Consider the following 72,089-nt stretch of genomic DNA (forward strand, 5'->3'; position numbering starts at 1 on the left):
GAAAAGTGATCCTAAGGTGCCCTAGGTGGTGCTGTGAATAGAGCATTGGGCTTGGAATCAAGAAGACTTATCTTTATGAGTTTAAATCCAGCCTCAGACACTTAGTATCTGTGTGACTCTGTCAAGTTATATAATCCTGTTTGCCTCAGATCCTCATCTGTAAAATGAGCTGGAGAAGGAAATGGAAAACCACTCTACTATCTTTATGAAGGAAACCCTAAAATGGGTCACCAAGAATCTGAAACACCTGAATAAAAACCAAAAATAAAAAAAAAAAACAATAGATCTAAGGGGATAAACAAGCAGCTTTTAAAAATAAATTATAAGCTACGTGGTCCATTGGATAAAAACCATGCCTTAGAGTCAGGAAGACCTGATTTCAAATCCAGACTTAGACACTCACTAGCTTTGTGGCTCAAGGCAAGTCACTTAACCTCTGTTTGCCTCAGTTTCTTCATCTGGAAAATGAAGATAATAATAGCACTTAGTTCTCAGGGTTGTTAGGACAAAAAGAGATAATAATTATAAAGATGAAACCAACAAGACTAGGTAACTGATCAAATACGAGAACTGAGGCAGATTGAAGAGAATATCTGTAAGCTTGATAGTCTGGGAAGCTGAAAGATTCATAGTATCTTTGACAAAAGTTGGGGAAAGTGGATTCATTATATAGTCAAGAGCACTGAGAATTAAAAGTGTCAAATGAATCACCCAAGTTCATAAAATTATTAAATAGCAGAGCCTGGATTCAAGTCTATATTCTCAGACTCTAGATTCAGCACAATTCCCACTGCTCCATTTTGCCCTGTTGTGGCAGAGAGCAAAACCAGAAGCCGAAATAATTATAAAGAAGTCTGTTAAGCTGTCTGGCAGAGGGAAAAGTCAAAATTGGGATGGCCTGTTCTTCATCACTTCCCTGAAAGGTTCTGGGAGTCAATATTTCCTAGACCTCCTGAGTTAAGCATCACATAAATCTGTTCTCTAGGCAACTGTTCTGTTTTCCCAGCCACACAAGGCTGAATTCAAATAGCCCAATAAAATTTTCCCATACTTTCCCCACTTTAGGAGTTAAAAAACCAACATTCCTATAATACTAAGAGCATAATTACAGAAACAGAAATCTAGTTTAAGGTTTAAAATAACCAGAGTCAGTGGAGGTACCTCCTTCATTGTCACATTGTCTTCTCATCAAAAGCTTGATAGAATTTCATTAAGGAGGGATCTTTTCCCACTGTGTCATGGTCAGGGGGATCAAAATGGGTAAGCATCAGGGGCTGTAAATCAAGGGACTTAGACTTGCAGCAGGAAACAAGTATACTACCCAATACAAGGAGATTTCTCAGTGACAGAAAGAATGTATGGCTACAAGTATCACAAAAGGTTTAAAAAATAAGACATTCACAATGCTTCTTTCAATGTCATAAAGGTCAAACAAACTTAGTTAAGCAGAATCATTTCATCACACATCCCCTAAGGCAAAAATAAAATCTTTAAATTTAACTGGGATCTGTTGATGCTAAGTTGATTTAAAGATGTAATTTCAATACATACCAGTTGAAGTGTACTTCAAGATTTTCATAAGCAGTGGACAAAAAAACTATTAGATAAAAATCACTCTTTATAAAATATACTTGTGAGCACCTTTACTTCAGTTGTGGGAGGTCCTTGTTTTTCATTCAACAACTTCATTAATTTAGAACTTCACAATATTCTTTAAGCAACTTCTCTCACAGAATTAATAAGATTTTATTATTTATTAGATATTTAAATGATAATAATAAATAAGATATTTATTATTTCACTAAGCCTGAAGATCCAGGGAACTGATCATCTGGCAAATACCCAAAGAACTTCACAGATATTTACAAAGCCTGTGGTACTGGCCCAAATAGTACACAATTATTATTATTCATTTTAAAGTAAGAGATACCCAATTAAATATTCGATGTTTTTAACCAGAATGACAAAAGTTGTTATCAAAAGGGGAGTTAATTTTCCAATGATACAATATCACTCTCTGGGTATCGTTTTTCGAATTAGCATAATTTCTTATTCAATGATTTCCCAAAAACAACAATAAAAGAAAAAATAGAATCCTGCCACCAATATAAAACAATATTATAGGTTTTTAAATGTGAAACATTTCCAGTCAAGTAACACCAATTTGGTTGAATGCATTTCCAAATCATTTTACACAAAAAATCATTTCATCTACCTATCATTTGGGATTTATACTAATTGCATTTAAAATCAGTAGAGAGTAATTGCTCTTTTAATTCTTATTCATGCACTTTCTAAGTATGTTGTCTTACTCCTGAATATCAAGTTTATCTTGTATAAAGGTCTTATCTACCTATAAAGGGTCAAACATAACAATTATAGAAGAGCACATATTACTTTGAAGGAAACCACATTATTATTTAGTTTTAGGACATACTCAATAAAACCTGGATTTATAATCACAAATGGTCTCATTCAATATCACAATTTTCCCAACAGATATTGAGCTGCCAGCACCTCAAATTATAAAGCTACATTCTCATCCAGCATTTACAAAAATTTTCAAAACATAATTTAGAAATTTGCAGCAGACAAACTACATTTCAGTTAAAAATTTAGTACTGTAATTACAATGCAGATTAGGAAAAAGATTTCCTGGAAAGAAGAGAAATCTTTGTCTGACTTGTCTTTATAACACGAACCTAGCCAGGGGTGAAATAACAGAGAGACTGTATCTTGCAATTTTATTTTTTTTCCTTTCTTTCCTACTTAAAACTTATCTCCCACTGAAAGTCTGAAATAGAAGTAAGTCCCTGCTCATTGGAAAAGAGAGTTTAGCCTCATATTACAGAAAGATGAGAGAACTGCTTCAAGTTTGAAACATCATTGGTCTTCCTCACCATTCTAAACTCTCTGGATGTAGCATTTTTTGTTTTGTTTCATTCTTAATAGTAGTCTTTTTGGCTGCCTGCATTTTCCCCTTAGAAATCTTCTAAGTTAGCAGAGTGTACAACTAACACTAGATACCACACAAGACAAACGTTTTCCTGAGAAGCTTATAGAAAGGGTAGAGGTGAAAAACAGGGGTTTTGTACTACTGGGGTACGAGTGTTCAGTCTATGAATGTTCAACCCTGGATAATTATTTGATTAATACACTTTCTAGTTTCCCTCCTCAACCTGAGGTTGTCCTAAGTTAATGGATACAGGACTGATGTTAGGTGACCAGTTAGTCAGGGTCACTCAACTAAATGGTATCAGGAGAAAATAACCCACAATGCAAATCTCTGGAAAAAGGATTTCTTTCTGGCAGGTCACATGTTTCAGCTCTTCAATTTGAGTATTGGATTACAGAACCATACTCACCAGGATGTCAGTGTGCCTGCTACCAGTATAGAGTAACAGACCACAGGTATATGGTTTATTTCTAATGATGACAAGAGGTTGGAGAGACTACAGGGTGTGTGTGTGTGTGTGTGTGTGTGTGTGTGTGTGTGAGAGAGAGAGAGAGAGAGAGAGAGAGAGAGAGAGAGAGAGAGACAGAGAGAGTGAGAGATAGCGAGAGAGAGAGGGAGGGAGAGAGAGAAAGAGAGAGAGAGAGACAGAGAGAGAGAGAGAGAGAATATAAAGAGGGAGAGGGAAAGTGAGAGAAGTGCTTGGAGGACTAAAGGCCAGAATTTAATAGCAATGCTGTCTTGAAGAACTTTTGAGTGATCAATCTCAAAAGGACTACTAATTTGCCAATCAGGGTGGCTAAGCTCCTTCTAACCCTACCTTAAGTAATTTCCTGGGTCAAGGTGTCACATAGCCACCGTGAGGAGTTCAAGCAAAGGAGCAAAGACAGTGTTTCATTCAAACTCTAAAGTTACTCACCTCACATAAAATGATACCATCTAGGTCCATCCTGGTGCCTGGGTTGACCAACAGAGACTCCACTTTTAACATAGAAACCATTGTGGCACAGAATAAAACTTGGAACTGAAAAGATTTAGAAATACATTTATTAAGTTGTCTGGGAGATGGATGACCTACAGAGCCACAAAAGGGGTGACCTACTCTTCCAAGTTATTTTTAACTTATACGTTATATAGGGTTCAAATAAAAGAACAAGGAAACAACAGCCGATTGACAAGCAGAAAAGGAATTTCCAGATAAAGCATGTGGGTTGCTTGAGATGTATGGGAGGAAGAAACTCCTCATATCCCTTGTATCATTCTTCATGTCTCTGCAAGACTTTGAGGATCAATATAACCTGGATCTTCTGAGTAAAGCAGTAAGCATATCTAGTCTCTAAACAACAGGTCTGGTTTCTCTGCCACACGTGGCTGGGTTCAAACAATGCAACAAAGTTTTCAAATAGACCTTTGTGTTTTAAAGGCATGTGCAATAAAACCAGGGGGCTTATGATTGATTGGACCAATTGTTTAGGAATAAAAGGAATCATTCAGCAAACTCAGTAGCTGCAAAATATCAGCAGAAAGGTAGGGAGTAAACACAGCCAAAGAAAAATATAAAGGTAAATGCAAAAATGTTTAAGAAGGAAATGGCAAATTATAGAAACAAAATACATATTAAAGCATTTTTGCAGCCTTTTTGTGTCTTTCATTCCTTGTAGGAGTGAGTGAGTGTGAGATGGGATTGTGGCTCTGTGCAGAATCTCCATGGCATACTTTAACGCCAGTATTGCCCTATCTACCACCTTCTATCTCACTGGGATTCCTGGCTATGAAGCAGTACACCACTGGATCTCCATCCCTTTCTGCATCCTCTATCTGATTGGAATAGTGGGAAACTGTACCATTCTTCATATAGTCCGGACTGACCCAAGTCTCCATGAACCCATGTACTATTTCTTGGCCATGTTGTCTCTCACGGATATGGGCATGTCCCTTCCCACTCTTGTGTCACTCTTCCGAGTGCTGTGGTCCATTTCCAGGGAGATTGAATTCAACACTTGTGTGATACAGATGTTCTTCATCCATACTTTCTCCTTCACAGAATCAGCAGTGCTCCTAGCAATGGCCTTTGACCGCTATGTGGCCATCTGTAACCCCCTGAGGTACTCCACCATCCTCACCCCACAGCGCATTGCCAAGATTGGGGTAGCAGCTGTTCTCAGGAGCTCCCTCTCCATTACTCCATTAATGATTCGCCTTGCATACTTACCCTTCTGTCACTCCCATGTCCTCTCTCATTCCTATTGCCTGCATCAGGACATGATTCGCTTGGCTTGTGCTGATATTAAGTTTAATGTCATCTATGGATTGGTTTTGATCACTATTCTATGGGGATTTGACTCCCTGGGTATTCTGGTTTCTTATATCTTCATTCTCCGTTCTGTGCTAAGCATTGCATCCCAGAAGGAAAGGCTCAAGGCTCTCAATACATGTGCCTCTCACATCTGTGCTGTTCTCATCCTTTATGTGCCCATGATTGGTCTGTCTCTTGTCCACCGTTTTGCAAAGCATGCCTCTCCCCTCGTCCATATCTTCATGGCTCACATCTACTTGCTAGTGCCTCCTGTGCTCAACCCCATAATCTACAGTGTGAAGACTAGGCAGATTCGCATGAGGATCATCCGACTATTAGTCCCTAAGAAAATTCACTCCACCTGGGGGTAGGTCATGCCAAGAAATTATTTCTACCACATATGACAATTGTCATGAGCAGAAATCAGGGCCTAAATTATATGGTAACAAACAGACTTCCAGACTTCCATGAAGAAGACCAAGGGATAAAGGAGATACAGAATTACTGCTTTGGGCTCTGGTCTGACAAGTTTCAGCAATACAGCTTCAGGCCTGACAATATTCCCAATTGATTGACACAAATATCCTTGATCCCAGTGACTTGCCCTGTGTTCCTTATAGCACTTCCCTCTGCCTTCCCTTCTCCTCCTCCAACTCTACTGAGCTTCTTGCCATCTTTCTTTCTCCAGTTTCCCATGTCTTTAATGATGACATTGAGTTCTTTAAATCTGCCTGTCTCCTTCCTGGACTCACTTGTAGTGGAGTAGTATGACTCAGTTATAACCAATCTCAACTAGGGGCACACTTTGCTCTTTCAGAAAGGAGACCCTTTCCCTAGGATTTACAGAAGCCTCCCCAATTCTGCTCCCTTGGGGCCGCCAGTGGAAGCCTATCATATCCCTGTAAGAAGGTTGGAGAGTAAGGATACTCCAGTAAGTTACATTCCTTTCTTCCTGGTAAAATGCTGGGTAGCCTGGATGAGAGATCTCACCCTAATTTATGATAGCTATCTAGAATAAAAATCTTCATATCTTGGGTCATAACAGGCAGAAACTATTTGTTCAGTAATCACCAAACAGCTTTGGGGTCCAAAGTTCTTCAGCTGTTCTATTTGCTTGCTTGTGTTTCATTTCTAAATCTATCTTGTGGGTTCATAAAAGGATGACTATAAAACTGGTATAGAAGTTATTCGTGGTCTGGGGCAAGTCAATCCATCAAAAAGCATTTAGTAAATCTACATTATATGCCAGGAATTATGTCCATTGTCTCAAATACTTTCCAATCCTCTTAGTGTGACTATGAGCTACTTTTAAAGGATAAACAAATCTATGTAAATCCTCTACTAGGTACTAGGCATCTAGATGCCATGGTGGATAGAGCTCTAGGCTAGAGGTCAGCAAGACCTGAATTCAAATCCCCCTTCAATCATTTACTAGCTGTGTGGCCTTGAGCAAGTCACTTCACTCTGTTTTCCCAAGTGTAAAATGGATGCAATGATAGCACCTAACTCCCAGAGTTGTTGTGAGGATCAAATGAGATATTTGTAAAAGCACTAATCACAGTAAGATACTATTTATCTTAGCAAATGAGGTAATATTGTAAAAAGTTCTTCCTTCACACATTGTAGGCAAGATAAAGGCATATTTTCTTCCTTTCCCCAATGTGGATAAAAATTGAAAGATAATTTTTTGAAAGATGCAAATGCATTTTGAATAGGAGAATTGGGGAAAGGTGGGCAGACTGAGGCTTGTGTAAATGCAAGATGATTCTGGCATGTTAAGTTCAGGAACTAGTAAGAGTCCATTAAGACTAGAAAATTGCCTGGATATTCTGATCCCCTGATCACTCACCTAAACATGTTTGGTTACTTTCAACTGTTCCATATGACATGGACTCAAGACCACTTACTACCCTAGCTGCTCTCCTCCGTATGCCCTTCAGCTTATCAAACTTCTTCCTAAAATGAGGTCCCACAATCAATTTTGGTGCTCCTGATGTGGTCTGATCAAGAGAGAGAATAAAGGTGCACCGTGACCTCCTCATTCCTAGGAACTATGACTGTTCTGATGAAGTCCATGATCAAATTGCCTTTTGTGATTCCCTTATCATGGCAGTAACAAAAACACATTAAAAAGGCTATAGATATTTTTCATTCAAAATTATTATTTTAAACCATCCCTTCCCCCATTTTATACTTGAGGGGCAAAATTTTAGAGCCTCAATGTAACGTTTTATTTGTATTGATATTAAGTTAGATTATTAGATGCAGCATAATGTTCCAACTAGTCTGAAGGATCTTTCTGGATCCCATTTCTGGCATCTATTATGTTAGATGCATCTCCTATCTTCTAGTCATTTATAAAATCTACACTTTTGTTCAAATCGTTTATAAATCTGTTAAGCAACATCTGATAGATTCCTGTGACACTCCACAGGAGTCTTCTGGTCAAGTTGATATCAAATCATGTCACTACAAAAAGTCATGTCATGAAAGAGAAAAGAAAAGAAAGCATAGATCAATAAATAAACATTCATTAAGAACCTTCTAAGTGCCAGGTACTGTATGAAAGGCTGGAGCTGTCCATAAGGAGACGGTCATCAACAGTGTGAAAAGCTACTGAAAGTTCAAGGAATAAGATGACCGGGAAAAGAGCACTGGGTTTTATACAATCATAGCACTGTGGTTAGGTGGTGCAGTGGATGGTGGGGAGGGTACGTAGTGCTTAAACCTTACTTTCAGAGGTAATGAGTTGAAGAGGGAACAACATGTGTGTGTGTGTGTGTGTGTGTGTGTGTGTGTGTGTATATATATACATACATATATATATACACATACATACATACATATATGTATATGTATATGTATGTGTGTAAGCATATAAAATTCTTCTAAATTCAGAAAGAAATAAAAGGGCAAGGGAATGGGAAGAGGATGAGGGAGGGATACTTAGGGAGATTGGTAGATTAAAGAATAAGAGGGCAAGGTAGCAAGTAGAAGTAAAGTAGAGGAATGAGGAGGGATAGGGTAAATAGGGTGAGAAGGATGGTGAGGAAGCATAGGGAGGAGGAAAATAGCTTAAATATGAATGAGATGAATTTGCCCATAAAATGGGTATGAATGGAAAATGGAAATGAATCCAACAAGATGATGCTTTCAGGAAACACAATAAAAATGAGATACACAAAAAGATAAAATGTAGGGCAGCAGTAGAATTTACTAAGTAAAAGGAAAAAGCAAGGGTAGAAGTCATGATTTTAGACAAAGTTAAGTCTAAAAACAGATTTAACTAGACGGCATAAAATGCCTGAAAGTATACTGCCAAAACAGGCATGGGAACTACATGAACATAAAACACTTTTACACAAATAAAGTCAGATCTAAATAATTGAAGTAATATTTATTGTTCATTGGTAGGTAAAGCCATTTTTATTAATAATAAATAACAACAAATGAAATTATAAACACTATTTTGCCTAATGAATATATTAATTTAATGCCATACCAATTAAATTACTTAAAAAAATCTTACTGAGTTAGAAAAAAAATAATAAAAAAGTTAATTTGGAAGATCAAAAGGTCAAGAACTTCAAAGACACTTGGGAAAAAAAAGATGTAAAGAAAGCATATTCAGTAGTATCAGACCTTAAACTACATTATAAGATGAGAACACTATTTAAGTGTAAAATGGATAATTGTGATAACTTTAAATTAAATTTTTCTTGTATACATGCAGCCAAATATAGAAAGAATGAAGGAAATTGGGGGAAAACATTTCAAAGACAATCTCCCAGATAGAATGTGATTGGGTTGGAATACTGCTGTGGTGTGGGAAATGATGAGCCAGTTGATTTAGAAAAACATGGAAAGACTTGGACTTATGAAGGAAAATACCATCCATCCTCAGAGAAACAGATGATAGGAGGAAATAAGCTTAGTATGGTGTTACATAAATGTGTACGAGTGTAGATGTGTATATATGTGTATGTTTATAGGTATCTATGTATATGTGTATATATGTTTGTGTACACACACACACACACACACACATATCCATGCATAATTGTAGCCTTCTTTAACGTGGAGCTGGGGAAGAGAGGGGGAAAATTAAAAAGGCACCCCAGAGAACAAAACAAAACCTACAAGGAAGCAAAGAAAAGCTGGGCAGCTTTGAAAATAATATATAGTATTTATTATAGAGTCTTTCTTGAAATTAAAATTTATTGTTTTATATTGAATCCTCTCATATTCTGCTGTGTACATCACAGTGTTTTTTTTTCCTTTTTCTCATTTTATATTTAAGTTTAAAGTAAATAACTAAAATTACCCCCCCAAAAGAAATAATGTCATTTTTACACTGCCTTATTAAATCTAATATACAGACACAGAAGATGATGTGTCAGCTTTATGACCCAGACTTCTCTGGCATAGTCTCAGTAAATAAGTAGCTCATAGGCATCCTGGAAGGATTGGAAAGTACCTGACAAAATGAATATAAACTCTGGCATATAATTTAGGCTTCTTAAATCCTTTTGGACTGAAAGATTTTTCCCAGAGTCAGAATAACTTCTATACCAGTTCTATACACATCATTTGCATGAACCCATGATTAAAAAAAAAAACTTAGATTTAAAAAAAAAACTTAGATATTAAAAAACAAACAACTGAGTTCATATCCAGCTGTATGACCCTAGTCAAGTCACTTACCCTCTGACCATTTCAGTTCTCTCAAATCCATCCATATTTTTCAGTTTTTTTCTGAGTTATCTTCCCCCATTAGATTGTAAGCTCACTGAAAGCAGGCTTTGTATTTTTATTCCTAATGCTTAGCCTAGTGCCTAGCAAATAGTAGGTCCTTAACAAATGTTTATTGGCTGCTTTGACTGTCTGACAAATGTAAAATGCAGATAATAATACCACCCATCTCCCAGGATTGTTATGAGGATAAGATGAGATGAAATCTATAAAGTGTTTTGATGGCGATAATGATCCCTGGAGCAAGAAAGTATTTGACTGGACCATAAACTGAGTGAAGGAGAATAATGTATAAGTCTGGAAAAAATAGGTTGGATTTAGATTGTGAAGGAGTTTGTATTTGAGTCTAAAAGTTATAGGAGGTCATTGGGTATTACTGAGTAGGAGAAAGACATGATCAGAACTGCGATAAAGGAATGCCCACTTGACTGTCTATGTGGAGGATGTGCTAGAGGATGGCAATTAAATCATCACCATCACCATTGAATCAGAGAATCTCAGAATCTCTCGCAGAGAGATCTTTAAGAGATTAGATCTCTAAATGAGAGAAGTGCAATCCATATTTAAACTGGGGACCCCTCTATAACATTCTTTAAAAAATCCAACTTCCACATAAAGACTTTCAGTATTGCATAATTAACAGCCATATGGATAGCAATGTCTCCACCTCTTTTACTTCCTCCTCATAATTCTTCAAATCCTTATATCATAGTTGTCATCATATATCAATATATATCTGAAATCAATAAGGTATCTGAAAGGAACCCTACAAATCCTAATCTCTTCCCACCACCAGTATCAACAATTTTATTTTGTTCCTTTGTACAAATGGAACCCTGAACCAAGCTTCATGTTTCAATGTTGAGAGAACTCAAAAAGAATGGAAATTCAAAGTACAAAATTGTGAGAGATTGATAAAAATTAAGTTTCCACAGAATAATTAATGAAGTGTCAGCTTGAACAAAGAAAGGAATAAAAATTAACTAAGGCAGTTGGACCCAGCCAATTAGAGAACAGCTGGTGTTTTTGTGGAAACTGCAAACTCAGGATATTGAGAAAGCTGGCTTAAACCAGCCAGATAATAGTCAGGGTTGAAGGGAGAACTGGGTCAAATTGCTATTATGCATGCTTAATTGGTTAATTGAATATTACATTACACACCGACAGGGAGGAGTTTTCCACCATTTTTGAACATGGGACATATGTTGGGGGGGTGACATACCAAGGAGCAGCATGTAAGGGGAGTTAAGGAAGATTGTAACCTCGGAAGGGAATGGATCAATCCATTCTCTGGAGGGAGGTACAGTGCTGATGCTGTGTCAAATAAACACTATAAAACTGATCTCGTTTTTGTAAGCAGTATGCCTTCTTCCTAAAGAAGAGCGGAGTCTGCTCTTGGTCAGGAACATTTTCTAATTCCTTTGGATTCCTCAATAATAAATTGTCCTTGATACCTAAATCTCAAAGCCAAGTGTATTTCTAACAAAAATTTATAGCTATACCACAAGACTACTTACATTACATATAAAAAATTTGTTCACATACTTTATATTCTTCAGAAAGTGGATTCCATCAGGACAAGTAGTGAGCTCTTAGTTGGGAAAAATTTCCATGATGGGATAGAAGATAAGAAGCTATTAGGATAATAAGAGAGAGGCGACTTGGAGGTCTGGGATGAAAGGAGGTTGGAAGGATACAATGCAGTTCGGGAGAAGTCTTAGAATGATACAAATTTATAAGGAACTTGGGCTTCTACAGGACTACTGTCACTGCACAGAGCTGTCCACGTCTAAAACATATTTATTCCTAGACTCTGGAGAGTAGTTAAGTTTTACCCCATTCCATATCCCATTTCCCTTAAGATTTACTGGTTAGCCCTACACTCTTATATGTCCTCCTCCTCTGCCACCATTTCCAGATGTCCTTAATCTATTGTTTATCCCTCTTCTTTTGTCCTTTCACAACTGAAACTAGGTGTTTTTCTTATAGGTAGTTGTCATTTTTAAACCTAGGGAGAATTTAATCTATGAATGATATAAGACACAAGGAAACATTATTCAAAATACCAGTTGTATTTAGAGGTACATCTAACTATTCAGAAGCAGTATAGAAGTGTGTTGCAGTGATTTGAAGACTTCAAGAGGGTTTCATAAGAGGAATACACTGTCAGTAAATTTTCAAAACAATAGGTTGTTAGTATGGTACAAATGAGAAAAGATTTAAGGCTTAAAGACATAGCCCTGGTTAGGACAGGAACAACATGGGAAGGATAAACTCAAGCAGAAATTGACACCTCCACACAAAAACCAAGGAAAACACATAGCTGGGGAGCTCAATGGCATAAGAAAGGGTTGTGTTTTTTTTAATTGGAAAAGGGTCAGGTACTTAGGCTAGTTGAACTGATTTTTCATCCTTGATGCCACAAGAAAAAGGAAGCCAAGTGTCAGCCAACAGATGTATAATTGGTCAAGTGTGGGGTTTGGAAGTTTCTAGAAGAAACAAATATCTAAAATATAGATATCCAGCTACATGGGAAAAAAACTGTCCCAAAATATCCCCAAACAAAACAAAATGAACACAATATTGTGTAGATAGGTAGTACAAGTAACATCAGCATTTTACAGATGAGCAAATGGAGGTTCAGAGAGGATTTCCCAAGTTCACATAAGCTGATGATTTTGAGAGTTATAACTCTGTCAGACCTTCTAAGTCCAAGACAGGGTCCTGGACACTACAGTACATAATGAGGGCTGAAACATACTGCACACATAGTAACTTAAAGCTATACAGCTTCTAAACAGGCACATGTGTTTGATTAGAGTCCCGGACTCTCATAACTTCCAACATCCTCTTTAATGATGATTAGGTCTGTATTTCGAATTATAAGCATTTTCCTTCTGATATTCCTCCCCAGAAATGATGATTCTTTCCAGAATTTTCTGCACAAGATCAGTTACATTCAGCTGCTGAATGTAGGACTTAAGTCAATTGGTTAATTGAAAAATTCAGCTCATACTCTCAGTAAATAACAAATAGCCATCATCTCCTGCGTAGCCATTGATCTTACCCAAACATTGCCATCTGATCAATCAGTCAGTCAATAAGCATTTATTATGCACCTACAATATCCCAGACACTATTCTTAGCTCTGAGGATATAAAGACAAAAGACTGTCCCTGCTCGCAGGGCCTCTTACTGTAAAGTGGGAAACAACATGTAAACAATTACATGCAAGTAAGCAATACCCAGGATAAATTGGAGATATAAAGGGAAGACATCGGAATTATGGGGGATCAGTGATTCCCTCTTCCTTTACATGACCCTTCTTTATTCAGTGAGACACCATCCATACATATCAGATTAACTACATCCAACTTATTACCACAAATTTCACCCCTCACAAGTTGCAAAGATAGATTCTTCCTTTACAGATTGAAGAAGTAAATGCAAATTTTGACTCAGAAGAACAAATGTTATATGTCCAAAGTTGTTCTAAGATACTATTTTCCAATGAGGAAAGTGAGTCTGAAAAGTGAAGTGCCTATTCTCCATAGACCACACAGCTAACAAGTGAAAGAACTAAATCTAAGACCTAAGTCTTCTCACACTATAACCTGTGCTGTTTGCACAAACTGGAAGAGGTGTCTCTAGAGCATGTGTTCAACAAAATTTCGTTCTCTTTTTCTGGAGCTAGGGCCTCTTGAAACAGGGTGGCTTAACGTCTTGAGGATGAGCCCACAAAATAGATTTGAGTAAGAAGTCCCATGCAAAAAAATCTACACTGGGTTCCCTGAGTTGTCATACATGTCTTTTAAGAAGACTTCAACTGGTGAAAAAGTCCTAGTACACGCACTCGTATCTCTGTGGTCTTCACCCCATAGACAATGGGGTTCATCGTAGGGGGCACCAGCAGATAAAGGTTGGCAAGGAGGATATGGGCATGGTGGGGAACACGGGGACCAAAGCGGTGGGTGAAGAAAGAAAAGAAGGCCAATGTGTAGAAAACTAGGATGACACAAATATGTATCCCGCATGTCCCAAATGCTTTTGCTCGGGCTTCACGTGAGGACAGTCCCAGCACTGCTCGGAGGATTAGCCCATAGGAGACAGCAATGAGGATGAAGTCTAGCCCTGTGGTGAGGAAGGCTGCTGTAAGTCCATAGATACTATTGAGTGTGATACTGGCACAGGCCAGCTTGGCTATGCCCATGTTCTCACAGTAAGTGTGAGGGATGACATTGGTGCGGCAAAAGGGCAGACGGAGGATGAGGAGGACACCAGGAATGACCACAATCACACTCCGGGCGACCAGGGCCAGCCCTAGCTTCCCAATGATAGATGTAGTCAGTAGAGAAGTATAGTGGAGCGGTGTACAGATGGCAACATAGCGGTCATAGGCCATGGCAAGGAGCACAGCTGATTCTGAGAGGAACAAAGCATGAACAAAGAACATCTGAGTGAGGCAAGCTGCAAAAGTGGAGAGAGATGGGCCCCTCCAGAAGATAACAAGCATTTTAGGCACAGTGACTGTACAGAGGATGATATCATTGAGAGCCAGCATGGCTAAGAAGACATACATGGGTTCGTGGAGGTTCCGGTCCCCGGCTACCACCACCATCACCAGGGCATTGCCCACCACAGCCAGAAGGTACGTAAAGCCAAAGGGGATGGAAATCCATACATGTGCTGCCTCTAGCCCTGGGATTCCAGTCAGCAGGAAGGTCATAGGATGATTAGAGGTATGGTTAGGTGCTATAAGAGCAAAAGAACCAAATTCTGTGATATGGAATACAGAAAACACAGAAGAGGTGAGTGAGGAGAGGAATAACAATCAGTACCTCAGAGCAGAAAAGGAACACATAGGTCATGTAGAGATTCTAACAAGAGTTGGAATTCCCTTGACAGCATCCTAAGAAGTTGGTGCTTAAACCTCCACTTACTTGAAAGCATCCTGGGATCACACTATCCCCCCAGAAAGCCAATTCTAACTTTAAGAAGCAATTAGTGGGACAGATAGGTGGCACAGTGGGTAGAACACCAGCCCTGGAGGCAAGAGGACCTGAGTTCAAATCCGGCCTCAGATACCTGACACACTTACTAGCTGTTTGACCTTGGTCAAGTCACTTAAGCCCAATTTCCCTGGCTTCCCCCCTCAAAAAAAAAGAAGCAATTAGTTTTAGTATTTTTCCCCTCTTGCATTGAGCCTAAGTCTGCCTCTCTCAAACTTCCACCCATGGTTCTTAGATATGCCCTCTGGGGCCAAACAGAAAAATGTTTAGTCACTTCCATATATCAATACTTCTAATTCTTGAATACTATGTGCCCCAAATAAGTTAGAAAATAATAATATGCTGAAGATAATTAAGAAAGTTGTAAGATAACCTAGCTACACTCCTAACTGACATAATTGTCATCATGAAATTATAGAATGAACACTAACTTTGGAGCCAGAGGATTTGGATTCAAATTCCATGTTTTAAACTTAAATCCTGTATGAAGTAAGCAAGTGACTGAACTTGCCTGGAGCTGAGTTTTGTTATCTGTAAAATACCAGGAGGCTGGCAGGGAGGTGTAAGTAGATTAAATCAGATGCAGATGTTCTTAAGTATTTTTGTCTCATGTACCCCTTTTGAGTTATGGTGAAAACTATTGACTTTTTAGAATATCTTTTAAAATACATAACATAAAATGTGTAAGATTACAAAGGAAAGGCATTATGTTAAAATGGGTATCAAAATAGAGGGAGAAATGTGGCAATCACCAAATTAAGTACCCTTAATCTAGATGACCTCTTAAATTCCTTCTACCTCTAGATCTATGATTGTAAAACATTAAGAAAGATAAATTACTGTGTTAGTAAGCAAAATGGGCTCCTTAGTACTTAGTTCAACCAAGTGCCCTTGAAGAATTTGGCTTTTGTTCCCTTTGAGTAATTCAGTGTATTTCATTGAGCCTTACTAGGTGCTAAGTCCCAGGCCCAAACCCCTATTAGGTGTAAAACCTTAGTGGGTGTGGATTGGCAGCTAAGGGGGTGGCCCAAGGTGGGGCTAACTCCAGGGAAGGCCTAATTTACACTTCTGGGACAGCAGAGGCTTTAGACCACATGCATTCAAGTCGCCTCTTTGGGACAATTGTAGGTCATGTGGGTAAGTCGCATGTGTGACTCACCCCTGACCCTGAAAAAGTTATAAAACCAGGGGTTGGCTTTCTCTTCTTCGGAGCTCTGTCCCACAGCAGTGGTGGTGTGAGTGACTCTGGGCCAGCCCATGTTATGAGCTCCCGGGCTGAACCTAGATATTGATAACTATGAATTGTGTTGGGTCTGTCTGTTTGTAATTTGTTTAAGGGCTCTCACTCGAGATGGCATTGATGCAGAGACTCTGGGCAGCTGTAGCTAAGGAGCCCTCCAGCTTGTAACCTGGATGCTGAGACTTTGTTAAACTCTGGTAACATTGTATTGGGATTTGAATCAGACAAGGTCTGTCTGTTGACATTTGTAATTTGTTTGTATTTGTTCTGAAGTTCAGGGTGCTGGCTTTTTCCCCTGAACTAAGTGAATGATATTTGTATGCTGAATTAAAGTAAGCTTTTCAAACCCCTTAACATAGCTTTTCTTAGTTAAGCAGATCAAAAGAACCTGTGCTTTTGCAACATGCTGGTAGCATTCTTGTTGTTGGGCTTTCACCCCCACAACAGCTGCTAGGTGGATTGTTGAAACAATTACCTGACATATATTGAAAGAACTTCCACATGAAATTGCTAAATGATGGAACACTATGACCAGCTAAGATGTATACTAGGAATGCAAGACTGGTTTAATATTATGAAAACTATCAGCATAATTGACTCCATCAATAACAAAACTAACAGATATCTTAGGATCATCTTAACAGATACATAAGAAACTTTTTGACAAAATACAGAACTTATTCTTATTAAAAACACTAGAAAGCACAGGAATAAATGGAGCTTTCCTTAAAATGATAAGTATTGTCTATCCCAAACCACCAGCGAGCATTATCTGTAATGGGGATAAGGTAGAAGCATTCCCAATAAGATCAAGGGTGAAGCGAAGAAGCTCATTATTACCACTATTATTCAATATTGTACTAGAAATTTTAGCTGTAGCAATGAGAAGAAAAAGAAATTGAAGGTATTATAATAGGCAGCAAGGAAACAAAAATTTCACCTTTTGCAGATGATATGGAGAATCCTAGAAAATCTACTAAACAAAAACCTAGTTGAAATAATTAACAGCTTTAGCAAAGTTGCAGGATATAAAATAATCCCACATAAATCATAACTATTTCTGTGTGTTACTAACAAAGTCCAGCAGCAAGAGATAGAAAGAAAAATTCCATTTAAAATTACTGTAGACAATATACAATATTTGGGAGTCCACCTGCCAAGGCAAACCCAGGAGCTATACAAATAAAATTACAAAACACTGTTCATGCTAATAAATTCAGTTTTGCATAATTTTAAAAATATTAATTACTCATGGATAGGCTAAGCCAATACAATAACATTGACAATTCTACCTAAATAATTTATTTATTCAGCACCATACTAATCAAACTACAAAAAAGTTATTTTATAGAGCTAGAAAAAAAATTATAGCAAGGTTCATCTGGAAGAACAAAAGGTCAAAAATATCAAGAGAATAAAAAAAGTAAAGAAAGGTATTGTAGGCATATCACATCAAACTGTATTATAAATCATTAATCATAAAAGCAATGTGGTTCTGGCTAAAAGATAAAGTGATGGATCAGTGGAATAAATTGGGTTTACAGTACAGTAGGTAATGATCATAGTAATCTAGTGTTTGATAAAACCCCTTTCCCCCGCTTTTAGAAAAGAACTCACTATTTGACAAAAACTGTTGGGAAAACTAGAAAGCAGTCTGGCAGAAACTAAGTATAGTCCAATATTTTGCACCATATACTAAGATAAGGTCAAAATGTCCATATGATTTAGACATAAAGGATAATATCATAAGCAAATCAGGGGAGTATGGAATAGTTTATCTCTCAGATCTGCGGAGAATGGAAGAATTTATGATGAAACAAGAGATAGTATTACTAGACGTAGAATAGTTAATTTGGATTACATTAAATTAATATTTTTGGCACAAAAAAGCCCAATGCACCTAAGATAAGAAGGAAAGCAGAGAACTAGGGAAAAATTACGTCAGGTTTCTGTGAGAAAGGCCTAAGTTTTCAAATATATAAAGCACTGAGTCAATTTATAAGAATATGAGTCATTCCTCAATTGATTAATTGTCAAAGAATATGAACAGGCAGTTTTCAGACAAAGAAATCAAAGCTATCTATAGTCTTAAGAAAATAATGTTCTAAATCACTATTGAGTAGAGAAATTGAAATTAAAACAACTGTAAGGTACTACCTTACACCTATTAAATTGGCTAATATGACAGAAAATGAAAATAACAAATATTTGTGCGGATATGGGAAAATTAGGACACTAATGCACTCTTGATGGAGTTGTGAACTGATTCAGTCATTTTGAAGATCAACTTCAAATTATTCCCAAAGACTATAAAACTGTGCATATCCTTTGACTCAGCAATACCATAATAGGTTTTGATCCCAAAAAGATTTAAAAAAAAAAGGAAGAAGGACTTTTATGGACAAAAACATTTATAGCAGCACTTTTTGTATTGGCAAAATATTAGAAATTAAGGGTATCCTTATTAATTAGGGGATGGCTGAATGAGCTGTGGTAGCTGACTGTGATGAAATATTGTGCTATAAGAAATGGTGAGCAGGATACTTTGGGATAAACCTGAACTTATGTGAACTGTTGCAAAGTAAAGTAAGTAGATCCAGGTGCACATTTTATGTAATGACAGTGATATTGTATGATGATCAAATGTGAATGATTTGGCAATTCTCAGCAATACAAAGATCCAAGACAATCCCAAAGGACTTCTTTCTGATGAAAGAGCTATCTACCCCTAGAACAAGAACTGAGGAGTCTGAATGTAAATCACAGCACGGTATTTTTTATTTTTCTTTTTTATTTTGAATTTGTCTGTTTTTTTCACATTTCAAGTATGGAAATGTTTTTCATGACTGCACATGAATAATTGATATCAAATTGCTTGCTGTCTTGGGGAGGAGAGAGGGGAGGGAGGGACAACATTTGGAGCTCAAAATTAAAAAGAAAAACAAATACTAAAAAGTGTTTAATATACAATTGCAAAAACATAAAATATTTGAAATTCAATTAAAAATAAATTGCTAAATCACTGTCAAGCTTTGAAGGATGATGACAAATATGAGAACTGCTAACCTCCTGCAGAAGGGTATATGTCCTGCTTAAAAAAAAAAAAAAGCGCTGAGTGGAGTTTCCAAACTATTGGCCAAGTTGTTTGATTTGGTTTCCTCACATGATTCTAAAATGTTTTATAAAATGATTGGCAAACAGATTATGGAAAAAGAAGCAATGATCATAAGGAAATGACAAAAATAAAAGCAGGTGACAAAAAAGTATATTTCTGTTTTTGGTAGAGCTACTAGACCAAGATATTGGAAGAATGCTATCAATGTAGCTTACCTAGACTTTAACAAAACATCAAACAGTCTCTCATGCTATTCTTCCAGACTTTGGATGAACAGGGAAGGTTGTGTGGGCCTTTCTTAGAGTAGTTTCTGCTGGATAAGTGGATCTGCTGGACTTCCTTGACTCATTCATTCTTCAGTGTGCAGCTGCAGTCTTTCTTCAGCCACTGGCTTTAGTTGAATGGAATTGATTTTGTTTCAGCCATAGTGTTACAAGTTCTCTTTTCTCCTGAACTCCTAGGATGCTCGTTTAATTGGGCCAACAACCCTTATCTATCTGAGGACAGGCAGAAACCTCTGCTCTCTGACACTCTAAGCCATTGCTCCAAGCTTTGTTACCTCCATGCAAGAGGTTGGAGAGGTCTAGCCTGTCCTATGCAACAGTCCTTCCCAGCTCAAAACCAATTCCCACAGTTAAGGAACTATATTTCTCGTTCTCTTTTCGGGACGTATGTCAGAAAAGGAGTCAGGACAAAGGTCCAAATGCAGTTTTTAGCCTAGAGGGATGAGCGAGTTCATTGTCTTGCTGGTCTCTTCATTAGCAATTGAGCTATTCAAGCCTCAGACACTTTCAAAGGTGGGAAGAGGGTGTGGGGAGCATCATTTCTTTTTAATCTGAAGACCTTCCTTTTTGCATTTCCTTTCTGACCTTAAAATTTTGCTGAAGTCACTAGGAAACAATTCTTACATATGATATTTAATAGGAATAAATATAACATATTACACTTGGGTTTTAAACACAAATATAAAAAATAGAAGGAGCTTCTCTAGGCTTATTTTGAAAAGATCTTGGATTTTATTGATTTTAAGTTCAAGAAAAGGCAATAACACAAAATGGTATCTGAAAAAATCTTAGGCCCTGTTAAGAGACTTACTAAGAATATGATTACTCTCCTGTATTCTATTCTGGTATGATTATACATAGGCAGTCTTGTAGTTGTTCTAGGTACTACATTTTAGGAAGGACATCGACTGATAAACTGAGCAGCTGACCAGATGAGAGTATTCAGGATGGTCAAGGGCTTTAAGATATTCCCTCAGAGGAGAGAATCATTGAAACAATAATAACAACTAGCATTTTTATATCACCTTAAAGTTTCCAAAGAACTTTATAAATAGCAGCTCATGTTATCTTTATAACAACCCAGAATGATATGTGCTATTATTATAATCCCCATTTTACAGATGAGGAAACTGAAACAGACAGCGTTTAAGAGGAAATGAGAATAATTAGTCAGGAGAAGAGAACACAATATGGGATATGACAGGAGTCTTTAAGTATTTGAAGGCTTGTCATATATAAAAGGTTTTCTCAGAGTGAAGAATAAAAGTCACAGAGAGGCAATTTAGGTTTGATGTTAGGACATAACTTTGTAAAAATTGAAGCTATTCAAAAGTTGAATGGATTGCCTCAGAAGGTCATAGCATCCTGTTCTCATGATGTCTTTGAGGATTTCAACTGAATAATTTATAAAGGCATATTTTGGTTAAAATCAATAAAATTCCATTCTTATTCTGCCGATCATTGACTATTGATATTGTTGATAGTTATTAGGTCCCTGGAGAAACCAAATTTTTGACCTATAGAGCTTTAATGACCATGAGAAGTTGTCCTATCCATCCCCCTAATTGAAACTGTTCGTTTAGGAAACATTTCCTAATTGAAGCTGTTCAACTGTCAGTGTTAGGAACTGAATCTGTCCCTTCATGGTTAAATTCTTATCTGGGAAATTCCCTCTATTAAGGCAAGTTTGTACCTTCTTTGCAACTTATGGTTTTACAGAATTGCCTAGGGCAGTAGAGTCAAACTCAAATAGAAATGGGGCCACTAATCTGTATATAAGAATCCTTATGGGTCACATAATGGCTTAGTTTTAAAATGTAATATTATCTCTGTTTTACTTATTTCCCAAATACACATTTATGTGGTTCAGACTGCACTCAGGAGTTGTGGGCAGTTTGTTTGACACCTCTGACTTAGAGCACTTAGAGGTGCAGTGACTTGTTATTTGTTACATAAACAGGATGTGTCAGAGGCAGCCCTTAAAAACCCAGATCTTCCTGGCTTCTCTATCTACTGCATCCATGTTCCCTCTAATAAAGGAAAACCTATATCTGTAAATGTATCCATAGAAGAAGATTCCCCTAGTTTCTATTTCCTTAGTGCTCCACACTCACATTCCAGAAGTATCATTAATGTATTAGAAATGCTTCAATGAAAATTATTAAACAAATCCTATGTGCAGAGCACTTTTTTCTTATCTCCAGCTGGGATTCAAAAAAATCAAAGTGAGAGAAAACGTTTGATCTGGTTAGGTGAAAGTAGCCTAGAATTTAGGGTATTGATAAGGGTGACCCCTATTTCTAGTTACTCTCCAAAGTACAGTTAAAATATAATAAAGTACCTTTTAATTGCATTGTTTTCCCAACCACTTGTGAGGGAGTTGGTGAGACACAAAATCTCTTCTTATTTTCAGTATTTGTGCACTCCAAGTCCAATGGTCATGCTTTAATGGTGAATTAACTACTAGTAAGAGAGTATGCATGTTGTATGTATGTGTGTACATGCATATTTTATACACCCAGCCCAGAAAATCACCGCTGGTGTCTGAGAGTCACCTGGGAATCATAGCAGATGAGTCTCTGAGGCCATTATAAAGTGAGAATTTAAAACAAAGCATTGTATGAATTGGCAAGGGAGATAAATAGTTAATGGATCAATCTCATCTATCTATCTATCTATCTATCTATCTATCTATCTATCTATCTACCTACCTATCTATCTATCTATCCCTCGTCCTTGACAATAAATAAATTTACATGATAACTTTATTGTATATTTGAAAGGAACAGCATGTTGTGCATCATAGATTTGCAGTTTCACATGCATTTTTAAATTGTACTATGTTATGGATGATCCATAAATTAAAAAAAATAAATAAATTTTAAAAAAAGATTGTTGTGAGGATAAAAATATGATAATTTTCATGGTAACTTTGATGAAATGTATTGTAATCCTTCAAGAGGGAGGGATGGGGCTATGAAAATATTTTCAAGCACACAATCTTTTCTGACCCAGCAAAAGAGATTCATCATAGTCAAACACCTTCAGACATCACCTTGAGGCTTGACTAACATGGAACAGAGACTCATAGAGTAACATGGGAGAAACAATTGGGAAGCACCACCATGTAGGTGTTTTTGTTTTGTTTTGTTTTGAGATGTTTTATTTTTTAGTTTACAGCACTCGGTTCTACATAATTTTGAGTTCGAGATTTTCTCCCCCACTCCTCCACCAAGACGGCATGGAATCCAATATATCTTCTACATATAACTTTCCATTGGACATATTTACACAATATTCAAGTTGTAAAGAAGAATTATGACCAATGAAATGAATGATGAGAAAGAAGAAACAGCACCAAAAAAAGAACAAAACCAAAAACAAAAGAGAAAAAAAAAAACAAAGTGAAAAAAAGGAGAGCCTAAAGTATGTCTCAATCTGTATACAGACTCCATAGTTTCTCTGTATGTACATAGCATGCTCTATCATGAGTCCTTTGGTGTTGTCTTTGCACCTTGTATTGCTGAAAACAGCTAGGTCTATCACGGTTAGTCATCACAGAATCCATATTTCTGTGCTTGTGTGTAATATTCTCCTGGTTCTATTTTGCTCATTCAGCATTATATCATGCAGGTTTTTCCAGGTTATTATAAAGTCTGTATCATCCCCATTTCTTACAGCACAATAGTATTCCATCACCTTCATATACCACAACTTGTTCAGCCATTCCCCAATTGATGGGCATCCCCTTGATTTCCAATTCTTTGCTACCACAAAAAGAGCCACACTATAAATATTTTTGTACATATGGGTCCTTTTCCCACTTGTGTGATTTCTTCAGGATACAACCCTAGAAGTGGTTTTGCTGGGAGAAAGGGTATGAACATTTTTATAGCCCTTTGACATTAGTTCCAGCTCTCCAGAATGGCTGGATCAGTTCACAACTCCACCAGCAATGTAACAATGTTCCAATTTTCACACATCCTCTCCAGCATTTGTCATTTTCCTGTTTTGTCATTTTAGCCAATCTGACAGCAGAGATGTGGTATCTAAGAGTTGTTTTGATTTGCATTTCTTTAATCATTAGTAATTTGGAGCATTTTTTCATATGTCTTATGTCTATAGATATCTTTAATTGCTTCCTCTGAAAACTACCTGTTCATATCCTTTGACCATTTCTCAGTTGGGGAATGACTTGTATTCCTATATATTTGGCTCAGTTCCCTGTATATTTTAGAAATGAGGCCTTTATCAGAGACACTAGTTGTAAAGATTTTCTCCCAATTTTCTGATTCCCTCCTAATCTTTGTTGCACTGGCTTTTTTTTACAAAACATTTCAATTTAACATAATGAAAATTATCTATTTTTCATTTTGTAATTCTCTCTATCTCTTGTTGTGTCATGAATTCTTTTCTTTTCCATAAATTTGATAGGTAAACTATTCCTTGTTCTCCAAAATTGCTTATAGTATCAGCTTTTATTCCTAAATCATGAACCCATTTTGACTTTATTTTGGTATATGGTGTAAGATATTGGTCTGTGGACATGGTTGGGGGGTGGAGCCAAGATGGCGGCTGGAAAGCAGGGACTTGCTTAAGCTCCCAGCCAGGTCCCTCCAAAAACCTATAAAAATGGCTCTGAACAACTTCTAGAACTGCAGAACCCACAAAATAGCAGAGGGAAGCAGGGATCTGGCCCAGGACAGCCTGGATAGTCACTGGAGCAGAGGGGAGAGGAGCTCAGTGTGGGCGGCAGCAGGACCAACCAGACAGGGAGCTGGGTGGAACAGGCCCTATTGCCCTGGATCAGTGAGCTGTGGCATATACCAGACTTCTAAACCCACAAACACCAAAGACAACAGAGAAGGTTAGTGGGAAAAGCTGTGGGGGACAGAGTTCTCAGTTCAGCCACTGCCACAGGGGCAGTGGGTGAGGTGCAGCTACAGAACTACAGCTGCAGTTACTTCAAGCACCAGGCCCACATGGTGGGAGGAATTAAGTGGTGGATCAGAGCAGGAGTGCAGAGCCTGCTTAAGATTTGCATCAGGTCTGGGTTGGTGGTTCTTGAGGAAGGAGGAGTGCTGGTGTGGCAGAGCTAGCTGTATAGAAATAGATCTGAAATCAATGGCACATACCCTCAAGCTTGGAACAAAGTACTCTTTGTTCTACAAGCAGTCATATCCCAAAGAAAAATTCAAGGGTCAAGTAAGTTGGCTTGGAACATGGTCAGGCAACGAAAATGCACCCAGATTCAGACCCAGACTTTGAAATCTTTTTTTGGTGACAAAGAAGACCAAAACATACAGCCAGAAGAAGTCAACAAAGTCAAAGAGCCTACATCAAAAGCCTCCAAGAGAAACATGAACTGGTCTCAGGCCATGGAAGAGCTCAAAAAGGAGTTGGAAAAGCAAGTTAGAGAAGTAGAGGAAAATATTGGGAAGAGAAGTGAGAGAGATGTGAGAAAACCATGAAAAACAAGTCAACAACTCACTAAAGGAGGCCCAAAAAATACTGAAGAAAACAACACCTTAAAAAATAGACTAACTCAAATGGCAAAAGAGTTCCAAAAAGCCAATGAGGAGAAGAATGCCTTGAAAGACAGAATTAACCAAATGGAAAAGGAGGTCCAAAAAGACCACTGAAGAAAATACTACTTTAAAAATTAGATTGGAGGAAATGGAAGCTAGTGACGTTATGAGAAATCAAGATATTATAAAACAGAACCAAAGGAATGAAAAAAATGGAAGACAATGTCAAATATCTCATAGGAAAAACCACAGACCTGGAAAATAGATACAGGAGAGATAATTTAAAAATTATTGGACTACCTGAAAGCCATGATCCAAAAAAGTGCCTCTCTGCTAATCAGTTATAAACCCCTCCAGGGCATCAAAACCATCCTTTTAGGTATGGCTCTTTTATTCTCTTGCTATATCACCTTGAGCCAGCCACTGGAACCTCTCTGAGTCTATTTCCTTATCTATTTTGCTTGTGATTTGTTTTTTTTTTCTTACAGTTAAGTATAAAAGTCAACAATCCTTCCCCTAAGTGACTCACAGACTGTTGTAAGCCGTGATTGTAAGAAGGAGGGTTGCGAAGTAAGTGTGAAAGAAAATGTAACCACCTTTATGGAAGAAGAGCCTTTCCGAGTCCAGCCTCCCTTTTGCTTTAGCTACTTCACCTTCACTTTCTTTTTTTTGCAGAATTCAACAACCCAGCTCAAGGCCAAGGAAGGTGCTAATGCTAATGCTACAGCCATGTACACCCATGTCTTCCTGGAAGACAATCTTAAAACCATGTGATATCTCTGGCAATGTAGACCCACTGCTCCTCCTATATCTCCTTTCCTGATCAAATGCCCAGGCTCCCCTTCTCTATCCCCAGCTTACTCATTCAAGACACTCCTAGAATGGAATAAGTTTGTTACTATGCCATTGATGTTACCTGTCCTGGGGCCCTGAAGGGCTGAGAAGAATTACTGCCTGACATAAGGGAGACTCTGGTTCTGACCCTGGTGTATCTTGAGGCTTCTGAAAATAAACTGATTTATATTCACTTTTCTGGGCACTCTGGATTCCCATTGGCTTTCAGGATGATAGGATGAAATAGGGACACCCAGGTGAAATGGGTACCAGGGGGACACCTCTCAGATTAGGGCCCTCAGGATTTGGGACTCAGGGTCCCCAGAGTGGTATCTTTAGAATCAAGGGACAACCAGGCAAGAAAAGACCAAGACACAGCTTTGCTAGAGTCTACCACTCAGGACACAATTACTTGAGTAAGAACTCTGTTTTTTTCTTTAATTAAATGACTGTGAATGTAACTCATTTTATAAAATTATTAAAAATCAATTTCACATTTTTTATCTGATTTGGTTCTTGAAACCCCTGTGTACAAGGTAGAGTAGATATTATTATTGTTGTTTTATAATTATTATTTGCATTCTGTTTTGCAAATGGAAACAATTTTGTAGTTATAAGATTTAGAAATCAGAGATCTTAGCAATCATTGAATTTGGATACTTTCGTTCTTGCCTCTGACTTTGAAAATAGTTCATTTCCTTCGAAGCTTAGCTCAGTGTTTGCTATATGGAGATGGTCTTTCTTGATTCCTCCTACCAGGTGCTGGGTCTACATATCCTTCTTTTACTTGCATTTATTAATGTGTGAACATGCTATACCATCCCAATAAAAACAGACTAGGATTTTTTTTTGTTTTGGTATTTCTTTCCCTTGCACCCTGCATAGTGCATTGCACAGAACATGCAATATACTAAATAAATACTAAACACTAAATAAATACTGAAATACTAAGTAAATAAGTGTTGAATTGAATCAGACTTCCTCATTTGACATATTCTTAAACTAAAGATCAGGAAAGTCTAGTTGTTTGCCTAATATGAAGCTACAGTGAATGGGGCCAGGAGTCCAACCCATGCCCTCAAAATATGAAGCCAATCTTTCCATTGCTCCCTATTTCCCTCATTCTGCCACTTGTTACCTATGTGACATTGGCTTAATCAAAAACTTTCTGAACCTCATCTTCTCCCTATATATAATAGAAATCATATTTTCTTTGCTTCTTTTTTTTATTCAGGGAGTTTTATTTGATAAAATGTTACAAATGTCAGTGTGAATTTGTTGGCTCTTGCCATTTTTAACACGGTTGATTTTTTAGTGGAGACATGGAGAAAGTTTTCATTTGGCTATTCCATAAAAAAAAAGTGTAAAATGGAATAAAACTGTTGCCCATGAGTGCTGCTTTGTCAAGGTCAGGAGTTACATAGGAAAATGTCAAGTTATCCCAGGTTTAGTGCACAACACGCAGCACTGAGTTTTATATCTAAACAGAAGATTGAGGTGTCTCCAGGAAGACCCTTAAAAACAAATATTTTAGGGAAAAACAGCTTAAGTTATGATTAAGATACTTTGGGGAGATACCTTTAGGTTTTCCCTCATCTTTTAGTTAGAACATATTTTAAACCTACTATGTACAATATTTTAACATATTCCAAACAAGCATCACAGCATGTAAGCAGACATCTTCACGGGGACATTATCCTGGCTTAGCCACAGCATGTCACCTGAAAATAAAGAAAATAACTATGCAGAACAGGCTGACACTGAAAATATTCACATTTCGGGACATCTAGTCACAGCTGGAATCTTTTCTAAGAATGTTCAGTTCTACTAGTCACCACCAAAAGGTCAACAAATGAGTCAAGATGTTGGGGAGCCATCGGAAGAAGAACTGGTGTTTTCCCTCAGCCATCTGTGATTTTTAATGTCATGACACAACATGGAATGAGCCCCAAAAGCAGGCTACCAAAGCCTGTATCTCCAATAGCTACCTGAGAGCAGGGGTCTGGCAACTTTGTCAAAGAAATATGTGGCATCACTAGGCTTTAAATTGGCAGTGCATTCCTTTTCAAGGCTTTGCCTGGGCATTTATTTGTTGACTAGAAAACTAAAGCAAGGGGCAGAGCCAAGATGGCAGCTACAAAGCAGGGAACAGCGTGAGCTCCCTGCTGAGTCCCTCCAAAAACCTACAAAAATGGCTCTGAAGCAGTTCTAGAACTTCAGAAACCACAAAACAGCAGAGGGAAGCAGGGCTCCAGCCCAGGAGAGCCTGGATGGTGTCTGGGTGAGGTGTATCCCACACGGAGCTGGGAGCTGGGAGTGGAGTGGAGCAGAGCCCAGTGTGAGCAGGACGGACCAACCAGACCAGGAGCCGGGCAGAATGTGCCCTGCCACCCTGAATCAGTGAGCTGCCACAGTTACCAGACTTCTCAACCCACAAACACCAAAGACAGCGGAGAAGGTTAGTGGGAAAAACTGTGGGAGTGGAAGGAGTTCCCCTTTCGGCTTCCAGCTCCGGGAGCAGTGGAGGCAGGGGGGTTGTTGCTTCCCACCCCAGGCCCACCTGGTGGGAGGAATTAAGTGGCGGATCAGAGCAGGACTGCACAGCCTGCTGAAGATTTAAGCCCAGTCCGGGTTGGTGGTTCTTGGGGAAGGAGTAGTGCTGGTGTAACAGAGCTGGCACCTCCCTCCCAAACATGGAACATAGAACTCTTTAGTCTACAAACAGTCATACCCCACTGAAAAACTCAAGGGACAAGTTGCTTGGTTGGGAATATGGCCAGGCAATGAAAACACCCCTAGATTCAGTCTCAGACTTTGCATTCTTTCTTTGGTAACAAAGAAGACCAAAACATACAGAAAGAAGAAGTTAACAAACTCAAAGAGCCTGCAACAGAAATCCCCAAGAAAAACATGAACTGGTCCCAGGCCATGGAAGAGCTCAAAAAAGATTTGGAAAACCAAGTTAGAGAAGTAGAGGAAAAATTGGGAAGAGAAATGAGAAGGATGCAAGAAAACCATGAAAAACAAGTCAATGACTTGCTAAAGGAGAAACAAAAAAATACTGAAAAATGCACTGAAGAAAACAACACCTTAAAAAATAGACTAACTCAAATGGCAAAAGAGCTCCAAAAAGACAACGAGGAGAAGAATGCCTTGAAAGGCAGAATTACCCAGATGGAAAAGGAGGTCCAAAAGACCACTGAACAAAATACTACTTTAAAAATTAGATTGGAGCAAGTGGAAGCTAGTGACTTCATGAGAAATCAAGATATTATAAAACAGAACCAAAGGAATGAAAAAATGGAAGACAATGTAAAATATCCCCTTGGAAAAACCACTGACCTGGAAAATAGATCCAGGAGAGATAACTTAAAAATTATTGGACTACCTGAAAGCCATGATCAAAAAAAGAGCCTAGATATCATCTTTCAAGAAATTATCGAGGAGAACTACCCTGATATTCTGGAGCCACAGGGCAAAATAGAAATTGAAAGAATCCATCGATCGCCTCCTCAAATAGATCCCAAAAACAAATCTCCCAGGAATATTGTTGCCAAATTCCAGAGCTCCCAGATCAAGGAGAAAGTACTGCAAACAGCCAGAAAGAAACAATTTGAGTATTGTGGAAACCCAATCAGAATAACCCAAGATCTGGCAGCTTCTACATTAAAAGATCGAAGGGCTTGGAATATGATATTCTGGAGGTCAATGGAGCTAGGATTAAAACCTAGAGTCATCTACCCAGCAAAACTGAATATCATGCTTCAAGGCAAAATATGGATTTTCAATAAAATAGAGGACTTTCAAGCTTTCTCAGTGGAAAGACCAGAACTGAATAGAAAATTTGACTTTCAAACACAAGAATCAAGAGAAGCATGAAAAAGTAATCAAGAAACAGAAATTACAAGGGACTTACTAAAGTTGAACTGTTTTGTTTACATTCCTACATGGAAAGATGACATGTATGATTCATGACACCTCAGTATTAGGGTAGCTGAAGGGAATATGCATATATATATATGTTTATGTATATATATATATATATATATATATATATATATATATATATATATATATAATTGAATGTGTATGTATGTATATATCTATGTATATATCTATATCTATATCTATATCTAGAAACACAGGGGGAGTTGGAGATGAAGGGAAGATATCTAAAAGAAATAAAATCAAATTAAGGGATGAGAGAGCAACATACTGAGAGAGGGAGATAGGGAGAGATAGAATGGGGTGGATTATCTTGCATATAGGTGGCAAGAGAAAGCAGTTCTGTGGGAGGAGGGGAGAGGGCAGGTGAGGGGGGAATGAGTGAGTCTTGCTCTCATCAGATTTGGCCTGAGGAGGGGATCCCATACATACCCAATTGGGTATCGTACCCCACAGGAAAGAAGAGGGAAGAAGATAAAAAAGGGGGGGGGGATGATGTAGCAGAGGGCAGATGGGGGTGGAGGTAATCAAAAACAAACACTTTCTAAAGGGGACAGGGTCAAGGGAGAAAATTCAATAAAGGAGGATGGGTTGGGAAGGAGCAAAATATAGGTTGTCTTTCACAACATGAGTATTGTGGAAGGGTTATACATAATGATACACATGTGGCCTCTGTTGAATTGCTTGACTTCTTAGGGAGGGTGAGTGAGAAGGGAAGAGGGGAGAGAATTTGGAACTCAAAGTTTTAAAAACAGATGTTCAAAAACATCAACAAAAAGTTGTTTTTGCATGCAACTAGAAAATAAGATACACAGGCAATGGGGCATAGAAATTTATCTTGCTCTACAAGAAAGGAAGGGAAAAGGGGATGGGAGGGGAGTGGGGTGATAGAGGGGAGGGCTGCCTGGGGAACAGGGCAACCAGAATATATGCCATCTTGGAGTGGGGGGGAGGGTAGAAATGGGGAGAAAATTTGTAATTCAAACTCTTGTGAAAATCAGTGCTGAAAACTAAATATGTTAAATAAATAAATTTAAATAATAAAAAAAAAGAAAACTAAAGCAAAGGTTGTAGAAGAAACCTTCATTTGCTAGTGGCAAATTGGGGATGGCCAGAAAATAGTTCATTTAAAAATGAGAGAGCAAGCTCGTCAAAGAAAAGTCTTGATTTTTACCCATGACTAATTCATTTGCAAACTGGTAGCCATAGGAAAATACAGTGGACAATTTCTAGTTTATCACCTCAAAGATGTCTATGATTTCCAGTTTCCAGTACCAAATCAGTAGCAAAATGTAAGATTTTCCTCAAAGATAAAAAGTATTTTTCTTTAGCAAACATCACTATTAAAAAAATTCATTTTTATATTCCAGGCAGTAAAAAGTTTTTTCTTTCTTGGAACTGTTATGTATTGCATATTTCCACTGGAAGGAGTCTTCTTCAAAAACAAGTTGTACATAAACAGGTTGCTGTGTTGGGGAGCTGAGGATCCAGAGAGCTTGGTTTGAATTAGTGCCTTGCAATTACTAAGATTAAAGCCATTTACGTCTGTTAACTCTTCAGTCTCTTTCAGGTTAGAATTTTCCAGAACATGATTTGTACCTCCTGAAAGATCTTTTTGAGCAGCATTTATTACAAGAACAAGTAAGAAATTGTCTTGGCAATGAGATTTATTCCAGAGGCATTTTGAAGTTGATGTGCCATCTTCATCTTGGAGAATCCTCCACAGTTTTCATGACACGGAGAAAAATTGCTTCTTTACAGGCTTGCAACTAGTATTTTCTTCATTATGTTTTTTCTAGAAAATGTTGTAAGGTGCAAATATTCTCAGTCATTTGTTTTACTGATACTTCTTGAAAGACAAACTTAAAAATATTCTCATAGCTGAGATTGGCCTGAACTTACGGGATGCAGCAAAAGCAGTTCTTAGGGGAAGTTTTATATCTCTAAATGTGTGCATGAATAAAATAGGGAAAAAGGAGATCAATGATTTGGGCATACAACTGAAAAAACTAGAAAAAGAACAAATTGAAAATCCTCAATTGAATACCAAATTAGAAATACTGAAAATCAAAGGAGAGATTAATAAAATTGAAAGCAAGAAAGCTATTGAACTAATAAATAAAATAAAGAGCTGGTTTTATGAAAACAAATAACAAAATTGCTAAACCATTGGTAAATTTGAATAAAAAAAGAAAGAAGAAAATCAGATTACCAGTATCAAAAATGAAAAGGGTGAGTTCACCTCTAATGAGGAGGAAATCAAAACAATAATTAGGAATTATTTTGCCCAATTTTATGCCCATAAATTTGACAACCCTAGAGACTTGGATGAATATCTACAAAAACATAAATTGCCCAGGTTAAGAGAAAAGGAAGTAAAATTTCTAAATAACCACATCTCAGAAAAAGAAATTGAGTGAGCCATCAATGAACTCCGTAGGAAAAAATCTCCCGGGTCAGATGGTTTTACATGTGAATTCTATCAAACATTTAAAGAACAATTAATTCCCATAAGTTTTAGACTATTTGGGAAAATAGGTGAAGAAGGAGTCCTACCAAATTCTTTCTAGGACACAAATATGTTACTAATACCCAAACGAGGTAGAGTCAAAACAGAGAAAGAAAATTATAGACCAGTTACCCTAATGAATATTGATGCAAAACTTTTAAATAAAATATTAGCAAAAAGATTGCAGCAAGTTATCACGAGAATAATACACTATGACCAGGTAGGATTTATTCCAGGAATGCAAGGCTGGTTCAATATTAGGAAAACTATTAGCATAATTCACCATATCAACAACAAAAATAGCAGAAACCATATGATCATCTTAATAGATGCAGAAAAAGCCTGTGACAAAATGCAACACCCATTCCTATTAAAAACACTAGAAAGCATAGGAATAAATGGAGCCTTTCTTAAAATTATAAATAGCATGTACCTAAAACCATTAACAAGCATTATTTGTAATGCGGATAAGCTAGATGCATCCCTAATAAGATCAGGGGTGAAACAAGGATGTCCATTATCACCCCTACTATTCAGTTTGGTACTAGAAACGTTAGCTGTAGCAATAAGAGAAGAAAAAGAAATTGAAGGAATTAGAATAGGCAACGAGGAAGCTAAATTGTCACTTTTTGCAGATGATTTGATGATTTACTTAGAGAATCCTAGAGAATCAATTAAAAACTACTTGAAATGATAAACAACTTTAGCAAAGTTGCAGGATATAAAATAAATCCACATAAATCCTCAGCATTCCTATACATTGCTAACAAGGCCCAACAGCGAGATAGAAAGAGAAATTCCATTCAAAGTTACTGTAGACTCTATAAAATATTTGGGAATCTATCTGACAAGAGAAACCCAGGGACTATATGAACATAATTATGAAACACTTTTCATGTGAATAAAGTGAGATCTAAATAAATGGAAAAATATCAGTTGCTCATGGTTAGGCTGAGCTAATATAATAAAAATGACAATTTTACCCAAATTAATCTATCTTTTCAGTGCCATACCAATTGAACTATCAAAAATTATTTTACGGAGCTGGATAAAATAATAACAAAATTCATCTGGAAGAACAAGAAGTCTAGAATATCTAGGGTATTAATGAAAAAAATGGAAGGGAAGGTGGCCTAGCCATACCAGATATTAAACTGTATTATAGAGAAGCAGTCATCAAAACTACCTGGTACTGGCTAAGAAACAGTTGTGGATCAGTGGAATAGGATAGGTACACAAGATGGAGAAGTCCATGACTATCACAATCTACTCTTTGATAAGCCCAAAGAATCCAGCTTCTGGGCTAATAGTAAACCATTTCACAAAAACTGCTGGGAAAATTGGAAAATGGTAGGGCAGAAACTGGGCATAGACGAATATCTTACACCATGTATCAAAATAAAGTCAAAATGCGTTCATGATTTAGGAATAAAAGCTGAAAGTATAGGCAATTTGGGAGAGCAAGGACTAGTTTACCTATCAGATTTATGGAAAAGAAAAGATTTCGTGACACAGCAAGAGATAGAGAGCATTACAAAATGCAAAATGGATAATTTTGATTATGTTAAGTTGAAATGTTTTTTGTACACAAAAAGCCAATGCAACAACGATTAGGAGGGAAGCAGAAAATTGGGAGAAAATCTTTACAACTAGTGTCTCTGATAAAGGGCTCATTTCTAAAATATGCAGGGAACTGAGCCAAATATATAGGAATACAATCCATTCCCCAATTGAGAATTGTTCCAAGGATATGAACAGGCAGTTTTAGAGGAAGAAATTAAAGATATCTATAGGCATATGAAAAAATGCTCTACATCACTACTGATTAGAGAAATGCAAATCAAAACAACTCTTAGATACCACATCTCTCCTGTCAGATTGGCTAAAATAACAAAACAGGAACATGATAAATGCTGGAGAGGATGTGGGAAAATTGGAACATTGTTACATTGCTGGTGGAGTTGTGAGCTGATCCAGCCATTTTGGAGAGCAATTTGGAACTATGCCCAAAGGGTTATAAAAATGTTCATACCCTTTCTCCCAGCAAAACCACTTCTAGGGTTGTATCCCAGAGAAATCACACAAGCGGGAAAAGGACCCATATGTACAAAAATATTTATAGCAGCTCTTTTTGTGGTAGCTAAGAATTGGAAATCAAAGGGATGCCCATCAATTGTGGAATGGCTGAACAAGTTGTGGTATATGAAGGCAATGGAATACTGTTGTGCTATAAGAAATGGGGATGATATGGACTTCATAACAACCTCGAAAAACCTACATGACATAACGAGTGAAGCAGAGCCAGGAGAACATTATATAACCACAGATATATGGATTCTGTGAGGACTAACCCTGACAGACTTTGCAACATAAGGTGCAAAGACAACTCCAAAGGTCTCACGATGGAAAATACTATCTACATCCAGAGAAAGAACTATGAAGTATGAATGCAGATTGAAGCACATTTCATGCTTGCCTTTTCCCCCTTTTTTTCTCTTTTATTTTTGGGGTGTTTTTTTTGGTTCTGTTTATTCTTACTCATGATTCATTCCATTGGTAATACTTCTTCTCCACAACTTGACCAGTGTGTAAATTAATTCAATGCGAAGTTATATGTGGAAGATTATATGGGATTCCATGCCATCTTGGGGAGGGATGGGGAGAGGGAGGGAAGAAAATCTGGAACTCAAAATTATGTAGAACCAAGTGTTGTAAACTAAAAATAAAAAAAAAATTACTAAATTTAAAAAAATACCCAATTGAGTGTCTATGTTATTCCTTCCTCAGGTCAAATCCGGTAAAAGACCAACACAAGCCCAACAACAAGCATGCTGCCAAAGCCCAGGTTCTTTTTATCTGCTTCACTATGGAAAGCAACATTAAGGGGTTAACAAGCTTACTTTAATTCAACATACAAATACCATTCACTTTGTTCAGGGGAAAAAGCCAGTACCTTGAACTTTGGAGCAAAATACAAATTACAAACATCAACAGAGAGACTAAATACAATTCATAGTTACCAAATCTAGGTTCAGCCTGGGAGCTCATAACAAGGGCTGGTACAGAGTCACATGTGCCAACATAGCTGTGGGTAAGAGCCCCGAAAAAGAGAACACCAACCCCTGCTTTTATATCTTTTTAAGGGTCAAGTCCTTGGTGAACTCCTTGCCTCAGGGGAGGGCCTAGTTTACACATGTGTTTGAGTGACATATTTCGGACATCAGAGGCTTATAGATCTCATGGGTTTAAGTTGCATCTTTGCAACAACTCTAGGTCACATGGGTGAGTCGCAATTGACCCTGTTGTTTTCAGAGATATTTCTCACAGCAAGCTCTGCCACACCAGCGCTCCTCCTCCCCTAAAACTGCCAATCCTTACCTGACTCACATCTAAGCAGGCTCTGCATTCCGCTCTGATCTGCCACTTAATTCCTCCCCCGAGGTGGGCCTGGGTCTGGAAGCAACTGCAGCTGTATTTCTGTAGCTACACCAACTCTGCTACCCCCAGGGTGGTGGCCAAACTGGGAACTCCTTTCACGCTTTCCCAGCAGCTTTTCCCAGTAACCTTCTCTGTTGTCTTTTGTGTTGGTGGGTTGAGAAGTCTGGTAACTGTCACAGCTCACTGATTTAGGGAGCAAAGGCCTGTTCTGCCTGGCTCCTGGTCTAGTTGGTCCTGGCGCAGCCTACACTAGGCTGTGCTCCACTCTACTCCCAGCTCCATGTGCGATAGACCTGACCTGCGACCATCCAGACTGTCCTGGGCTGCAGCCCTGCTTCCCTCTGCTATTTTTTGGGTTCTACAGTTCTATAAATTTCCATAAAAATCAAATGTTCAGAGCCATTTTTATAGGTGTTTGGAGGGACCTGAGAGGGAGCTTGTGCAAGTCCGTGCTTTCCAGCCACCATCTTGGCTCCGTACTGATCTAGTTATTAATGTGTAAATCTAGGTGCATGAAGAAGAGTGAACATTATTCAGATCATATTGCAGTTAGGTTGACTACTTTTAGAGATAGTATATACATATAAATGTATGTGTGTGTAAGATATATTGTATATATTTGCATATATGCTATATATATTCATTTGCATATATTACATATGTGTACATATTTGGTAAATACACATAGTATGTGTGTATATGCTAAAAATCAAACATACTAAGACATAGATTTAGAATTAACAGGGAAGAAGAGAGTGGGCTTCACTAACATTTAAAAATTAAAAAGTTTTTATTGAATACTTTAATCAAAAGTTCCTCTTTTTAATATCAATTTTCTTCCAGTGATTCTGTATGGCAATGAGTGAAGTAACACTAGAATTCTGAAGAAATAAAGTTCTACAAAGGGCAATGGATAGTCATGTGGGGGGATTATGGTAATGAAAAGGCTACCAAACTTAACAAACTTTGTAGTTTTCAGGAGAAGCAAAGGGAAAGCTATCAAAGAAATGTATAAGGATTAGAAGATGGATTGTCATCTATCTAGAGTGAGAAATAACAATGAACAGCCTATATGATCAAATATTATCTCCAAAATGTCAACGGAACTCAAGGAAGGCATCTTATCATTTTGGGTTGAAACATTTTACCACACTTTTGGTATTATATGGACAAGAAACAGATAGTATCCAATGCATATCCCATTGTAGAGAAAATGCTCAGTGATGTGAGCATAATTCCATTAAAGTATTGCAGTGCTTAATTTTCTGTGTGTATGAATTGATTCATCATTGCCATATTCATTGCTATCATAATTATTATGATAACCATCTTGCTCAATAGTATCAACACCAGCATCAATACCATCACCTCTATTTTCAGCACCACCAATATTATCATCAACATCCCACTTCTGACACATTGAATTGAAAGGCCACATAGTATAGCATATAGACTTGGAATCTGAAAACCTTGAAATGCAATCATACATCACATACTAGACATATGATTCTGGCTAAGTCTGGGCTTCAATATCCATGCCTATAACCCAAGGGGATTTGACTCAATGAGCTTAAAAGTCTCTGAAAAATCTAAATCTATAATTGTAAGATATTTCATCCTATGCACATCAACATAATTAACTCTTTTATCATGATCATCAAAATGATCACCATCATTATCATTTCTAACATCATCGTTACTTTCACTTCCCCATTATCACCACCAAACTGAGAGGAAGGTGGGGAGAGAGTGTGAAGGGCTTGAATCTTGGATAAGAAGATACCCCCTGAACTGACCCAAATTCTTTCTCTGGATGACTGTCTCCTGCCCCTGTATCTCCGATTGTTCACTTGTGCATCTAGAAACATTGGAAATAGATCACTATGAATGAATATTTCTTTTACAATATAATTAAGACTAGAAAGATTTTGCCAAGACCATAGTTACTGATACCACGGCTGCAAAATGCCGAAATATTTTTAATTGAACAATCAACTTCTCTGATGGTTTATTCACACTAGACTGTTGGGTTTTCCAATAGTTGTCCTGAAAATGGTTCTGTCATGACTGAGAATTCTATTGACCTGAGGATCTACATGTCTGGCAAAAGAAACAAGGCACATAACTGGATTTATCCATTCTTGGATATCAGAAGAGTAAAACTAAGTTTCTCTTAATGAGGGGGAGGTAGAGGTATCTTTTTGCCACCAGTGTACACCCCACTGTTTATTAAGATTTTTTCCCCTGGGGATATCTATGTTGATTTTCACCTTCCTATTCAGTACTGCCAAAATCCCTCTGATACATGTAATCAGAGCGATGATTGGGCACAGTGTTGTTGAATTACTGTATGAAATGGCTCTTCAGGCCTTTTGGGGACTAAAGAATTTGTGGATTCTCTCCCAGATTCTCTTTGTTCTCACCCCATAGATGATAGGATTTACCATAGGTGGGATCAGTAAGTAGATGTTAGCCACAAAAATATGGACATGAGGGGCAACATGATGTCCAAATCTATGTGTGAAAAATGAGAAGAAGGCTGGGGTGTAAGAAACTAAAATTACACAGACATGAGATCCACAGGTTCCCAGGGTCTTGAGACGTGCATTCTTAGAAGGGAGCTGGAAGACAGTGTGGAGAATAAGAATGTAGGAACAGATGATTAATATAAAATCCAGTCCTCCAGTAATGAATGCAACAATTAGGCTATAAGCTCTACTTATTCTGGTTTCAGCACAGGCCAGTTTGATCAAGGCCATGAACTCACAGTAGGTATGAGAAATGACATTAGTCTTGCAGTAAGGAAGCCATCTGAGTAGAAAGGGGTGAGGACTGAGTAACACAGCTCCACGGAAAACAATAGCCAACCCTAAGCTCCCAATGACTGTGTGGGTCAAGATTGCTGAGTGTCTAAGGGGTTTGCATATGGCCACATAGCGGTCAAAGGCCATAGCCAGAAAGAAACCAGATTCCATTGTGGAGCAGGAGTGGATCAAAAATATTTGTGTCAGGCAAGCTTCAAATGGAATTTCCCTGTCTTTGAACCAGAAGAGGCTGAGAAGTTTGGGTATAGCAGTGGTGCACACAATCAGGTCTGCCACAGCCAACATGCAAAGAAAGAGGTACATGGGCTCATGAAGGCTAGGGTCAGTCTTAATGATGAACAGCAGGGCAAAGTTTCCCAGTAGAGCCAACATGTACCCCAGGCAGAAGGGGATGGAAATCCAAATGTGGGCATTCTCTAGCCCTGGAATTCCAATGAGAATAAAAGTGGAGGGATGAAGATTGGTCCTGTTAGAGAATGACATTTTTTTTTCACAGCCAACATGTAAGAGAACGGGTATTTCTGAACCTTTAAAAAAAGATCAAGAAGATGTCAAGTTAACAAAAATTATCTTCTGAAATCACCAGCGCTCAGATTAAAAAGAACTAGAATTACAATTCACAGACTAGTGAGATTACCTTTAATGTCTCAAAAGTTCTAGAAAATCCTCTTGAAACTCAATGTATGCCTGCAAGCTCTACCTTCCACAACATTTTGCCTGATCCAAGTGCTGCTCCCAACGTTTCCATGGCTACTTACAAGACCATGCTGATTCAGCATAGCTAGAGAGCCTAGAATTTTGATTACTGCTTCAGAAACAGTATCATATGCACCTGACCACGTAAAACATGAGGATACATAGTACAGTGTTCAGGTGCCAGGAGATGCTGCTAAAGAATTTGCTACCTACTTGACTTCATTACAGATAATAACAATTCCTACCTTTGGAGAGTGCTAGATAATAATCATCAGATATCTTGCTTCTAATGGTTGGCATTATAGGAATCTGACACAGCTCAACAAAGGAGAGATGGATGCCAAGAATGATGGGGTATTATTGAAGACCTTGTGGTACTACCCAACATTTCATGGCCTCCAGGGTCAAGGATAACCATGCATTATGTAGCAACACTACATCATTCTGACTGCAGGCAGCTATGCACCATCAAGAGTCTGATAGAATGCACAGCCCAGGATTTATCCATCTAAAAAGAGGAACTGACCCCTCAAATCAAGCAGAGAAAATGTGTTCTAGATGTAGTACAGAGAAATAGTCTTCAGGTGAATGTCAAACATCCTTACGGCCTCTCTGAAGAAGCCTTCTCACAGGTGAATCTGCCAATTGCCATTCCCACTGGATATGAGTTGGACAAGAGTATAAAGCCCATCAAGCCCATGCATCTCCTAGTGTATAATGAAATTATGGACAATGCTGTGGATATTGAGGCAACCAAGGCAAAGTCACACGAAAGCAGACAGGAGCTAGTCCCTTCTCTCATTCCTGCCTCTTTCCCATCTTTCCCATCAGGGTCCTATTCACACTGATTATAGCCTTAGGGACCACAACATAGTAGTTATAATTGGGAGACTCGTGGTTCCTATTCCCATTTAATCCCTATTTTAGAACACTGTGCTTTTTTCCTGTTGCCCTCTTTCCTAAAATACATTAGTCAAAATACAGACTTTGTGGTTTCAAACAATAAGGAACTGATTGGAGATTGGAGATGGATACACAGTAAGAAACATTCAGTGTGGGAAGGCAAGAAATGCAGTTGTTCCATTTATTCCTGTGAGCCACATTTCCAAGGGACTATCATTCCAAAAAGATCCAAGTGATTAAATTTTTTGAAATATTAAAAATAAATTAATAATAAATTTGAAGAAAAATAGCAAAACAAATTAAATGATAATTTAACAAATAAGAAAATTTTATTTGCATCACAAATACTTCCTGCTATCAAGAAAAATTTTTTTCTGGTAAAATGAGATTGTCCCTTAGTGTTTATTCACTGAAAATACTTCTGCAAAATTTTCTTCACCTAGATTGGGTTTTCTAGTTGCTATTTACATGAAACTGAACCATGTGGTAATCATCACAAATCTCAAGCTTCTCTAGAAAGGGAAAATTGTTTTAATTTCTAACGAGAGTGCAAGTTCATCCTGCTATACATTTTAGTACCCTTGCCTTTTTTGTAGTGGTTTTATACATCTAGATAATTTCAAAATGGTTCCCATTTCCTTTCCACATTATATTGCAACCACCTATACCTGACACTTGAGTCCTATTATCAGATTCACTAGCAGAGGCATCGAGAAGTCACTGCATCCTTCCTCTGCATTGAGATTTTCATAAGGACATTGTTGTAAATTAGTTCAAAGAAACTTAGGTAGGCCCAAACATTCATTATCTCCTAATGAATCTCATTTTGCTTCCAGACAGCTCTGATATTTCATCTTACCTTTTATGGATATGAAATTTGCCTCTCTTGAACATTCAGTGATGTGCCCTATTCTTCATTTTAGAGTTAGACAGAACAAATTTAATCTCTCTTCCACCATTGCCCCTTCAAATATTTGAAAGTTTTAGTATTTGAATAAACTTTAAGCTCAAGGTGACTCACCAATGAGTTATGAAGCCAAAAACGTTGGTTCATGAGATGTAATACCGAAAGTTTGCTCTGTAGAATAATAAAAGTGAAAGCTCAAATAAATTTCCTCCTGCCTCAAACAGAGCTAGGGTATTGAATTCTCTCCTGTTTATCCCTTTTTGATATAGGCACCGAAAAATGAGAGTGTGTCTACAGGAAATTAATGAGTGTGATTATGAAATATGAAACCATATCATGTGACAATCTTTTGAAGAGCATTCTAGGAATTCAAATTCAAATATATCTAGGAAGAGAATTACTACTAATAATAACAGATATTTATATTAAAATGTTAAAAGTATTGATAACAAACCATATGATTTGGGCATTATAATACAGGAAGCCAAATTTAGCATAGATTTTTTTCATAATTTAAATATACTCTTTATTTCAAGGAATAGATTTGCTAAAAGGTGGAGAAGTGCAGGTAAATTATGACCTGGTAATATTGCATGCAAAAATAGAAGATTTCTGTATGGAAAACCATGAATCACAGAGGGGTATTGTTGGTAGAAAATGTGTGGGCGAGAATCAATGCAGGGAGAAATGGAAATAAGATTGTGGTAGAAACACAGTGCTGACAGACGAGAAGGAGGAGTATGATAAATTCTAAAAGCAGTTTACAAAGCTGACAAAAGAAAGAGACTATCATCAATAAGATTCAACTTACATGCACAATGGCTAGATGTCTTTCTTTTCTAAATAAATATAAGAAAGCTGGAAAATTCTCAATTTACTTTAATGATACAGTCCTTACAAAAAAGGTGAAGGAAGCAGTGAGGAAAACTGGATCTATTCCTGATCAATCATAATGGACTGGTTGGCTTAGTAGAAATGATAGGAACAGCACAGTAGGGAATGAGGGTGGTGCTCACTTCGCCTTAGAGCTTTGGCTGGGTTATCAGGAAAATTTAGTCTCAGAGCAGTGAAGATGGAAAGAAAAGCTTTCAAAAATATATAAAAAAGTTAAGGAAGATATCATAGTAAAAGGTTCTGCAGGGAAAATTACCTCACAAAGGATGAAATACTCTCAAGAATTAAGAAAGGCAAAAAGATTCCAATGTTTAAAAGTTAAGGTTAAGTCTAAAAAGATTTATGTGGAAAGATGAGAATAACATGGACCATATCTATTTTTAATGTTGTAATGATGAAAGAAAAGGCAAATAAGAGAAGATGAGTACAAACAAATGATCAAATGATCATAGGAATAATATTAAGTACTTTATTTAAAGGCCAGATAATTTGAGTCTTTTGAGGGATTAAAACAATAGCAAAAAGTGCTCTTGAATGTATTTTGGATGCAAGTGGAAGAGCAAGGGAGGGATAGCGCTGGTAGCCTAGGTAGATAGGATATTGATGGAGAGAAGAAAAAAGTATTTGATTCTTCATATATTTAGTTATTCCATAAAAGATAATAATCTTCATAATAGAAGATAAAAAACATGGCTTACAAGGAGTTACAAGCCAAGAAAAGACAGGGCTTTTTAAAAGAGCATCAGCTGATCTGAATTAATTTTTTGACTAGGCCTTCAGCTACCAGAGAATACTGAAACCAAATTGTGAATATAATTCCTTAGCCATTTTTGGAAAAAAGAGAATCCTTAAAAAAATCAATTGACCCTAGCTGTGTGACCTTGGGCAAGTCACTTAACCCCAAGTGCCCTGCCTTTCCCTCCTACAAAAAAATATCAAGAGAGGTTGGGATGGTGTTAAAGGTCTGGAGTTAGGTGAATGTTGTTACTATATTCACAAAGGAGACTATGGGTTTTTCATACTACTTATTGTTTAACTTGATTTTGTTTCCTACAAATATTCTAGAGGTCTAGAATATGAAGAATTCTGGAATATTAAAATAGTAGTTTATATTCTGCCTGGGGAAGGAGATGGGATAGAGGGGTCAATAATATCTATTTTCAAATGGTTTCTGAATGAAGGAGAAATACATTTGAGATTAGTTTTTGCTTCATCTAGAACAGGTCAAGCCAGAGTAACCTAAATGCTTTCTTTTTCTTTCTTTTGTCCTTCTTTCCTTCCTTCCTCCTCCCTTCCTTCCTTTCTTTCATTCATTCATTCTTTTTATAATTACATTATTAGCCTGACAGATGAAGCAAATTACAAAGATATAATATAACCCTAGATTTTATAAAATATTTCATAATATTCTGGTAGAGATCATTGAAAGATTTTGCCTGTTTAATTTATAGGTGCTCAAATGGCATTACCCAAAGAGTACTGATTTTTGTTATTGTGGGAGGACATCTTTGATTTAATTCTGTAAGACTATTTATCTTTGATGCCATTTTGTTAAATAGTATTATGAATGATGTTAGCAAAGGCATAGATGTTGTGCTTACCAAGTGGGCAGGGGTGTGGGGGAAGGAAATGTATTAGGACTGTTCAGCTTGGCACCAGAGGAAAGAAAGAAGCATTGGAGATAAGGAGCAGAGAGAGATAATTTGAGCTCAGCATACATAATATTTCCTAACAGATGGAATTCTCCAAAATTATGACAGGACGACTTAGGAGAGATTGAGTTCCCCTCATTCCTAAAGATCTTCAAGCTGATTGTTCATCATAGCTTGTTAGGGATGTTGAAGCAAGTATTGCATGTCACAAAATTCCCTTTAATTCTGAGATAACAGGAGCCCATGATTCTCTAAAATTTAGATATTTATCTAGGAGAATAGAAGGATTAAGGGGAAAGGATAGCTGGGTAGTTGTTTCCCAATATTTGGCTATCACACAAAAGATGAATTTAAATGTATGTTACTTCAGAAAGCAGATCTAGGACCAATGGGTAAATGTCATAATGTTGCAGATTTGAACTAAATAACTAATTACTAAGAAGAACTTTTGCATGATTACAGCTGTCCTAAAAGGAAAGGAGATGTTTTATGAGGTAATGAGTCATGTATCAATGGCAATGTTTATGCAAGGGGTGGTGATTTCTGCCAGGAAAAAAAAATGTATAGTTTAGTAATGAATGATGCATTGGTTGCAATGTCAAATTAATTGAATTGTAAAAGGCCTTTCTGTCTGAGAGTCTATAATTCTCAGAGTAGGTTCTCTTACACGTTAAAGTAAGGCTAAACATTTCTCGGAGGGTTGGGGATGGGGGATAACCTTATTATCATCCATACTTTAAAGCAGGTCAGTTAATAGCCAGCTGGGCACAATGCTTAGTAATGAAAAATAGACTAGGAACAAAACATAGGGTGCCTACCAGTAATTTGGAGAGTGACACTGAACAGGAAGATGATAAAGCACCAAACACAAAGTTCTTCCCTTTCCCTATTTTGCTGAAGTCCAGACATGCCAGGGTCATAGAGGCAATAGAGGTTAATGCTTTTCAACCAGAGATAATCCAGAGATAATCAGTGATCCAGGAAGATACTTCTACCTAGTCAGTTAATGTTAATGTAGACAACTTAATAAGGTTTTTACCTTTCTTTCTGGTAGTAACTTACAGTGTGCTTATATCTTTACTTGACAACTTGATGTGAAATAACTGAGGTGAATTACATTCATCCATTTTACTTTCTCCTTTTCCCCCACCCTCCCCAGTGAGGACTGGGAATGTGTCAGTCATTGGCAAATGATCTATGCACAGAGGGCCTGCTTGCAGTAAACAAATTTATAAAATGACAATTTGAATTGAATGTTCCTCTAAAGCAAATTCTGTGAATATAATTTAATGAAAATTAGAACAATTTTCTGTGTCAGTGTTGACTGAACTCATAGGATGATAGTAATACTATCAAATGCATCTGAGCCATATTAAAATATAATTGGGAAATATTTAATGGAATAAATGAAAATATTTTTAAAAATTGATCATTTTACATTTGAAAATTAAGTCAATGCATTATGAGCCCAGCAATGATACTTATATGTGTATGAGTATTTCCAATTCTATTTTGAGTTTGATAGCACTGGTCTACCTTGTTCTTCTCCCTTTCTGATAGCTGTGGCAGATATGTAGTCTGTTTTTTTGTCTTTATAAATGAAAAAATAGAGACCAACTGGCAAACTTAATCAAGCCATGACACCAAAGGAAAAATATGAGAAGCCACCTCCTCCCCTTATTTATAAAGGAGGAGCACAAAGAATATGGAACACTGCATAGAATATCAGATTTTTTTAATGTGTTTTTTTCATTTTGCTTATTGTTTATTCCTTTTTACTCTTTATTATAAGGGATGATTCTCCAAAATGGGAAGGACAGAGGGATACATTAGAAAATGTAGGTGATGAAAAAAGAAAAATATCAATTAAACATTTAAAAATATTCTGTTAGCCAGAAGGAGTCATAGGAGCTCAAACATCAAGGCTTTTGTTCAAACCACTCAACTTTTGGTTCCTTTACTAAATTTAATTGACTCTCACATTCTCTGGAATATGTAGACCAATTGGTTCAAGACCATTGGAGAGTCCTGAAAGACTGAGTAAAGGAAGAAAACATTGTATGTGAATTGATGAAGTGACTAAAGGAGTAATCCTTATAGTGATTCCTAGGAGAGAACTGTACTGTAAGAACCTTGGACGTGGGTTCAGGAGAACTATGTCCAATCTGTACTCAAATGCTAACCAGCTGCATGGCCTTGGGCAAAGCCTTTGCTTTCCAAGTGTCACAGTTTCCTTATCAGGAAAATAGGTTTAAAGGCACTCACACTTTCTTCACTGTGGGGATGGTTGTGAAGAAAGGGCTTTGTAAACTCTAAAGCATTTTCAGAATATGAGCTATTAGAATTATAACTTAATGAAGTGATGCGCTCATTGGTCACATACAGTCTGTCCTTTTATGTTCATCTGTCTCCTCTCTGCTAATCAATTATAAACTCCTAAAGGGCTTAGAAACCATCCTTTTAGGTACAGCTCTTTCATTCTCTTGCTATGTCAACTTGGGCTAGTCACTGGAAACTCTCTGAGTCTATTTCCTCATCTATTTTGTTTTTGTTTTGTTTTATTTTGTTTTTGCAGTTAGGAATAAGTCAACAATCCTTCCTTTAAGTGACTCACAGAGTGCTGTAAACTGTGATTGTAAATATGAAAGAAAATGTAATGACCTTTAAGGAAGAAGAGCCTTCTTGAGTCCAGCCTCCCTTTTGCTTCAGTCACTTCACCTTCACTTTCTGGACAGTGAATGCCCAGTAAATATTCTGTAAGAATCATCTATTTTAGCAGAAATCAACAGCCCAGCTCAAGGCCAAGGAAGTTGCTAATGCTAATGCTACAGGCATGTATACCCATGTTTTCCCGGAAGACAGTCTCAAAAACTTGTGCTGTCTATGACAATGTAGACCCACTGCTTCTCCTATCTCTCCTTTCCTGATGCAAAGACCGGGCTCCTCTTCTCTATCCCCAGCTTACTTACTCAGGACACTCCTAGGATGGAATGGGTTTGTTACTATGCCATGGACTTTACCTGTCCTGGGGCCCTGAAGGGCTGAGAAGAATTACTGCCTGAGACAAAGAAGACTCTGGTTGTGTCCCTGGTATAGCCTGAGGCTTCTGAAAATAAACTGATTTATATTCACTTTTCAAGGCACTCTGAATTCCCATTGGCTTTCAGGACAATAGGATGAAATAGGGATACCCAGGTGGAATGGGTACCAGGGGGATACCTCTCAGATTAGGGCCCTCAGGATTTGGGACTCAGGGTCCCCAGAGTGGTGTCCTTAGAATCAAGGGACAACCAGGCAAAGAAAGGACCAATGCGCAACTTTGCTTAGCGTTTACCACTCAGGACCCAATTACTTAAGTAAGAACTCTGTTTTTTTCTTTAATTAAATGACTGTGAATGTAACTCATTTTATAAAATTATTAAAAATAACTTTCACCTTTTTTATCTGATTTGGTTCTTGAAACCCCTGTGTACTAGGTAGAGTAGATATTATTATTGTTGTGGTTATTGTTATTATGATTGATATTCAGTTTTGCAAATGGAAACAATTTTGTAGTTATAAGATTTAGAAATCAAAATGGACTATTTTGATTATGTTAAATTGAAAAGTTTTGTATAAAAAAGCCAATGCAACAAAGATTAGGAGGGAAGCAGAAAATTGGGAAAAAAAATTAAAAATGGAAATCAGAGATTTTAGAGATCACTGAATTTGGAATAGTCTCTTTCCTCACCTCTGACTTTGAGAATCATTCTTTTCCTTCAAAGCTTAGCTCAGTGTTTGCTATATACAAGTGACCTTTCTGGATTTCCCCTCCCAGGTGTTAGGGTCTGCATATCCTTCTTTTACTTGCATTTATTAATGTAAGAACATGTTATATCATCCCAATAAAAATAGACTAGAAGTTTTTGTTTTGTTTTTCTTTCTTTCCCTTGTACCCTGTACAGTGCATCTCACAGAATAGGCAGTATACTAAATACTATAGAAATGCTAAATAAATAATTGTTGAGTTGGATCAGACTCCCTCATTTTACATTTTATAAAATGAAAGACCAGAAAAGTCCAATTGTTCGCCTAATATGGAAGCTACAAAGAATAGGATTAGGAGTCCAACCCATGCCCTCAAAATATGAAGACAATCTTTCCACTGCTCCCTACTTCCCTCATTCTGACTCTTGTTATCTATGTGACATTGGCTTAATCACAAACTTTCTGAGCCTCCGCTTCTCCCTATATATAATAGAAACCACATTTTCATTGCCTCTTTTGAAAAATGTTACGAGGAAACTGCTTTGTAAATGTCAAAGTGCCATATAAATATCCTCATTATTATCATTATATGTCAGCACTTTATCTAAAGCAGTTGAGATGTGTTGTGGTTGTAACACGAGACTTAGAGTCAGGAAAACCTGACTTCAGATCTGGGCTCACGCATTTATTAGCTGTGTGACTAGGGGAAAGTAATTTAACTTTTCTGCCTCTGTTTCCTCACTTTTAAAATGGAGACCATACTATCCACTGGTATTGATGGGGTGATGGGACCTGGACCCCAAAATACAAAGACCATGGCTCTGGAAGCAGCTCTGAATCTCAGTAGGCCCCTATGAGAATATCTTCTCTTGTTGCAGGCACATGCAGACCTGACCCTGTAATTGCTGAGATAGAAGATTTCAGTGCAAGCACAGGGTGCCTGCTCAAGGATTCTATCCCTGACACCTGGAACACAACTGTCTTGTCCCTTCTCCCCCAATTTCTGCTATCAACAGTGCTCTCTCTGTTGACTCCCTGAATTTTCCCATACTTTCTTTTCACTGTTCCTTTTCTACATAAGCTTTAGCATCACCTCCACTAAGTTGCAGGTTCCCTAAGAACTTTGCCTACTTCCATAAGCGTCACAATAAACTTTGCCACTTCACTGGAAGATGGTTTGAGTATGTGAATTCATTCCAGGTGACACTGTCCTGTACCCTGACATCTTGTGGTTTCCAGTACCCCTAAACTGTGTCCATGTTGTTGTGAGGATGAGATATTTGAAAAACAATCAGTGAATCAATAAATATTTATTAGGAGTAGGAGTGAAGGGAGCAGATGTCAGGAGTAATTCAAGGCTGAGGCTTAGAAGAGGAAGATCATCAACAGCATAAAGGAGAAAAAGATTCAACAGAAGAGGACAGTGTAGAGTTGAAGTGGTTTACCAAGGGATTAGGTTTGGGAAAGGCATAGAGTGTACAGTGTAGGAATGGCTCCACCCCTCCATCATGCTGCTTTTCAGTAAAGCTCTATATAGAATTGACACAAGTAGAATGAGGACATAGTCATGAGTTTATTTCTACTGTCTCAATGATACCCATTAGGCCAAATTTATTTTTTGTATTAACTCCTCTTCTTTAATGGCTGTGCTTTGGGATTTTGAGTATGACATTTGAGGCCAAGGGGTTTACTTTCATGTCTTATATTTTGTTTCCTATGAACTTCTGAATATTTCCAGTATTCTTCTTCTCACACTGTAGCTATTCTCTATGATGATGTGGAATACACATGCACATTTATACAAATATTTAAATATGTGTTTATATACACGGTATTCTCTATCTCCCATACATTTTAATTTAAATACTATTGATTATATTTCAAAGACTCCTAGAAAATCTTACCAGCTTTTGTTAAGTGTGCACTCTCTCTGGCCAGGTATCTGTCATCCTTATGTTCTCTATATGCTTAGTTCAAGCTAAGGCCTACAAATTTGATAAAAATATGTGTTTACTGAATTGGAAAACTACAAGCAAAGCTTTATATGAAGTTTGACAGGAAAGGTTGTTACCAGTAGTGGAATGAGGTAAGGCTTCATGGAGGAGGAGGATTTGGGTTAACCTTGTTAACCAGAAACAATCACAAGTCCATGATCCGGCAACAGTCTTTAAAGGATATATGGGAATTAAATATTCAGACAGATAACTGAGTGAGCAAAGATACGTATATGAGAAAGAACATGTGGTATTTTGTGAAATCGTTATACTGTTTTGGTGGAGAATAGAACACACAGAGATATGGACCAAAATATCCTATGTTGCAAGATTGTGGGGTGTCTCAAGTGCTAGGAAACTGAGCTTGGAATTAATTTAATGGCTAAAGGCAATAGTTTGAAGATACAATGTGCAGAAAACTTCCTTGGTAAGATCAGTAAATAAATAAGATTAGACTGGCAGTGAGGATAATGAATGGCTTTCAAAAGGGAGAAAGTGGAGGCCAAAAGGAATTAGGATGTTTTATATATGTCAGTACTAATCAGGGATTGTATTAGTAACAGTGGAAATGGAGATTAGGGGACAAGCACATGAGAAGTAATAATAATCTCATTACATTACAAAACTTTGTTTTCAGCTGATTCTTGTGGGTGGAAATGAAAAACACACAACAGAGTCTCTTCCTTGGAGGAGCTTACAATAAGTATATGTATGTGTGTTGAGATGGGGAGAGCTGACCATTATTACCCAAATCAGTAAACAGAAGAATCCCTGATTTTCTCACTGTGAGTAACAAACACAGTCACAATACTTTAAAATTTAAGAGAATCATCTGAAGGAGACAGAAATTACGCAACTTTCCCGGATCCAACAGCTAGCAAGTATCTGACTCAGATTTTGAACCAAGGTCTTTCTGCCTCCTAGCCTAGAAAGATATACACCTTGTTAATCTGCCCCTGTTGCACCTTATTACATTTACTACTACTACTACTACTACTACTACTACTACTACTACTACTACTCCTGCTACTACTACTATCATTATTTGATCACAATTATGTCCTCTCCGTTCTAGTTGAAAAGACTCCTCAACAGAATTCTTCATCAATCCAAGACTCTATCTATGATGATATAATAACAATAACAATAATGGTATTAGAAATGGTAAATAGTAATGGCATAATAAAGATAGAGGTTGGCTCTATTTCATTTGTATATGGAAATTCAAGATGTGAAAATTCCTTTCTGCCACTGCAAGATGACACATTTCCTTTAATTTATTGTATTAGAGATCTGCCCAAAGCCTTGAGAAGTTGAATACTTTACCTGAGGTCATTCAGCCTCTGTGTCAGAGACAGGACTTGAAGGTCTTCCTGGCTCCAAGTCTGACTTTCTCTTGACCATGCTATTCTGCCTTTCTAATAACAAATGAAAGATCACTTCTTTTATAGCAACCTGACGTTTTCAAAGCCCTTATTTTCTATACTGCTAGCATACTTGCTACTGCTAGGAATGACTATCTCGAGTCATATTTTTATTTGTGTTTATTTTATAACATATATTTTGGGTTTTGCTCAATTTGTTCTTTTTTTGGAGGGGGGAAGGCAAAGCAATCGGTATTATATGACTTGCCCAAGGTCACACAGTCAGTGTCAAGTGTCTGAGGTCGGATTTGAACTCTGGTCCTCCTCATCCCAAGGCCAGCGCTATTTTCACTGAGTCATCTAGCTGCCCAGTTTCTTTTTACATTCTTAGTATTGCATTTTTCCCCAATAACATGTACAAACAAATTTTAACATTTATTTTTAGAACTTTGAGTTCCAAATTTCCTCCCTTCCTACCTCCCCACCTTCCTCTTTGAGAAGAAGAGCAAGTCAATATAGGTTATACATGTGTAGTCATGTGAAACATATTTACATTTTAGTAATGTTGTGGAAGAAAACATACACAAAATTCCTCAAGAAAAATAAAGAGATTAAACAAAAGTATGCTTCATTCTGTATTCAGACACCATTAGTTCTTTGTCTGGGGATGGATAGCATTTTTCATTTTAAGTTCTTCAGAGTTGTCTTGGATAACAGCTAAATCATTCACAGCTGATCATTTTACAATATTGCTGTTACTTTGTACACAGTATTCACTTTCCCTCAGCTCATATAAGTCTTTCCAGATTTTTTTGAGAGCATCCTACTCATCATTTCTTACAGCACAATAGTATTCCATCACCGTCACATAGCACAAGTTGTTCAGCAATTGATGAGCATTCCCCAATTTCCAGCTCCCTTTCCCAGAAAACAGCTGTTATAAAATTTGCATACAAAGGTCCTATTCCCCTTTGATTTTTTTAATCTTTTTTTGGAAACACTAGTGACACTGTAGGTGAAAGGGTACACACAGTTTTATAGCCCTTTGGGCTGTTTCAATAATCTGAGTAGCAGCAGTTGTGGGGATGAAAGACCAACACAAGCCCAACAACAGGAATGCTGTCAAAGCTGGGGTCCTTTTGATCCGCTTTACTAAGAAAAGCAACATTAAGGGGCTGACAATCTCACTTTAATCCAGCATACAAATACCACTCATTTAGTTCAGAGGAAAAAAAACAAGCACCCTGAACTTCATAGCAAATACAAACAAATTACAAACATCAACAGACAGACCAAATACAATTCATAGTTACCAACAACTAAGGTCAGCCCAGGAACTCATAGCAAGGGCTGGCCCAGAGTCATCCATGGCACCACAGCTATGGGTAAGAGCTCCAAAAAATAGAAAGCCAACCCCTGGTTTTATATCTTTTTTGAGGTCAAGGGTGAGTCACCCATGCGACTCACCCAAATGAACTGAAATCGTCACAAAGAGGCAACTTAAACCCACGTGGTCTAAAAGCCCCTGATGTCCCAAACATGCCAATCAAACCCATGTAAACTAGGCCCTCCCCTGAGGCAAGGAGGTGACCAAGGACTCCCAATCTAATAAAGGAAACAAAGGCCAAACTCTTCAAGGGCGCTTGGTTGAACTGAGTGCTAAGAGCCCATTTTGATTGCCAGCACATGGGCATAGCTTGAAATTGCTCTAAAGTATGGTTGAACCAGTTCATTATCTAATCAAATTTTTAAAACATGAAAAAGCAACAAAAATTTAAACAATATGTATATTTGGGAGGCACTGTTAATCTAAATATATCATGTTTTAAAACATGAGTAAGACACCAGGCTTATTTCCAACTACTCAATGTCAGCCAACTGGAGTGATGGAATGGGACTGATTGGGGAAGACAAATATATTATTCTTTTTCTGTGCACCCTGGACCCTAAACCAGGAAAATACTAAATCTCCTCTTCACTAGACTCAACACTTGCAACTCAACTGTTCCTCATATTCCATCATTTTGAACCTGTTCAGTTAGCTTTATCACTTTCTTCTAGATCTATTCTAATTTGCGAGTGACCCTGTTTGAGATTTAGAAGATTTAGTATGATTGTTAAGCTTCCCAGGAGTAGAAAGAACAGAAGTCCCTGACAGACAAGAATTATTAAAGTAAAAATGCCTCCCCCCTCAATGTTAGAGAGTTTATGTAGTGCTCATTCTTTGTTAGACTCAAATGTTACCTCCTGAAGGAAAGAGTTGTGTTTGGACCTGTTCACTTATGCAATTATCCTTATTATCTTTTCCTCCTCCCATAATGCTCTCTTTATCTCTCTATTTCTTTTTAGGTGGCAAGTATCTTTTGTCTTCTTAAAAATCATCCCTGAAGAAAGACTTAATATTATACATTAGTACTAATTGTGAATTAATCTGTGTTCCCTCTCACAAGGATAGTTGCCTTCTATGAATAGCTATCAGTATCTCTGTTGAAGGGCTTTCAAGAAGCAGTGTTTGGTAAATGAACCTAGAAATAAACCCAGAATGCCAAATCTGGTCTAGTAAAAACAGAAAACAGAAGGACTAGCACCTTCCTATTCCAGAACACTAGGCTTCTCTTTACAACTAAACATTACACTTTTTTTCAGAAGCTACTACTGACATTCAGATTTTGGTCAGTCTTAATCACCAGCACTCATTTACCTGAAAAGTTGCCAAGCCATGTCACACCTATTCTTCTGTTTTTTTCCTATGCATTTGTTACTATTCTGGCTTCAGAGTATAAACTCCTAGCTGTCAAAGATTAAGTTTTTGTCATTTTCTCAGGATATTCCCAGAGAAGCTTTTAGGACAATTTTTCAACTTGGCAATGGTTCCATTTCTTGAAGTCAAGGAAATAAATAATGGTGGCTAGGACAACAATGAGTTTTGAAACACTGTACTTGAGATTCAATGTGATCTCATTTCAGTCCTTATACAAGTGCTTTTATAAATATTCATGTCCATGAATGTGCATCTGTTTAGGGAACGACTGAGACAAACATCAAGGACAATGCGACAATGTCAAACACTGCTTGGGCATATAATTACATAGAAGCAAGAGTTGCTGTAAATAACCTTCTGAGAAACATTATCAATGGTAAAGTATCTGTGGTCACCTGTTAATTTGAAAAAAAAAACACCTGGGAAGTCTAGAGTTTCCATCCAAGTAGAAAGTGGCCACAGAGCTGGCCATACACATAAGCACAATAGGTGTCTTCCTATGCTGTAGAATTTCAGGAGTCCCCAGAAGAATCTCTATGTTTTTTAATTTACCTTCAATAGAGGATGTATCTTTACATTCCATGAGGTGAAATTGTTATGAAAAGGAAAATAATTCTGGATAAGGAAAAATGAGGATTCAATTCATACAATCAGAATGACTGATATTAAGCTATTTCCTCAGAGTAGATTTTGAGAGATGGAGAGAAAGTGCATATGGGAAAGATCAAGTAAGAGATAAAGGGAGAAAGGTCACAATCAAAAAGATGAGGGAATGAAGAATAGTGAATAAATTTTTAAAAATCCTCCTGATAATTCAGGCATCATGCCTTAGACAGTGCTCCCACATTCCCACCAGAATTCAATGCTTAGAAAGTTTTCTATCTTTGATTAGAAAACGAAACAAAACCTTTTTACTCTGAGATCATTTGAGTGAGTCTGAAAGTTATTATCTTGCAGACCCAACATCAGGTCCTTTGAGGCCCAAAGGCATTCAATCTCTTTTCAAGAGGAAGATTCTTTGGATCCTGATGCGAATTTGCTTGGTCTTGATACTGTAGATGATGGGGTTCATGAGAGGTGGAAAAAGGATATAGATGTTCCCCATTAAGACATGGACTAGGGGTGAGAGGTGTTTTCCAAACCTATGGACTATTGTAAGACCTATAATGGGGATGTAGAAGACCAGGACAGCACAGATACGGGAGATACAGGTCTGGAAGGATTTGAGTCTCTCCTCCTGTGATGCAATAGCTAAGACTGTATGTAGGATCAGGATATAAGAGAAGGATTAGGAGGGAGTCTAATAGCAAGGTACAGATCACCAGAGCCAGGGTATAGAAACTGTTGAAGCGGATGTCAGAACAAGCCAGTTGGAGCAGGTCCTGGTGTAGACAAAAAGAGTGGGAGAGGATGCGGTGGTGGCAGTAATAGAAGAACTTCAGGCGGATGATGACAGGAAGAATTGATAAAGCACTCCTCAACAAAATAATCAACCCAGCTTGAATGACTTTGGTATTTGTCAAGATAGCTGTATATCTGAGAGGATTACAGATTGCAATGAATCGATCAAAGGACATGGCAAGAAGGACTCCAGACTCCGTACAGGACAGACCATGAATGAAGTAAGTCTGGGCAATGCAGGCATCCAGGCTGATATCATTGCTGAACCCCCAAAACATCCCCAACACTGTATGAATTGTAGACAGCCCCATGCAGAGGTCAGTGAAAGCCAACATAGCTAGAAAGTAGAACATGGGCTCATGTAGGCTTGTCTCAGTCCGGATCACATGGAGAATCATGCAATTCCCCAAAAGGATGATAGCATAGATGGAGGAGAAAGCGATGGCAATCCAAGAATAAAACTTTTGTAATCCTGGAAAGCCAGTGAGGATGAAAGTGGAGGCACTGAGGTTGTGAGCAGGAAGAGTCAACATGAGTGAAAGAAGGGATTTCTTGGGTGAGGTCAGAACTATCACTTAAATACTAATCTTAAAGAGCTTTGAAAAAAATGAACAATCACTTAGCCACCTTAAGCACCATAAGTCCAGAAGTAAGGAGCATTGCTTTGTCGTAGAAATAGTATTTTATGACAAATCTGGGAATCATTAGTCCTATTTGTTACATGTGAAATTGGCAATTCACTTTGTTGTCCATAAACCAGAGAAAGAAGCATCTGCTAGGATGAATCTTGTGGTTGAATTGATCAACACCTTCAAGAAATTATTTCTCTGCTGCTCCGAGTTAGTCTAACTTGCCTCCCCACAGTTTTTCGTCTTTCCAGGTGAGTTCTCAATGATAATAAGAAGCCAACTGGAATCAGTCACATAACATATTTATTGCTCCTCCTTAGTGTTCTCTAGTGAATGGAGCCTGAGGATCTTAGCTAGCTGTTTCTCAGCTTCTGTGGTAGGGAGGGACAGATGTGATATTATTTATACAGGGAAGAAAATGGTAACAAGTCCTAAGGGGAACCTCCATCTCCTGAGATGATCAGAGTACCTTTGAATCCAGAAGAGAATGATGCAAAACTTCTATCTTAATTACTGCCAGCTCTAGACTCTACTTTCAGAGACTGAAGGAGGGATATGCATGTAGTTCATATCTTGCCTACGTATTCCCCCTAAACCTTTAGCTTGAAGATAATATTGTTATAGGACCCTGGAGCTAATGACATCCGTGATATTTTAAGTCGTGTCTAACTCTTCATGATCTTATTTGAGGGTTTTCTTGGCAGAGAATTTGGAGTGATGAAGCTGAGGCAAATAGGGTTATGTGTTTTACCCAGGGTCACACAGCTAGTAAATGTCTAAGGCTTGACTGAAGTCAGGAATTTAAGTCTTGCTTGACTGCAGACCCTGCACCCTAAACAGTGAGCCGCCTACCAGCCCACTATTGTTTTGTACACAGTAAACGCTTAAATGCCTTATTCATTCATTGATTCACTTAAAGAAGTCACACCTAGTGCTCTGAGGTCATATCTGCCCCTCTTTCCCATTTCACTGTGTCTCCTTTTCCCTTCAGGAACTGATCAAATCTGAAATCCTGTCAAGGCCTTTCAGGAATTCTTTTTAGATAATTCATGTGAACATAAATATATTACATGGACACACAGACACAGCCACACACACACACACACACACACACACACACACACACACACAAAGAAACAATGTAGAATCTGTTAGCATTTGAATGAAAGATTACTAATGCAGTAGATAGATTTTATATATGTGTGTACCAATTCATGTATGTATATGTATATATCGTATGTGTGTATGTGTATATAGTTGTGTGTATCTGTGCATACACATAAATGTATATATGATAGACTGACACATACAGACACACATATGTGTGTAAATATTTTTAATAGCAGAATTCCTCTATAAATCAGCTTTCCATTTTGCCCCAACTTATCAGTATGCGCATTGTTTATGCTTGCTTCTTCACTATGGTGGTACAGTGGAGTAGTTATGACAGAGATCCTGTGTGGTGCTCTCATTGATTCACACTGGGGCTCAATGAGGTAAAAATTGCAATGATGCAATCCACATATAAGGACATCCAGTTATATATTTTTGATTACCGGTCAATAGCATTTTGAAAGAAGAAAAGAAAAGCGAACTATGAATATTCTCACCTTAAATGCATAGTGGAGTGTATATTATTTTATTATAAAATTAGATGGCATAGTACTATATTACTTAATTACATTATAGCTACTAATCTTTGAAGGGCTTTGAAAAAAATGAACAATCATCTAGTCATCTTAAGCACCATCAGTTCAGAAGTAGGAAGTACTGGTTTGTTGTAGCTATACTGAGATAAGACAATATGCATTGACAATACCAGACTAAGCACTCACTACAATACTCTCAACTCACAGGAAATCAATAATCAGGAAAATTAGAAAACTTATCTCATCCCAGTAGCATTCTTGACCAAAACAAAAAACAATGAAAATGAGGCTTGCAGCCAAAGTTACTTTCTGAATGGCTCCTTTGTCAGCCAAGCAAAGAAAGTAACTCACCTATGTTGAGTTAATTAAATCACATTTGATTACAGGAGTTGAAAAAAATGTGTCCATAGAAAATAAACTCATTTAAAACAATTAGTCTTTTCATTCAACTAAAATCCTGTGGATTGTGGATTGATATAAGTATTTGTCAGTACATATGTGTGTAAAAATTCTTTTTCAAATCTGAAATACGCAAAATTTCATTACATCAGCATTATCAGATGAACATTGGTGATAAATTTTGGTGACAGAGAACACTAAATTTAAGGAACTAAATAAAATGGTAGCCCCCTAAAAATTCCATTTTTCTCACTAATAGACCTGTGTTATAAAAACTGTACTCATTTCTTATTTAATTTTGAATTTCTTCAATAGAAAATTATGGATTTTTTTTAGAAAATGCCTGTTATTTAAGTACCCTCATAACAAAGCCTAAAGAATTTAGTCTCTGGTTCTCTACAGAAAAAGTTTGCCGACTGCTGTACTGGCCTATTCTTCTTTACTGAAGATTGGAAGTAATCTCTATTATTTCCATGATGTTCCTATAGCTAGTTACTAGAAGGTCGGGAAGATGTAGGTACTAGGTGGATAAAGTGATGGACTTGGCATCAGGAAGAGCTGAGTTCTCATGTTTCTTCTGTCACTTACTGTTAGAATAAACATTTTACCTATGTCCTAGGGTAGTTCTTTGCATCATATGAAGATTAATGTATGTAAAATGCTTTGCAACCTTAAAGCCCTAGGTCAATACTACCTATTGCTCTTATTTCTATTCTGCAAGTATGTTGGCACTTTTCTCAGTGGACAATCTGAGCATAGAGACAACATTTAATGGAAAGGGCATAGAGAAAAAAAAACTTATGGAAAACTTGAAAATTGAAAAGCAACTGATATGTGCCTCCCTGAACTTGAAACCATCTAGGCAAAAAATAATATAACTTTGAGGGGATAGATTGGACCAGAGTATTGCCATTTGTTATGAAGAAAATTTTTAGAAAACTATCTGGAAGCCAATGGTTTTTCTTCTGATGAGTAATTATGCTTAATATTTCTATTATAATTTGAAATTGCAAAATTGTTTCCATGGGACAACTCTACGGAATAATCAGTACAATATTACTCTTACCATTTTATAAATGAGGAAACTGAATCTGATTGAGGTTAAGTGACTTGCTAATGGTTATGAAACTGGCAAATACTTTTTTTTTGAAAGCTAAATATGTTTAAATGTCCATATTTTGACTAATGTGGAATTTCCTTCAAATGATTATCCACACTTGTTACAAAGGTTTTCTTTAACTTACATTTTTGTTAATTATTTTTTTTTAGTTTTAGTACTCATTTCAACAAGATTTTGAGTTCAATTTTTCTCCCCATTTCTCCCCTATCCCCCACCCCAAGCATACATTCTGATTACCCCTCCCCCCAGTCTGTCTTCCCTTCTATCACCCCCCTCTTATCCCTTTTCCCTCACATTCTTGAAGGGAAATATAGACTTCTATACCCCATTGCCTGTATATCTTATTTCCCAGTTGTGGGTGAAAACAATTTTTAATATTTGTTTTTAAAACTTTGAGTTCCAAATTCTCTCCCTTGAGAAGGCAAGTAATTTAATATAGATTATACATGTGTAGCTATGTAAAACAGTCCCATAATAGTCATGTTGTGAAAGACTAACTATATTTCCCTTCATCGTATCTTGCCCCCCCCCTTTATTCTTTTTTCTCCTTTGACCCTGTCCCTTTCCAAAAGTGTGTGCTTCTGACTACCCCCTCCCCCAATCTTCCCTCCCTTCTATCATCTGCCCCTCTTATCCCCTTCCCCCTACATTTCTGCAGGGTAACATACACAATTGAGTGTATATGTTAGTCCCCCCTTAAGTCAAATCTGATGAGAGCAAATTTCACTCTTTCCCTTTCACCTACCCCCTCTTCTTCTCCATTGTAATAGCTTTTTCTTGCCTTTTTTATATGAGATAATTTATCACATTCTGCCTCTCCCTTTCTCCTTCTCCAAATATATTCCTCTCTCACTCCTTATGTTTTTTTTTTCCATTTTAATCCTTTTTTTGGAGGTGGGAAGGCAGGGCAATTGGGGTTAAATGACTTGCCCAAGGTCACACAGCTAGTAAGTGTGTCAAGTATATGAGGCCGGATTTGAACTCTGGTCCTCCTGACTCCAGGGCCTGTGCTCTACTCACTGCACTATATATATGTGTGTGTGTGTGTGTGTGTGTGTGTGTGTGTGTGTGTATGTGTATATATATATGTATATGTATATATACGTATGTATATGATATATATGTATATGTATGTGTGTGTGTGTGTGTATATATGCATATATATATATATATATATATATATATATATATATATATATATATATATATGTATTTCTTTCAACTACGCTAATACTGAGATACTGAGAAAGGTCCCATGAGTTACAAATATCATCTTCCCATGTAGGAAGGTAAAGAGCTCAACTTTAGTAAGTCTCTTATGATTTCTATTTCCTGTTTACCTTTTCATACTTCTCTTGATTCTTGTATTTGAAAGTCAAATTTTCTATTCACCTCTGGTCTTTTCATCAAGAATGCTTGAAAGTCCTCTATTTCATTGAAAATCTGTTTCCCCTCAAGTATTACACTCGGTTTTGCTAAGTAGGTTATTCTTGGTTTTAATTCCAGCTTCTTTGACCTCCAGAATATCATATCTCAAGCCCTGCAATCCCTTAATGTAGAAGCTGCTAGGTCTTGTAATATCCTGATTGTATTTCCACACTACCAGAATTGTTTCTTTCGGGCTGCTTGAAATATTTTTCTTTGACTGGTAACTCAAGAATTTGGCTACAATATTCCTAGGAATTTTCCTTTTGGGATCTTTTTCAAGAGGCAATCAGTGGATTCTTTCAATTTCTATTTACCCTCTGGCTCTAGACCATCAGGACAGTTTTCCTTGATAATTTCCTGAAAGATGATGTCTAGGCTCTTTTTTTGATCATGGCTTTCAGGTAGTCCAACAATTTTTAAATTATCTCTCCTGGATCTATTCTCCAGGTCAGTGGTTTTTCCAATGAGAGATTTCACATTGTCTTCTATTTTTTCATTCTTTTGGTTCTGTTTTATAATTTTTTTGATTTCCCATGACTCATTAGCTTCCATTTGCTCCATTCTAATTTTTAAGGAACTATTTAATGCAGTGAACTTTTGGACCTCCTTTTCCATTTGGCCAACTCTGCTTTTTAAGGCATTCTTCTCCTCGTTAGTTTTTGGACCTCTTTTGTTTTTCAAATTAGTCTGTTTTTTAAGGTGTTATTTTCTTCAGTATTTTTGGAGGGTCTCCCTTAGCAACCCTTTGATTCTTTTTTTCATGATTTCCTTGCTTTACTCTCATTTCTCTTCCCAATTTTTCCTCCACTTTTCTTACTTGATTTCCAAAATCCTTTTTGAGCTCTTCCATGCCCTAAGACCAATTTATATTTTTCTTGGAGGCTTTGGATGTGGGAGCTTTGACTTTGTTGTCTTCTATTTGTATGTTTTGATCCTCCTTGTCACCAAAGTAAGATTCTATAGTCTAATTTTTTCTGCTGTTTGCTTATTTTTCCAGCCAATCATTTGTCAAGGTACAACTCTGCTTCCAGAGTGGAGAATGCTCTGTTCCAAGCTTCAGGAATTTTATGCAGTGTTTTTAGAGATGCTCCTAAGCACCTGTAAATTTTCAGTTCTTCTAAGGTGGTATGATCAAAGGAGAGCTGTTTAGTCCTTTCCTGGCCTGTGCTCTTGTGTGTGAGTGATTGCAAGTACTGTTTTCCACCTTGGAACTGTGAGGAGAATTTCCTCTTCACTGCTGCCCCAGGACTGCCACCCAGGACTGAAACCAATGTCTAAGCAGGGAAAACCAAGAGAATCCTGCCTCAGTGCCAGCAAAGAGATCAATGCAATCCCCCTCTGATCAGCTGCTTGATTCCAGCCAACCCCACAGCCACTAACCCCTGTGTGGCTGGAGCACAGCTGCTGCCACCTCTGCTGCTCCATCGCTGGGGCTGGATCACACTCCTTTCTCAGCCAGGTCTGACAGACTTTTCCCACTGACCTTCTCTTTTGTCTTTGGCCTTTGTGGGTTGAGAAGTCTGGCAACAGCCACAACTACCAGTGATTCAGTCCCCTACACCCTGCTCTAACCCTCTCTATGCCATCACCTACTGCACCCCCAGCTTGGTGTGATAGACCTTTCCCATAGACATTCCAGGTTGCCTTGGGCTGGATATTTGTTTCTGTCATTTTGTGTGTTCTGTAGCTCTAGAATTTGTTTAGGGTCATTTCTACATTTATTTGGAGGGTTTGGCAAAAGAGCTTAAGCAAATGCCTGGTTTTACTCTACCATCTTGGCCCTTCCGCCCCATCCCCCCCCAAAAAAACAAAACAAAACAAAACAAAACTTTTTCTATGTAGCTTTCACTCCATGGTCCTAGTTCTGCCATCTGGGAAAGTGTCATGTGGGTCAGTTAGCCAAGGGCAAGGAGCTTCTCTGAGGTCTACCATGAAGCTTAAGGTTTGGTTAGCTTATTTGGTTTCCATGTGATAGTCTTTCTAAAAACACTGCCATGGTTCTATTTTTAGTTAGTCTGTTTTTTAAGGTGTTGTTTTCTTCAGTGTATTTTTCAGTATTTTTTGGGTCTTCTTTAGCAAGTCATTGACTTGTCTTTCATGGTTTTCTTGCATCCTTCTCATTTCTCTTCCCAATTTTTCCTCTACTTCTCTAACTTTCTTTTCCAAATACTTTTTGAGCTCTTCCATGGCCTGGGACCAGTTCATGTTTTTCTTGGAGGCTGTTGGTGTAGGCTCTTGCACTTTGTTGACTTCTTTAGGCTGTATGTTTTGGTCTTCTTTGTCAGCAAAGAAAGAATCCAAAGTCTGAAACTGAATCTGGGTGTGTTTTCGCTGCCTGGCCATATTCCCAACCAACTAACTTGACCCTTGAGGTTTTCAGTGGGGTATGACTGCTTGTAGACTAAAGAGTTCTATGTTCCACGTTTGGGGGGGATGTGCTAGCTCTGCCACACCAGCACTGCTCCTTCCCCAAGAACCCCCAACCCGGACTGGGCTTAGATCTTCAGCAGGCTGTGCACTCCTGCTCTGATCCGCCACTTAATTCCTCCCATCAGGTGGGCCTGGGGCCAGAAGCAACAGCAGCTGTAGCTGCCCCACTTCCGCCGCCCCTGGGGCTGGTAGCCAAACGGCGAACTCCTTCCACTTCCGCAGTTTTTCCCACTAACCTTCTCCGCTGGCTTTGTTGTTTGTGGGTTGAGAAGTCTGGTAACTGTGGCAGCTCACTGATTTAGGGCGCTAGGGCACTTTCCACCCAGCTTCTGGTCTGGTTGGTCTGTGCAGCTCACGCTGGCCTAGGCTTGGCTTGGCTCCCCACAGCTCCCCTCTGCTCCCAGCTCTATGTGGGATAGACCTCACCCAGAGACCATCAAGGCTGTCCTGGGCTGGAGCCCTGCTTCCCTCTGCTGTTTCGTGGGTTCTGACATTCTAGAATTGGTTCAGAGCCATTTTTTTATAGGTTTTTGGAGGGACTCGGGATGGAGCTCACACTAGTCCCTACTTACCAGCTGCCATCTTGGCTCCGCCCTCCCTCAGTTTCTTTTTCTGAGATGGGTTTATTTAGGTATTTTACTTCCTCTTCTGTTAACCTTGACAATTTATATTTTTGCAAATACTCATCCATATCCGTAAGGTTGTCAAATTTAAGGGTATACAACTGGGCAAAATAATTCTTAATTATTCTTTTGATTTCCTCTTCATTGCAGGTGAATTTACCCTTTTCATTTTTTATACTGGTTATTTGATTTTTTTTTTCCTTTTTTAAATCAAATTGATTAAAGGTTTATAAATTTTATTGTTTTTTGGATAAAACCAGCTCTTGGTTTTCTTTATTAATATAAAATTTTCTTGATTTCAATTTTATTAATCTCTCCTTTGATTTTTAGTATTTCTAATTTGGCATTTAATTGGGGGTTTTCAATTTGTGCTTTTTCAGTTGCATGCCGAATTCATTGATCTCCCTTTTCTCTATTTTATTCATATAAGCATTTAGAAATATAAAACTTCCCCTAGGAACTGTTTGTGCTACAAGGGTGGTCTTAGCTGTTGTCTGTGCTGGTGTCTGCCACTTCCCCTGGCTGTACAAAGCCAAGTCTGGGGTCCTGATGTTGATGTTAGTTAGCTCCGCTCCCTAGGGATCAGTTGCTCTTCTCCCTCCCTTCTTTTCTTCTACTACAATATGTTTTTGTGCCTCTTCATGTGATGTAATTTACCCTTTTCTACTACCTCCTTACCTTTTCTCCCAGAACCATCCATTTATATCTCTTAAATAAAGTTTTTATCATTATATCAGTTATTTTATATTGATATTCACAGTCTATTAATATCTCTTTCAATTGTCCTAATAAGTACACTATTCTCAAGACTGACATATATATATATATATATATATATATATATATATATATATATATATATATATATGACAAAATAGTCCTATATAAGGATGTAACTAATTAGCCTTATTGATTAACTAAGTTTTTTTTTTTTTTCATCATTTACCTATTTACGACTCTCTTGAGTTTTGTATTTGGAGGTCAAATTTTCCATTGAACTCTGGCCTTTTCATCAGGAAGGTCTGGAATTCCCTTATTTCATTGAATGTCCATCTTCTTGCCTGGGAAATGATGCTCAGTTTTGCTGGGTAGTTGATCCTTTGTTGTAGTCAAAGCTCCCTTGCCTTTCAGAATACAGTATTCCAATTTCTCTTGTCATTTAATATAGAAGCTGAGAAATCTTGCGTGATCCTGACTGTGGTTCCATGATATTTGAATTGTTTCTTTCTAGCTGCTTGCAGTATTTTCTCCTTGATCTGGTAGTTCTGCAATTTGGCTATAATATTTCTTGGAATTTTCAATTTGAGATCTTTCCCAGGGGGTGATCCATGGATTCTTTCGATGACAATTTTACCCTCTGGTTCTAGGACTTTGGGAAAATTTTTCTTAAGGATTTCATGGAAGTTACTGTCCAGGCTCTTTTTTTATTCATAACTTTCAGGCAGACTAATAATTCTTAGATTGTCTCTCCTCGATCTATTTTCCAAGTTAGTTGTTTTTCCAATCAGATATTTCATGTTTTCCTCTATTTTTTCATTCTTTAGATTTTAACTGATTCTCGATGTCTCATAGAGTCATTAGGTTCTACTTGACCAATTTTAATTTTTATATCTTCTCTATCTTCTTTTCCGTTTGGTTGATTTTACCTTTCAATGAGACATTTTCTCCATTTATATTCTGATTGTTCTTAACCAATTCCACGATTTTACCTTTTAAAGATTTATCTCATTGAATTTTTTTTTCCTTTTTTCCCTTTTTCCTTTTACCTCCCTAATTTGTTTTTTAAAGTCCTCCTTGAGTTCTTCCAGGAATGCTTTTTGGTCTGGACACCAGTTCACTTTCCCTTTTGAGGTTTCAGATGTGGGTGTAGCTTCCATGCTGTCCTCTTCTGAATTGGCATTTTGATCTTCCATGTCTTCATAATGTGAATCAATCGTTTTTGAAAGCTTCTTACTATTCTTTTTCATGGTGTTTTTTTTCTCCTGGTTTCTGAAGTGGGTCTCTTCTTCTGGGGCTCAGGGGCTCTGTTCCAAGTTTCTTGTGTTGGGCTCTAGCTTTATGTACTATGGCCTCTGGTTTCATGAGGTGTAGGGGAGGGATGGTCTGGCTGCTGGGAATCTCCTCTTCCCCAGGACTGTTCTACAGCATGGATGGTCTCAGCTCTTGTCTGTGCTGGTGTTTACGACTTCTGCTGGCTGTGCAAAGACAGGTCTGATGCCCTGGTGTTGATGTTAGTTAGCTCCACCACCTGGGGCTCAGTTACTCTCATTGTTCTGCTGAGGTGAGGGCTGCTGGGACACCTTTCTCCCTGCACTAGTTTCCTTCTGCCACTACAGGAAGGGCCCTCTCCCCCACTTCTCTCACTACTGAAGACCCCTTTCTGGCTCCTCTGTTTCTCCTGAGGTAGTATTCTCTGGGTTTATTAAAAGGAAGGACGAGAGCCACTTTACCTGGTCATCATGGCTCCCAGATTTTCAAGAAGGCAAGTTTCAAACCTTTAGACTGTGGATTGGAGGCCCCTGGGCTAGCTGCTCCAACAGCCACAGGTTTTGTATTGGTGTCTCTCGTAGCTCCCACAGACTCCTGTCCTGGTTCTGAGAGGCCTGGGGCTTGATCATGGCCATAGCCAGTACTTCTGCCCTGGGCTTGTTCCTTCTCCGGTGTTTTGCTCACCCACAGACCTCCCAGACTGGCATGCAGTCTGGATTCCTCTGCTGTTCCCGGTTGGTTTGTGTAGCAACAATCCACCTAACAGCTACTGTGGGGGTTAAAAACCAACACAAGCCCAACAACAAGAAGGCTCCCAGCACAGGATCTTTTGATCTGCTGTACTAAGGAAAGCAACATTAAGGTGCTGACAATCTCAGTTTAATGGAAAATACAAATATCATTCACTTAGTTCAGGGGAAAAGGTCAGCACCTTGAACTTCAGAGCAAACACAAACAAATTACAAATATCAATAGGCAGACCTTGTCTGATTCAAATCTCAATGCATATTTACCAGGGTTTAACAAAGTCCCAACATCTGGGTTTACAAGCTGGGGAGCTCTTAATGGATGCCCCAAGTCTCTTCAAGTCACATGCCACTCTTCAACTGAGTGAGAGCCCCAAATGAATAGCTCTGTTCTTGCTTTTTATACATTCTTTAGCCCTCATTAAATGTCATCTGAGCAACCAGAACTCAGGCTTCTACTATTGGCTCTGGTCTTAACAACTCCCCTTAGGACCCTGAGGCCTTCAAGCCCACATAGGCTTAGCACCTACTAGATAGGGGTTTCGGCCTGGAGGTTAGCACCTAGTAAGACTCAATCAAAGATACCTGACTTAATTGATATTACAGTTCGATCTGGTGCCCTTCTGCCTGCCTGGTTCTCCTACCCCTCTCAGTTTACTAGTGGCTTCTAACTCTCTCAAATCTTCACACATTCACTTTTTTTATGTACATGACAGAATTTGTGAGAGAGCTCCAGTAATTACTTCCTTTCACAGTGCCATGTTGGCTCCACCTAGATTCCCAAATTCTAATCTTTGAAAAAAAATTCTACTTTTTGAACTAGTAGATCAATAGGGAGATAAGCATGAGGAGTGTAGATTAGACTTGCATGTACTATATGCATGCCAAGTGATAGAGGCCTTCTCAGAAGAGTACACTAAAAACTTGAATCTGTGAGTTACACTAGGGAGATTCTTAGTGTCTAGGCCCACGGTGATGATGTTAAGAAAAATGAGGAAAGATCATAGCTAACACATTTTGAGTAAAAAGTCATATAGTATAAAACAATATTTACTGGTCCCTATTACTGCCCTTGGAGCTGGCTTTTGCCTGCCTTCTACAGATTTGGGCAATTTATAGTTCAGCTCCAAACTAGCTATTGCATTTGGTTGCCCTGTGATAATTGGAATGAATGGCTGAATTAAAAAGCATTTTTAGGTGCTATTTGTCAAACACTGAGGATACAAATATAAGCAAGTAAAGCAGTCTCTTATTTCATAGAGTTTACATGCTAATGAAAAAAAGACAACACATTTTGGAGAGTGGTGGCCAGTAGGGAGGATCAGGTCAGTGACACATCATTTTGAGGAATAGTATTGTTGGTTTTCTACTATTATTACACTAAGTATACTATTTATACTTTTATTACTGTAATCGCAGAGTCATATTTGGAAAGGGGAAGGGTAGCGCCATGACATGGAATGACTGGGAATGTGAAGTGATAAATGTGCAAGGGAAGGTAAAAGATCACCAGCCAGAGCCAGGGGAAAAGGGGTCTCACTTGGTATGACATCATTTTCACAAGACACCCTTTTCCAGGAATGACTTATCATGTTCCGTTAATTCCCCTTAATTATAGTTACTCACTGGCCTTATACCCGCTAGATGGGTGGGATCAAGTATTCAGATTAAAGAATGGATTAGTGGGCTTCTCTCCTACCCCATGAACAATTGAAATATTTCCTATCTTGAAAAGTAGGAAATAGTCACTTATCTTTCTTGGTTGAATGGTCCACTTCTGTTGTCTCCTTCTCTGAAAAAATGAATTTATCATTAAAACTCCATTTAAGGAAGCACATCATGTCTAATAAACCTGGTCACCTTCTGGGCCTCTCTCAACACTATCTCTCTGCCTGACCCTGATCTGCAGCATATTTTAACTTACTTTTATATGTTATCTTCTTTCCTTAGAATCTAAGCTACTTGAGGGCAAGGACTATCATGTATTTTGCTTGTATTTTTATTGCCAGTACTTAGCACAGTGCTTGGCATATGATGTAGGTAATAATCTCTCTCTCTCTCTCTCTCTCTCTCTCTCTCTCTCTCTCTCTCTTTCGTGCTCTCTCTCAACTATTTACCAATACATTCTAGAAGAGGATCCAAATTCAATGATTTTTAATTGATCACACTCTTAAAAATCATTTTTTGTATGAATTCTTGTGCTAGAATCCAGGGTGAAAACATGGAGAGGTCTTTCACATACTCCTTTAAGTGCATGACATTTTTCTAATTGCACAAAAAACACAGAATACCACAATTTCTTCTATAAGAGATTCATAATCACACAGAAGAATTTGACCTAATTATTTTTTAAATTAATATTTATTTATTTAATATTTTTAGTTTTCAGCGTTGATTTCCACAAGAATTTAAATTACAAATTTTCTTCTAATTTCTACCCACCCCCCCACTCCAGGATGGCATATATTCTGATTGACCCATTCCCTAGTGATCCCTCCTTTCTGTCACCCCAGTCCTCCCCCATCCCTTATTCCCTTACTTTCTTGTAGGGCAAGTTAGATTTCTATGCCCCATTGCCTGTATAACTTATTTCCTGGTTGCATGCAAAACCTTTTTTGAACATCTGCTTTTAAAACTTTGAGTTCCAAATTCTCTCCCCACTCCCCTCCCTACCAACCCAACTTAAGAAGGCAAGCAATTCATCCTAGGCCACATATGTATAATTGTGTAGAACACTTCTACAATACTCATGTTGTGAAAGATTAACTATATTTTGTTCCTTCCTATCCTGTCCTCCTTTATTCAGTTTTCTGCCTTGACCCTGTCCCTTTTTGAAAGTGTTTGCTTTTGACTACTTATTCCCCCTATCTGCCCTGCCTTCTATCATCCCCACTTTTTTTATCTCCTTCCTCCTTCTTTCCTGTGGAGTAAGATACACAATTGAGCATGTATGTTATTCCCTCCTCAGTTCAAATCTGATGAGAGCAAGATTCCCTCATTCCCCCTCACCTGCCCCCTCTTCCCTTTTAAAAGTACTGCTTTTTCTTGCCACTTTTATGCAAGACAATTTACCCCATTCAATCGTTCCTTTTCTCCCTCTCTGAAGATATTCCTCTCTTATTCCTTAATTTGATTTTATTTTTTAGATATCGTCCCTTCATATTCGACTCACCCTGTGCCCTCTGTCTATTTTACCCTCTGGTTCTAGAATATCAGGGCAGTTTTCCTTGTAAATTTCTTGAAAGATAATGTCTAGGCTCTTTTTTTCATGATGGCTTTCAGGTAGTCCAATAATTTTTAAATTATCTCTCCTGGATCTATTTTCCAGGTCAGTAGTTTTTCCAATGAGATATTTCACACAGTCTTCCATTTTTTCATTCCTTTGATTCTGTTTTTAATGTCTTGATTTCTCATAAAATCACTAGCTTCCACTTGCTCCAATCTAATTTTTAAGGTAGTATTTTCTTCAGTGGTCATTTGGACCTCCTTTTCTATATGGCCAACTCTGCCTTTCAATGCATTCTTCTCCTCACTGGGTTTTTGGAACTCTTTTGCCTTTGAGTTAGTCTATTTTTTTAAGGTATTACTTTCTTCAGTACTTTTTTAGGTCTCCTTTAGCAAGCTGTTGACTTGTTTTTCATGGTTTTCTCACATCCCTCTCATTTCTCTTCCCAATTTTTTTATCTACTTCTCTAACTTGCTTTTCCAAATTCTTTTTTTTTGCTCTTCCATGGCCTGAGACCAATTCATGTTTTTCTTGGAGGCTTTTGATGTAGGCTCTTTAACTTTGTTGACTTCTTCTGGCTGTATGTTTTGCTCTTCTTTGTCACCAAAGCAAGATTCCAAAGTGTGAGTCTGAATCTGATTCTGTTTTTGCTGCCTGTTCATGTTTCCAGCCAGCTACTTGGCGCTTGAGCTTTTTATTGGGGTATGACTGCTTAGAGAGTAAAGAGTACTTTATCCCAAGCTTGAGGGATTGTGCTGTTTTTTTTTGGAGCTATTTCTACACAGCAAGCTCTGCCACACCAGTGCTCCTCCTCCCTCAGGTAACACCACCCCAGACCGTGACTAAGATCCAAACAGGGTCTGTACTCCAGCTCTGATCTGCCACTTAATTCCTCCCACCAGGTGGGCCTGGGGCTGTAAGCAACTGCAGCTGTAGCTCTGTAAGCACTCTCAGAGTTGTACCACCTCTATCACCCCCCCCCAACCCCGCCGGGGCTATGGCCGACCACAAACTCCTTTCGCTCTGTCCCTGCAGTTTTTCCCACTAACCTTCTCTGTTGTCTTTGGTGTTTGTGGGTTGAGAAGTTTGGTAACTGCCACAGCTCACTGATTCAGGGCCCTACTGCCTGTTTCCTCCTGCTCCTGGTCTGGTTGGTCCAGGTGCAGCCCACGCTGGGCTGTGCTCCACTCTCCTCCCAGCACAGTGCAATATACCTTACCCAGCAGCCATTTAGCCTGTTATGGGCAGGAGCCCTGCTATTGTGTGGGTTCTGCAGTTCTTGAATTTGTTCAGAGCCAGTTTTATATGTGTTTGGAGGGTCCTGGGTGAGAGCTTTAGTCAAGTTCCTTCTTTCCAGACACCATCTTGGCTCTGCACACTGACTTAATTATTAATGTGGAAAAAACAGGTGCATGAAGAAGAATGAATATTGTTTAGACCATATTTTAGCTAAGTTGACTACTTTTAGAGATAGTATATACATATAAATATGTGTGTATAATATATTGCATATATATGCAATATATTGCCTATATGTTATATGCATTCCTTTGCATATATTATATATGTGTACACATATCTGTATGTGTGTATGTACTAAAAATAAAACATACTAAGACATAGTTTTAGAATTAACTGTGGAGAACAAAATGGGCTAGATTAAATTTTAAATATTAAAAAGGTTTTTTTTTAATGAATGCCTTAAGCAAAAGTTCCTCTTTTTAATATCAGTTTTCTTCCAGTGATTCTGTATGGCAATGAGTTAGTAACACTAGAGTTCAGAAGAAATAAAATCCTACACCACCAAAAGGAAAGTGGAGATAAATGTGGGGTAATTATGGGAATGAACAGGCTACCAAACTTAACAAACTTTGGAGTATGCAGGAGAAGCAAAGATATCAAAGAAATATTTAAGGACTAAAAGAAGATGGGTTGGTCATCTGTCTAGAGTGAGAAATAACAATGGGCAGCCCATATGATCAAATATTATCTTCAAAATGTCAAGAGAACTCAAGGAAAGCATATTATCATTTTGAGTTGAAGCCTTTTACCAAACTTATGGTGTTATATGAACAGGAGTCATATAGTATCCAATGCATATCCCTTAGTAGAGAAAAAGCTCATTGAGGTGAGCATAGTTCCATTAAAGTGTGGCAGTGCTTAGTTTTCTGTGTGTATAAATTGATTCATCATTGCCATATTCATTGTTATCATATTTATTACAATAACCATCTTGCTCAATAGTATCAGCACTAGCATCAATACCATCATCTCTATTTTCAGCACCACCAACATCATCATCAACATCCCACTTCTGACACATTGAATTGAAATCCCACATAATATAGCACACAGACTTCGAATCCAGAAAAATTGAAATACAATCCTACATCAGACACTAGACATATGATTCTGGCTAAGTCTTGGCTTCAATATCTATGCCAAGGGGATTTGACTTAATAAGCTTAAAAGTCTCTGAAAAGTCTAAATCCAGGAACCTAGGATATTTCATCCTATGCACATCAACATAATTAACTCTTTTATCATGATCATCAAGATGATCATCATCTTTATCATTTCTAACATCATCATTACTTTTACCTTCCTATTATCACCACCAAACTGAGATGGAGGTAGGGAGAGAGTGTAAAGGGCTTGAATCTTGGACAAGAACATACCCTTTGAAATGATTCAAATTCTTTCTCTGTATGATTGTCTCATTCCTCTATATCTCCCATCTTTCACCTGTGCATCTATAAACATGGGGAATAGACCAATACGGTTTAATTTTCCTTTCTATAAT

The 72,089-nt window shown here is 37.8% G+C and overlaps 4 protein-coding genes and 1 pseudogene across 4 annotated transcripts; 1 reads left to right on the top strand and 4 right to left on the bottom strand.

The window, feature by feature from the left end:
- Nucleotides 1-4,660: 4,660 nt before the first annotated feature.
- LOC118836558 (olfactory receptor 51G1-like) lies at nt 4,661-5,620 on the top strand. The gene has a single exon (XM_036743808.1). The coding sequence runs from the start codon at nt 4,661-4,663 to the stop codon at nt 5,618-5,620; it is 960 nt and encodes a 319-aa protein (XP_036599703.1).
- Nucleotides 5,621-13,812: 8,192 nt separating this feature from the next.
- LOC118836559 (olfactory receptor 52B2-like) lies at nt 13,813-14,951 on the bottom strand. The gene is made up of 2 exons (XM_036743809.1): nt 14,942-14,951; nt 13,813-14,753 (listed from the first exon to the last, which is right to left on the bottom strand). Exons 1-2 carry the CDS (start codon nt 14,949-14,951, stop codon nt 13,813-13,815), a joined length of 951 nt encoding a protein of 316 aa, XP_036599704.1.
- A 12,484-nt stretch (nt 14,952-27,435) lies between these two features.
- LOC118836560 lies at nt 27,436-35,871 on the bottom strand (annotated as a pseudogene).
- Nucleotides 35,872-38,266: 2,395 nt separating this feature from the next.
- Nucleotides 38,267-39,211, bottom strand: LOC118840319 (olfactory receptor 52K2-like). The gene has a single exon (XM_036747799.1). It carries the CDS (start codon nt 39,209-39,211, stop codon nt 38,267-38,269), a length of 945 nt encoding a protein of 314 aa, XP_036603694.1.
- A 15,426-nt stretch (nt 39,212-54,637) lies between these two features.
- Nucleotides 54,638-55,580, bottom strand: LOC118836561 (olfactory receptor 51V1-like). Its single transcript, XM_036743810.1, is given in 2 exon segments — nt 54,638-54,929; nt 54,931-55,580. Coding segments are annotated over 2 exon segments (942 nt in total).
- Nucleotides 55,581-72,089: the final 16,509 nt, after the last annotated feature.

The sequence above is a fragment of the Trichosurus vulpecula genome, chromosome 2 (assembly GCF_011100635.1).
Source record: "Trichosurus vulpecula isolate mTriVul1 chromosome 2, mTriVul1.pri, whole genome shotgun sequence".
NCBI classification, from domain to species: domain Eukaryota; kingdom Metazoa; phylum Chordata; class Mammalia; order Diprotodontia; family Phalangeridae; genus Trichosurus; species Trichosurus vulpecula.

Bases quoted from the DNA above. Each gene is read 5' to 3' on its own strand.
- LOC118836558 (XM_036743808.1), top strand. From the start codon at position 4,661: ATGGCATACTTTAACGCCAGTATTGCCCTATCTACCACCTTCTATCTC.
- LOC118840319 (XM_036747799.1), bottom strand. From the start codon at position 39,211: ATGTCATTCTCTAACAGGACCAATCTTCATCCCTCCACTTTTATTCTC.